The sequence below is a fragment of the Hyperolius riggenbachi genome, chromosome 11 (genome assembly GCF_040937935.1).
Source record: "Hyperolius riggenbachi isolate aHypRig1 chromosome 11, aHypRig1.pri, whole genome shotgun sequence".
Lineage (NCBI taxonomy): Eukaryota > Metazoa > Chordata > Amphibia > Anura > Hyperoliidae > Hyperolius > Hyperolius riggenbachi.
This window is the reverse complement of record NC_090656.1, coordinates 17,831,957-17,904,045: the sequence shown is the minus strand read 5'-3', so window position 1 is coordinate 17,904,045 and position 72,089 is coordinate 17,831,957. Positions and strand designations below refer to the sequence as shown.

The 72,089-nt window shown below is 46.2% G+C and overlaps 1 protein-coding gene across 2 annotated transcripts; it reads right to left on the bottom strand.

Annotated features, from left to right (window-relative positions):
* Window positions 1-14,596: 14,596 nt before the first annotated feature.
* On the bottom strand, window positions 14,597-69,283 carry LRRC36 (leucine rich repeat containing 36). 2 transcript variants are annotated; one of them, XM_068260281.1, is made up of 14 exons: window positions 69,145-69,283; window positions 65,843-65,970; window positions 62,275-62,467; window positions 54,123-54,213; window positions 50,022-50,098; window positions 44,532-44,605; window positions 43,089-43,137; window positions 41,898-42,320; window positions 33,648-33,949; window positions 27,317-27,473; window positions 24,973-25,100; window positions 23,040-23,163; window positions 20,888-21,002; window positions 14,597-14,978 (listed from the first exon to the last, which is right to left on the bottom strand). In XM_068260281.1, exons 1-14 carry the CDS (start codon window positions 69,242-69,244, stop codon window positions 14,768-14,770), a joined length of 2,172 nt encoding a protein of 723 aa, XP_068116382.1. In that variant the 5' UTR covers window positions 69,245-69,283; the 3' UTR covers window positions 14,597-14,767. The 2 variants fall into 2 exon arrangements, with proteins under 2 accessions (XP_068116382.1, XP_068116383.1); XM_068260282.1 differs by lacking the exon at window positions 14,597-14,978 and having other exon boundaries at window positions 20,964-21,002; window positions 23,009-23,163; window positions 69,145-69,282.
* Window positions 69,284-72,089: the final 2,806 nt, after the last annotated feature.

The following is a 72,089-nucleotide window of genomic DNA, read 5'->3' as shown; positions in this document are numbered from 1 at the left end:
ATGCAGCCATCCTGTGCCCTCGTAGTCACTCACTGCTGCTCCAGTCCCCCGCTGGCAGCTTGCCGACCTCGGAGGTCGGCAGGCCGCATTGCGTACATTTTTACGCATTCCCGCTAGTGCAGGAACATTAACACATATTTTTACGCGTTACTGGTTCAGTGCATAAAAATGTACGCATTGAACCAGTAACGCGTAAAAATGTATGTGTTATTGTTCCTGCATTAGCGGGAATGCGTAAAAATGTACGCAATGCGGCCTGCCGACCTCCTAGGTCGGCAAGCTGCCAGCAGGGGACTGGAGCAGCAGTGAGTGACTGCGAGGGCACAGGATGGCTGCATGGGGCTGGTAGAAGCCCCAGGTAAGTGAAACTCCATTTTTTTTTTTATTTTGCTTGGACCTTCCCTTTAAAGGCATAGGAAGTCTCCATGTAGCGTTATAACCACTAGCGGTAATTAGGACAGATGTAGTATAGCAAATATACTTATCTTCAATAAATTATTTCCTGATCAATAGTGTTACCAATTTTGCGTCAGGTTCTAGTCAAGGACGGTTTTAGCTACAATGGGGCTGTGTGACAAAAGTATCACTGGGGACATCCCTTAACCCTGACCTCCCCTGACCCTGAAATATGTGATGCTTCTCTAGATCCAGAATGGTAGCCTAATGTGCCAAATTTCTAGTGGCACCAAAGTTCACCGTGCAGGAAAGGTCTTGGTTTTGGATTTATGGAATCTAGACTGGCCATTGCTTTTATGTAGAATCCTGTAAAGTGTGGGAAGCTGCCGGTCCTGGGAGCAGAGTGTGGGCCTGGGAGGATAGCATGCATTGAGGAACTGATCGTGGTCGGGAAGGCTACCATGCATGGCTGCCAGTGCTGCCCAGGAGGAGGCCACAAGTACAAGTATTGGGTGCTTCGCTGCTGCCTGCCCACAATAGCATTCAAGCACACATCAGTCCTGGTGAGAATTTGTAATCTGCAGAAATGGGAATTTTTCTTTCTTTTCTTTTCCTTACTGATCACTCATGTTAAAGTTGTGTTTTATTTCAGTCAATAAACCGATCCATTTGATGCCATATTCTGCTTGGTTACCTCACTGAACAGGCGATATACAGAGGCTAATGTGTGTTGTGCTTGTGGCATAGAGGAGAAATGCTTTCCAGTTCAGTTTCATGTTAGTACATTTTTTTTTTTTCTTCTTAAAGTGAAAATTAAGTGAAAAAAATTATAAACAATTGGATATATCCTCTCACTCCTAAAAAATGACTTAGATATTCCAAAGTAATTTGTTTGTCAGTTCCATGTTTCAGAGAGAGAAAATATATGAACTATTGACCTGTTTTCATCTATCCCCTGCTTTCAGAAACTCATTTTGTCAGGAAAATGGTTTATGGCTGTAATTCCTTATCAGTGAGGAGTGCTATAGCCCAACTGGAGAGAAACTGTCAGTTGCATTGCTGAATATTTAAGTAGTAATGCATCACAGCATATTTATTTTTGTGCTATGTATTGTACATACACATGTCTATCTCATCATGTCACATGCCAATTAAAGCAGAACTGAAGTCTCTTAAAAAAAAAAAAGTTTCACTCACCTGGGGCTTCTGCCAGCCCCCTGCAGCCAACTTGTGCCCATGCCGTGGGCAAAAACTATCCTCTGCTCCCCCGCTGCGGATTATTTTCACTTCTTCCATCAGTATACACTGCGCCTGCGTGGCGTCCTTGTTCACACTTCCATCGCCAGTAAATGCACTGCGCAGGCGCAGTAGAGATTTGCTCCGGGCCACAGGAATGCGTACAAGAATACACGTGGCCAGGGCGCAGTGGACGTCGACTTAGAAGTCTGCTTCCACTGCGTTTAGAAAAGCCATTAGCCGTGGCGGGGAAACGTAGGGTCATTTTGAAATGGTATAGGCACAGGTCTGCTGCAGGGGGCTGGCAGAAGCCCCAGGTAAGTGAAACTTTCTTTAGAGACTTTAGTTCCGCTTTAAGCTTCCCTTAAAAAGAGAACTCCACCATTTGTATTCCTGACCCTCCCCAGATTAGTAGTGTGGTGGGGGTGTCTTGATACCCTGGGGTTGGGGGTTTAAGGAGCCCAATAGTGTATGGTATGTTGAGTTGAAGGTGTAATAAAAATGATTAAAACCCTACTCACAAAGAAAGGTTGCAAAGAGGGGGGGGGGCAACCGACCACAGGAAGCAGGTGGAGATATTAAACCTGTCTCCACTCGGCGTGGCCCTTTCGGACCTGGCTTTGGTCACACTCCTGGAAAAAAATGGGGACAGAGGGCCACCGTGGTAGAAACCACGGCTGTTCTGACTCCTCCCCTCGAACAGTGGATGTAGGGGGGTCTAGTATGCAAAATTTGGGAAAGAGGTGCCCTGGTGTATATTACAGCTTTTAAAAGCAGTTTAAAATTGGAAATGAAATGAGGTAGCTTACCTTAATGACAAAATCCTTTATGGTAATAAAAGATTTTATTTAGCACAGGCAACGCGTTTCGCAGGTCTGAGCCGCTTCCTCAGGCCAATAACTGTGCCAAATAAAGAAATTCAATTTAGTATAGGGAGCCTTCCACATGGGCCGTAGTGACATTTCCACAGAGTGATGCTCGGGTGTCTCGGCCGTAGTGATAGTTCCAGAGATGTTCTGGTGTCTGGGCTGTAGGGACATTTCCACAGTGAGCGATGCTCGGGTGTTGGGGCCGTGGTCCTATTTCCGCAGTGAGCGATGCTCGGGTGTCTGGGCCGTGGTGACATTTCCACAGTGAGTGATGCCCGGGTGTCTGGGCTGTGGTGACATTTCTACAGTGAGTGATGCTCGGGTGTTTGGGCCGTGGTGACGGTTCCACAGTGAGTGATGCTCGGGTGTCTGGGCCTTGGTGACATTTCCAAAGTGAGTGATGCTCTGGTGTCTGGGCCTTGGTGACATTTCCACAGTGAGTGATGCTTGGGTGTTTGGGCCATGGTGACATTTCCACAGTGAGTGATGCTTGGGCCGTGGTGACATTTCCATAGTGAGAGATGCTCTGGTGTCTGGGCCGTGGTGACATTTCCACAGTGAGTGATGCTCGGGTGTCTGGGCTGTGGTGACATTTCTACAGTGAGTGATGCTCGGGTGTTTGGGCCGTGGTGACTGTTCCACAGTGGGTGATGCTCGGGTGTCTGGGCCGTGGTGCCCTTTCCACAGTGAGTGATGCTTGGGTGTTTGGGCCATGGTGACATTTCCACAGTGAGTGATGCTTGGGCCGTGGTGACATTTCCATAGTGAGAGATGCTCTGGTGTCTGGGCCGTGGTGACATTTCCACAGTGAGTGATGCTCGGGTGTCTGGGCCGTGGTTACGTTTCCACAGTGAGTGATGCTCGGGTGTCTGGGCCGTAGTGACCTTTCCACAGTGAGTGATGCTCGGGTGTTGGGGCCGTGGTCCTATTTCCACAGTGAGTGATGCTCGGGTGTTGGGGCCGTGGTCCTATTTCCACAGTGAGTGATGCTCGGGTGTTGGGGCCGTGGTCCTATTTCCACAGTGAGTGATGCTTGGGTGTTTGGGCCATGGTGACATTTCTACAGTGAGTGATGCTCGGGTGTTTGGGCTGTGGTGACGGTTCCACAGTGAGTGATGCTCGGGTGTCTGGGCCTTGGTGACATTTCCACAGTGAGTGATGCTCGGGTGTTTGGGCCATGGTGACATTTCCACAGTGAGTGATGCTTGGGCTGTTGTGACATTTCCATAGTGAGAGATGCTCTGGTGTCTGGGCCGTGGTGACATTTCCACAGTGAGTGATGCTCGGGTGTCTGGGCCGTGGCTACGTTTCCACAGTGAGTGATGCTCGGGTGTCTGGGCCGTGGTTACGTTTCCACAGTGAGTGATGCTCGGGTGTCTGGGCCGTAGTGACCTTTCCACAGTGAGTGATGCTCGGGTGTTGGGGCCGTGGTCCTATTTCCACAGTGAGTGATGCTCGGGTGTTGGGGCCGTGGTGACATTTCTACAGTGAGTGATGCTTGGGTGTTTGGGCTGTGGTGACTGTTCCACAGTGAGTGATGCTCGGGTGTCTGGGCCTTGGTGACATTTCCACAGTGAGTGATGCTCGGGTGTCTGGGCCGTGGTGACCTTTCCACAGTGAGTGATGCTTGGGTGTTTGGGCCATGGTGACATTTCCACAGTGAGTGATGCTTGGGCCGTGGTGACATTTCCATAGTGAGAGATGCTCTGGTGTCTGGGCCGTGGTGACATTTCCACAGTGAGTGATGCTCGGGTGTCTGGGCTGTGGTTACGTTTCCACAGTGAGTGATGCTCGGGTGTCTGGGCCGTAGTGACCTTTCCACAGTGAGTGATGCTCGGGTGTTGGGGCCGTGGTCCTATTTCCACAGTGAGTGATGCTCGGGTGTCTGGGCCGTGGTCCTATGTCCACAGTGAGTGATGCTCGGGTGTCTGGGCCGTGGTCCTATATCCACAGTGAGTGATGCTTGGGTGTCTGGGCCGTGGTGTCATTTCCACAGTGAGTGATGCTCGGGTGTCTGGGCCGTGGTCCTATATCCACAGTGAGTGATGCTCGGGTGTCTCGGCCGTGGTGACATTTCCACAGTGAGTGATGCTCGGGTGTCTGGGCCGTGGGCCTATTTCCACAGTGAGTGATGTTCGGGTTTCTAGGTTGTGGTGATATTTCCATGGATTTGTGTCTGGGATCCATTTGAAAGACTTAACTCCTGGTTCACCTGCCTCATATTCACTGATTGCTTTATGTAGTTTAAGCTGAATTACTTGTTTGTGTGAATGTGGACTTTTATGCCCATGCAACCACTAATTTTTACTAATCATTCAGCAAGCCCACACCCAGTTCTGATATGGCCAAGGTGATTTAAAAAAATAAAGTGGCAAACATTTGGAGCAAACAAACCCTGGTGTCTCCGCCTTACTGGCTTTTTTTTTTTACAGTTCGATTCAGATAATGCACAAAAGAACAGTAGCGTTAGAACTCCTGGCAAGATTGGTTGCGGTTCTTGGTTAGGAGAATCCCTCATTTTATTTTTTTTCTTTCTCCTTTTCATGGCAATATGGATATGACTAATATTGCCTCAATTCATCATCGTCTTTAAGATTAACTTTTTCCAGTTCGTTAAATTACTGAATTTGAAGTTTATCAATTTCTAGTTGTATTCATCAAGGTCTTTCCACAGGCGGTGTGAATTCGATAAAATATCGATAATGCGGTAACCATTCGGTAACGTGTCGATATTTCCATTTTACAGCGGTAATTTAACACAAGGCCATACGATTCGCATGGAATTGTGGGTAAAAAAAGGCAGTCCTTTGAACACCACCTAGCAACATTCTGAATAGGGCTTAACACCTGGACCAGGATTCTGGAAGTGGTTTGGGACAATCCCACAATTTGCCAGCTACGGCTCGATAGAAGCCTTTTCTGAAAAAATGTAGTGCAGCTAGCAAATTAGTTAACCCTGGCACTGCCTGTGTTCTCTTACAAGATGGTTCAAGAGAAATGCTGATGTATAGCAAATAAATCCATTCTCTTGTAAATTTATCTTCTGCCTGAAACAGTAGTTCTTTAGAGTTCTCACTTAAAGGAAATGTTAGGCAAAAAACCCTCCTCCCTCCAGCCCCTTGCAGCCAACATATCCCACGCTGCAGCTCCACTCTCGGCTGCTGGCACAGGGTCCTTGTCTGCGCAGTACATTCCGGACATGTGGACTTGACAGTAGCGCAGGTGCAGTAGAGGACAACCTCGGTCGGCTTCTGCACCAGCGAGGACCCCAGGCTGGCGGCTGGAGGAAGTCTTGGGTAAGCAGAGTGGTGGGGATTTTTCCCCACATTTCCTATAACAATAATATTTATATAGCGCTTTTCTCCCTGGGGACTCAAAGCGCTGTGACCCTGCATTATGCAGTCTCAAAGGCTGGGGAAAAGAGGTGAGTTTTTAGCCTTTTTTTAAAGCTGTCTAGAGAGGGAGCCTCTCGTACTGATTGTGGAAGTGAGTTCCATAGAGTAGGGGCTGCGTAGGAAAAGGCCTGAGCACCAAATGTTAGGTGTATACTGGGAATAACCAGCTTCATCTTGTTGGCAGAGCGGAGGGGCATAAAGTTCCAATAGATCCGCTATGTATTTGGGTCCCATGTGGTGTAGAGCCTTGAATGTCAGCAGGCTGATCTTAAAGACATATTCTAGAGAAACCTCATTCTGACACAAGCTAGACTGCTTGACTTGGCAAGTATATAGACCCCCCCCCCCCCAAAAAAAAAAAAACACTTACCTGTAATCTTGCAAAAACAAAGTTGAAATGTATTCATAAACACATTTATGATTCATAAAGCTTTTTCACCTGTTCTCACCTTACGTATGTTACATTTTTAAGCATCCAAAGAGCAAAAACATAATATAATTAAAGAGAAACTGTAACTAAGGATTGAACTTCATCCCAATCAGTAGCTGATATCCCCTTTCCCATGAAAAATCTATTCCTTTTCTCAAACGGATCATCAGGGGGCGCTGTATGGCTGATATTGTGGTGAAACCCCTCCCACAGTGTGATGTCAGGACCATTGTGCTGACATGACACCATGAGAGCCTTGTTGCATTGTGGGAAATAACAGCGGTTTCCAACTGCCAAAAAAAAAAACAAGTAGCATCTCCTTCCAGTGACATTACCTGCCAGCAATAAAGATTTTTCATGTGATAAATGTCAGAATGTAAATCAGGGAGAGGAATGATTTTACAATGGGCAAACACTGACTAAATCATTTATACATAATTATTGTAAAAATTAAGCACTTTTGTTCATGACGTTATTATCACTGGAGCTTCTCTATAAGATAAAAGTAAAATTGAAATGAAATCAGGAACAACTTACCCTTTCAGCACATTTACAAGCAAAATAGTTACTCAAGGTATTTTTATCAATTGTGATAAGTCATTTATGAGAAGTTTTGTACTTGTGTGGATGGGCAAGGAAGGTAGGAGTACTCCATAGTCAGAGCTAACATTTCCTACACAGTCCTTACTGGAATAATAGATCTTTCACTGCAGACAGAATGTTTGAAAACTTTATATTTTTATAACAAAAATCATTTTATGCACATGTACATATATCAATGATCAGACAGTAAAAAAAAACTCATATATAGAAAAGTAAATCTTTACACACTTCCAATCTCGCTGCAATGCTGCCCTGCCTAGGCAGAAAGGCTCCTCCCACAGGTAGTAGTCATGCTATGGCTCCTCCCACAGGTAGTAGTCCTCTTATAATAGTAAAAGCTGGCACAGTCTGAAGCAAAACTGGTGTATGTCCATTTTGTGTTCAAATTTCCCTTCGATTCAGAAGAAATTCACAAATGACACATCATCTTACAATAGTTATTAATACAATAATGCTGGCCACACCTGTATAGATTTTTACTGCAATCTTCAATGATTTTTAAAAAAAAAAAGTTTGCTAAAAATCCAGGATGATAGCCTGAATGTTTGAAATGTTTGTTTCCATCAAATCTACAATTTTCCAGCTCCATGATAGAAATATTGTTAGCGCTTTATAAATATAATAATGCAAATCAATTCAGCGCTGAATGGAGTGGGATAAGTGCCCAAAGTGTGTGTGTGTGGGGGAGGGGGGAGGAGTGTTGCTTGAGTGTTAGGCATCACTAAAGATACGGCATTATGGTTGTCAGGAGGTTTCTGTACACATATTCATCTTAGATTCTTGGTCGAAGTGAATTTGATCAGCAGCCATTGCAGAGTTTAATCTAACTTTAAATCGGAACTGAAAGCTGTTTAAAAAAAAAAAGTTTCACTTACGTGGGGCTTCTGCCAGCCCCCTGCAGCTGACCTGCACAGTCCTGGAACGATCCTCAGCTCACCTGCCATGGCTCACTTTTGAAGCAAACTTCTAATTCTTCCTCCATTGCCCCCTGGCCATGCGTATCCTAGTACATATTCTTGTAGCCAGGAGTGCAGCATGAGAAAATCTCTACTATTCCTGTGCAGTATGTGTCTGGCCACAGAAGGTTGAACGAGGAGCCGCACGGCCAGGGCATTGCAGGCAGAGTTCCGCCGTACTGCACGAAGTGAAGGTGAGCCGCGGCGTGGGACCAGTGCATCGGTGCGTGGCTGCGTGGGAACAGGTCGGCTGCAGGGGGCTGGCAGAAGTCCCAGGTAAGTGAAACTCTTAGGTTTTAAACAGCTTTCACTTCCACTTTAAGTGGGCATACACACAAATGATCTTAATTGGCCAGTTTTACCACCTCCATGTAGTATGAGGGTCAAAAGGTTTTGTAAAGTAAATTCTTGTACTCCACGGGGCTGGTAAAATTGGCTGTCTATGTTACCATGGAGTTTAAGGGTGTCCATACATAACTTGATTTTGTGGGCCGATCGACCTTCCAATCTGATAATTTTATCGGATTGGAGGAGAATTGATAAGGCAACCTGGCCACCTGGCTGATCTTTTGATCGTTTTCCGGTCAAAAGGATTGATCAGGAAAGTAGAAAAATCTGGGTCACAAGGACACAATCTGTGCTAACTACATGCAATATCGTGATGGAGTTCTGGCTGGTATTTCTCCAAGTCTATATGTTGTTTCCCCCATGTAGAGTGTTGAAGGCTCATCTATAACGCTGGTACGAATCCTGGCTTTGCCCAGTGTCACCACAGTCACCTGTACCACATGGCACCAGCATATGTAGCAATGTCACTACATGCCACTGGTGTCATGCGGGACAGGCACCGGTTATGACACTGGACAACTGATGAAGCTAGGTGAGCCTTCTACTCTAGGCATGGTGACTCTAAGCTGAAGACACGCCTCCTTATTGACGTAAAGAGGCGCTGTCAGCCATACTAGCCAAGGAAAAAACAAACACATGTATAAGTAGATAAACACTTGCACTACTTACATAATATATGTATTGCACTGCCCACGTTTTTATTTTAGTGATTTTTCTATAGTAAAAAAAAAAAAAGAGAAAATCCTTCTAATGGTGGCCATACATGGTACAATTTTTTTTAATCCAATCTTACCATTTCTATGTAATATAAGGGAACTGCCTAAATTATCTTTTCAGTAAATTCACTTAATTAACCCTTATACTACATAGAAATGTTAAGATTGGATGAAATTTTTTTTTACCATGTATGGCCACCATTAGGATTCTCCAATTTAACTGGTCCATATTGAAGCCAATCCTGATGTCATTTCCTTCCTTACTCTCCTCTGTCTGATTGTGTATGTATTGCCTGCCCTCCTCCCACCCAGCACTGCAATAGAAAGTGCATTGTCTCAGCATGAGAAATATTGGCAAATCAGAGAGGAACAGAGGTGTGGGAGGGGAAGAGGCTTCTGCCATTCAACCTACATTAGTTAAGTCTGTGAGCAAAGTAAAGAAGAAAAAAAAAAAGACAACCCAGCATGCCCTGCAACTTCCTTTGTGCGGCAATGTACCAAATCAGGTAAACTGGGGAATGATCTTTTATCAACAAGAAAAGTAATAGTGATTTTAGCTTTTGGATTGCCTGGTTAGCACCCTTATTACTTGTTTACCAGATAAACAAATAATTGATTTTTGATTTTATGCTTGACAGTTACACTTTAAAACCTATTCAGGAGGTGTGACTTCACACAGTGTCAGGGAACAGGAGTGAGCAGACATTTTAATGCGTCCACAAAAAACACTGCGTCCAAAAATGCTGCACAAATTGTAATCGGCTTTATTTTGGAAAGTCCCCGTCACAGGGGAAATGTCATGTTTAATTACTTGTAAACATGATGTAAGGCGGAGAGTCCATTGCTGTGACTCTGCCCTGTTTATCTCCTCTCTGTCCCCCCAGTCTGTTGTAAATCCTGCGCTCAGGGATGTGCTACATTGTGGAGTAAAAACCACAATACCAATGAAGGGCTTTCATTCGCCTACAAGCCGTGCTTCCATTTAATAACAGAAATATGAGCGATGCTTCTATAAGAAGATAAGACTGCCACAAATTACACTCAGCTGTAGCAGGAAGCCTTGCCTGCCCCACCCTCTGGCCTGCTGCCCTGTCAGATGATCTCTTATTCAGCCAGGAACTTGTGTACACTCTTCCGCTCAGTAAGGCCTCGTTCACATTGCGTTGCGCTCTCGCCCACCCTGAGCGGTTTTATTTATTTATTTTTTAAATCGCTGTGCTCTGCGTGGTAGTGCTTTTGTAAGCGCTTCAGCAGAGCAATTATTTAAATCACTTGCTGATGTCAGTCAGGAAATGATTACTGTACCCCTGAAATGAATACAATGTATTAATTCATTAAGGGCTCTTTCACACCAGAGCCCAGTTCTGGCGTTTTAACACAAAGTCTATACTTTGCGTTAACCAAGGTAAAAGGAAAGTCCATAGACTTTTACCTTTCACACCCGACGCTGCGTTTCGATACGTTGCGGTATGACGCGTCCCGGCGCATTTTATCGTCGGGAATCGGCGCTTCCCCTTCGGGGTAATTAACTACCACCGCCGCTACTGAGCGTCGCACCGGAGTTTCCCGACGACACGCCGCAATGCGTGCAGGAGCCGTTCTCCTGCACGCTTTTGGTGTGTAACGAGCCTAAAGCGCTGGGGAAACCGCTGTACAAAGCGCTTTGTGATTTTCCTATATCTTCCATTCAGGGCAAATTGCCCTGAAAATTGTCCATGTAGCGCTTTTGTCAGCGGCAAGTAAACAGAACGCCACAGTGAGAACTATCTCATTGGAAAGCATAGTGCAAGCTATTTTAGGGCGATTTGTACAAATCACCTGCACTTAAAAAAAAACCAAAAAAAAAAAAAAAAACCTCCTCTAATATGAACGAGGCCTTAGGCTAGATATACAGTGGGTGTTGTAATAGCAGGAACACAACGGGAAAAGTATGCTTCATTGTCTGGGTAAGTGTGGTAATGCGTTGTGATGCTGTATGCTGTTACACTGCACCACACCTGCTGCACTGAACACTGCATAGGTGCTGCGTTGCAGTGTGTAAAGCTGCACTACAATGTGGTTGTTATGCCACACAGCAATGCATCACTGAACATGGCCTAAAGGCTGTACTGTGTCGAGACAAAACCGGCACAGGGAAATGGGGGTGCACCATGTGCCGCCATAGACCATAATGTGCAATACAGCTGTAGCTGTACTCAGACAGTAATCTGGCAGCCGTGAAAGGACAGAGCCCAAATTACTATAAAAACACTTAATTCGGAGGTCAGCAACTGCTGGAAACCGAATAACGTATTTCCCCAGCGTCAATGGCGGCCTGGAGGGGGAATAGTAATTACCACCGCCTGGGCTTTAGCAGGAGCAAGGCGAGTTGTTTGTCGGCTTTGCTCTGCGCCCAAATTTCCTGACGCCTTAAAGGGAAGGTCTGAGGAAAAAGGAAATCCACTTATCTCAAGCCAACTGATCTTTCCTACTGATGGAAAGGGATAGCCAAATCACTGTACACATATACAATCTCTTGCTTGTCCTCTGTACGGTAGAACAATTCACTCCCAATCCAATCAGAAACCAGCAGATCAGGAGTAAATACTGCCTCATGGACCAGCACAAAGACTTTAAAATAGTTGCGTGTTCAGCGGTGCCAGAAGACACACACCATAAAGTGGAACTCTACTTCAAGCCCATGGTCCCGATTTTAGTTTTTTATTCTAACTCGCTTTCTTTGTGGAGGTCTCAACATCCATAAACTGACATTGCTGCTTAAAGGACAACTGAAGGGAGAGGTATTTCCTTTTAAACGATAACTGTTGCCTAGCAGTCCTGCTGATCTATTTGGATGCAGTAGTGCCTGAATCTCATCAGAAACAAGCATGCAGCTAATATTGTCAGATCTGACAATGTCAGAAACACCTGATCTGCTGCATGCTTGTTCAGGGTCTATGGATACAAGTATTAGAGGCAGTGTATCATCAGCAGGATAGCCAGGCAATTGGTATCGCTTAAGGGACAGATGCAAGGAGGAAAAAAAAAAAATCTACTTACCCAGGGCGTCCTCCAGCCCCTGACAGCCGACCTGTCCCTTGCTGATTCCAGCCGGTGGCCCAGGGCCCCCTCCATTGCAGTTGCCGACTGTCTTCTACTGCGTGAGCGTGTGGCCACTCGTGCTCACGTGGTCTGCAGTGTTCTGCGCATCATGAGCGGCGCTCACACAGGTGCAGTAGATGCTAACCTGGCGAGGTCAGCAGCTGAAACGGAGGGGATCCCGGGACTCTGGAGCTGCAGCGAGGGACAGAGAGGCTGCCAGGGGCTGGAGGAAGCCCCCGGTAAGCAGCCTTTTTTTTTTGCTTGGCCCTTCCCTTTTGAAAGGAAATAAATACGGCAGCTTCCATATCACTCTCACTTCAGTTGTCCTTTAAAAGTCTCAGCATTGCAAGCTGCTGCAATTTGTTTGTACACGAGGGGCCATAATATGCAATTAACCTTTTCTCCTATGAGATAATTTTTCATCTTCAATCTAAAGGAGATTTTTAGCACTTTGCAATGGGAAAAACACCTACAATCCAAATATGTATGCTTACAACGCAACTGTTAGCGTGCGTTATTCCAACGCCCTGCAAATATGCCAATGTGTAGCCGCCATTACAATCTGCATTGGCATTGCGTTGCAATGATATCGTCTGTTGCACTGAACCAGATGTAGTGTGAAAGGACCCTATTGCCAATTAATTTAAAATTCCAAAACCGCTATTCAATGAAATCAGTGGTGGCAAGTCCTTATGGTGAGTATGCAATAAACTGCTTTAAGCAGAATAATGTGTAAAGTCTGAGTAAAGCAGAATGCAATACATTACTCTACTCATTGTGCAATAAGACTTTACGCATGTAATTCTGAATAACTGTTTATTGCACACACCCCTATGTTAGTTAAAAAATGTCAACTTCTAGCTCTGTAATCCCATGTATTGTCTGAGGAATGGGAGAGGGATATGCCCTCTTGTGGCCATGTGTAGTAATGCAGCTGTGTATTTCTCTGAATGGGGATGGTCAAGTGAGACGTGGAAGGTAATTTGGGCGCTGCAATAGATTGTAATATTATTGCGGCTGCAACAGCACCCTGTACATTCTGGGCACTGGACATAGCTGAAACTCAAGGAAATGCAAAGTAGTATTAGTACTAGTAGAATAGCAGTAGGGCTAGATTTAGAACTAGCTAGGTCTGGAGTTTTAGTGTTAAAGTGGATCTAAGATAAACGTTTACTAATTGCATAATTGTGCCCCTTTCATATAGTTTATAGGGCATTCCTCAAGCCCAATACTTTTGTTTTTTGTTTTAATACTCTTATTCCCTATGAATGAAACAAGCCTTGCCCACAGCTCCTCGGCATTCTGAGTCCCATGTAGTAAGTGCTCATGGGAGATTAGTCTGGGGAGGAGGAGGAGGCGTTACCAGCCAGAGGCAAGGGGGCGGAGAAAGGGAAGGAGAGGGAAGTGTAGTTTTCACATGCTGAGGGGTGGAGATGCAGAGCAGCTTGCCTGTGTAATGACAAGCAGAATATGGCTACTCTCGTATCACAGGAAGAAATAATCATAAGCTGTTTGCAGCTAGATTTGCTGTGTAAACTATCTAAACTTTAGATAAGATATAGAGACAAGTTACTTGTTATAGTTAGTTTTTCATCTCGGATCCACTACTACTACTAGCCGCTTCACCAGGGGCCCAAATTTACTCCGTGCCCTTTTTACATGTATGCCAAGTGATGGGCTAATCATTCTAAGTTGAAGCAGATTTCATTTGTTTTATGCAGCTTGGAAATGGACCAATCAGATGCAGACTGACTAGTTTTTAAACTGCAGAAAATGTGCCAAGAATTAGCATAGAACGTGAAACAAGTTAAACTGATTGAACATCTCATTAAGCATCCCATCTATGAATGAGTTGGGCTTACAGAACAGATCAGCAGTCAGTGATGAGGGGAAGAGAGGAGGCTGTACACTGCCACTGATGCACTGAACTCTGCTGAGATGATGCAGTTGTGCTGTGCATAGTGGGGGAGGGAAGCAGAGGTATGGATAGCTGGGAAATGATCTGTATACGTGAAAGGACTACGATCGTGAAAACGTAGGCAGTTAAAATCTGCCAGAACTGACAGGTTTAGGGCCAGTCCATCACCTCATGGGGGATTCTCAGGGTTTTCTTCGTTTTCAACAGCATTTCCTGAACAGCAGTTTAACTGCTAAAATAGTAAGATGCCAGCCAGCCTCCTCAAGCTGGCCACTAACGGTCCAATTTCTAGCGAAAAATCGTTCGAGCGATCAGAAATTCTGATCGAATTGGTTGTAAATAATCTCCATTGGTGGACACAATCGATTATGAACGAGTGAAAAAAGTCGCCCGAATGAATTTTCGTCGAACGAAAATTTGGATTTTCTTGGTGGTCGTGATAGATAGGAAGCAAAGATTGGTTAGTTGATGGTGTAGTGAACGATTTTTCGTCCAATCAGAATTTCTGATCGCTCGAACGATTTTTCGCTAGAAATTGGACAGTTAGTGGCCAGCTTTACTCACTTGCACACTAGGGAGGCTGGCTGGTACCTTACTATTTTTAGCAGTTAAACTGCTGTTCAGGAAATGCTGTTGATAACTGAGAACTCTGAGAATCCCCCATGAGGAGATAGAATCTGCAAGGTTTTGGGCCAGTCTAACTGCCTACTTTTTTTTGCGACCGTGGTCCTTTAAGCAGCTGTTTCTGTTATCCAATGCAGGTATCCCATCCAGCTGACTTTGTACGGCTGGAAGTAATCAGCAGTGACTGACTCCCGCCTATAGGGGGCAGGCACTGAGCCTCTCCGGCTTCCGGTACTGGTTGGCACTGTATGCTGGCATCAGGCTGAGCAGGTCGCTGCGTTCCACATCCTGGTACTTATCTGTGCTGCCCCTCTGGGGAGAAGACTCCCGGGCTGGCCTGGATATTGCAGATGGAGAGATCTTGTTGAGCTGCTGCATCAGATATTCATTTGTGCTCACTAATGACCTGCGGAGAATACAGAGCAGAGCCTGAGAACAGCTGTGGAATAAATCAGGTGTGACCCAATACACAGATCTCATTTCTACAGTGAGAGAGTGGCTCCAATGGCAATCTGGCATCAGACACATGGACAGGGGTGGCAATGTCACTTTTTTAATGCAGTTTAGCATTGGGCTTCCTGTCGGTATTGACTGGCGCAATTCAAAGCTGCATTCAATTTGCTATAACGAAGTCTGATTATATTAATTGCAATGTATAGAGCTGAAGGAAATGGGTTACTTTTCTTTATCAACAAAAGTTGATACAGTGGTTTGCAAAAGTGTTCGGCCCCTTGAAGTTTTCCACATTTTGTCATATTACTGCCCCAACATGAATCAATTTTATTGGAATTCCACATGAAGGACCAATACAAAGTGGTGTACACGTGAGAAGTGGAACAAAAATCATGCAAGATTCCAAACTTTTTTTTTTTTAAATAACTGCAAAGTGGGGTGTGCGTAATTATTCAGCCCCAAGTCAATACTTTGTAGAACCACCTTTTGCTGCAATTACAGCTGCCAGTCTTTTAGGGTATGTCTCTACCAGCTTTGCACATCGACAGACTGAAATCCTTGCCCATTCTTCTTTGCAAAACAGCTCCAGCTCAGTCAGATTAGATGGACAGCGTTTGTGAACAGCAGTTTTCAGATCTTGCCACAGATTCTCGATTGGATTTAGATTTTATATAGAATGAAGGAGGCACTCAAATGGCGTATAAACTTGCGTTTATCAAATCAGTAGCAAAACACGACATGTTTCGGGGAAATCCCCTTCCTCAGGTGTACATACTTCATTCTATATAGTATATTTCCATTGTGAAGTGGTGACTCACAGAGGGATTGTGCACCGGCAAACCAGGTGTCATACCTGGTGTAGGAGCCCAGCTCAGCAACCCCCTTGCTGTCGTGGATTTAGATTTTGACTGGTCGATTCTAACACAGATATGTTTTGTTGTAAACCATTTCATTGTTGCCCTGGCTTTATGTTTAAGGTCATTTCCCTGCTGGAAGGTGAACCTCCGGCCCAGTCTCAAGTCTTTTGCAGACTCCAAGAGGTTTTCTTCCAAGATTGCCCTGTATTTGGCTCCATCCATCTTCCCATCAACTCTGACCAGCTTCCCTATCCCTGCTGAAGAGAAGCACCCCCAGAGCATGATGCTGCCACCACCATATTTGACAGTGGGGATGGTGTGTTCAGAGTGATGTGCAGTACTAGTTTTCTGCCACACATAGCGTTTTGCATTTTGGCCAAAAAGTTCCATTTTGGTCTCATCTGACCAGAGCACCTTCTTCCACATGGTTGCTGTGTCCCCCACATGGCTTGTGGCAAACTGCAAACGGGACTTCTTATGCTTTCTGTTAACAATGCCTTTCTTCTTGCCACTCTTCCATAAAGGCCAACTTTGTGCAGTGCACGACTAATAGTTGTCCTATGGACAGAGTCTCCCACCTGAGCTGTAGATCTCTGCAGCTCGTCCAGAGTCACCATGGGCCTCTTGACTGCATTTTTGATCAGCGCTCTCCTTGTTCGGCCTGTGAGTTTAGGTGGACGGCCTTGTCTTGGAAGGAGTATGGCACAACTGTAAACTACCATTTCTGAATGATCGCTTGAACAGTGCTCCGTGGGATGTTCAAGGCTTTGGAAATCTTTTTGTAGCCTAAGCCTGCTTTAAATTACTCAACTTTATCCCTGACCTGTCTGGTGTGTTATTTGGACTTCAGTGTTGTTGCTCCCAATATTCTCTTAGACAACCTCTGAGGCCGTCACAGAGCAGCTGTATTTGTACTGACATTAGATTACACACAGGTGTACTCGATTTAGTCATTAGCACTCATCAGGCAATGTCTATGGGCAACTGACTGCACTCAGACCAAAGGGGGCTGAATAATTATGCACACCCCACTTTGCAGTTATTGATTTGTAAAAAAATGTTTGGAATCATGTATGATTTTTGTTCCACTTCTCACGTGTACACCACTTTGTGTTGGTCTTTCATGTGGAATTCCAATAAAATTGATTCATGTTTGTTGCAGTAATGTGACAAAAGGTGGAAAACTTCAAGGGGGCCGAATACTTTTGCAAACCACTGCAGCGTTTTTAAAGGGAATGGTAAGTGAAAAACAAAAAAGATTTTAACTTACCTGGGGCTTCTTCTAGCCCCCTTGACGTCCTCCTCATCCCCTTCGGGCAGCTGGGCTACTATGCATGCGCGGCCCCTAGCTGCGTACACCCTGGTCGTGTTTCCGAATCCGGGGGTGTTCTGCGCATGCATAGTATACGTACTTTGCTACTGCGCATGTGCAGAACACTCCCGGTGCCAGGAGGGTGACCAGGGTTGCACGCAGCTAGGGGCCGCACGTGCTTAGTAGCCCAGCTTTGCAGGGGTCGCCACCGCTGCCAGGAGGGGGATCACGAGGAGGTCGTGGGCACAGTAGGAGTCCTGGGGGCTAGAAGAAGCCCCAGGTAAGTGAAAATCTTTATTTATTTTTACTTTTAAAAGTAACCTAAGCTGAGAAGGATATGGATTGTTACTTTTAAAATAATACCGGTTGCCTGACACTCCTGCTGATCATGTGCCTCTAATACTTTTAGCCACAACCCCTCAACAAGCATGCAAATCAGGTGCTCTGACTGAAGTCAGACTGGATTAGCTGCATGCTTGTTTCAGGTGTCTAATTCAGCCACTAATGCAGCCAAAGAGAGCAGCAGGACTGCCAGGCAACTGGTATTGTTTAAAAGGAAACATCCATATCCCTCTCAGTTAAGGTTCCCTTAAAGGGACACTTAAGTCAAACAAAAAAAATGAGTTTTACTCACCTGGGGCTTCCAATAGCCCGTTGCAGCTGACCGGTGCCCTGGCCATCTCCCTCCGATCCTCCTGGCCCCGCCGGCAGCCACTTCCTGTTTTAGTGACAGGTGCTGACAGGCTGGGGACGCGAGTGATTCTTCGCGTTCCTGGCCACAATAGCGCCATCTATGCTGCTATAGCATATATCATATACCATATAGCAGCGTAGAGGGTGCTAATGTGTCTGGGAATGCGAAGAATCACTCGCGTCCCCAGCCTGTCAGCTCCTGTCACCGAAACAGGAAGTGGCTGCTGGCAGGGCCAGGAGGATCGGAGGGAGACAGCGAGGGCACCGGACAGCTGCAGGGGGATTGGAAGCCCTCGGTGAGTAAAACTCACTTTTTTGGTTTGACTTAAGTGTCCCTTTAAGTCAGTTATACTGATGAAGTATCACAACATCTGACCCTACGTGTGATTCAAGTAAAGTTACCTATACATCAGGTGATTTGCGGGCCAATCGATTTTGGCCCCACTCCATAAAATCTCTCTGCTGGCACGATTCCTGGCCTCCTCCTAGTGCTACATAGTTCAGTGCATGGCTGGCCTTTGACCAGAGCGGTCCCTCAGGGCGGCAGCTCACAAGGGCGCACAGTACAGTGTCGCCGATCACTCCGTCTCTCCCCCCCCACCTGTAATTAGAGCAGGACTACAAGAAAATGGCCGCCGATATCTACAAATGCGAAAATCGGCAGCCATTTTCTTGTAGCCCTACTCAACTACAGTTAGAGCTGAGGCGGGGAGAAGCAGGGAGAGAAGAGTGATGTAGGCGCTGGAAGTCTGGAACGCGGATGTTAGGTGAGTAATTCCCCACCCGCTGCCACTATCTGGATGGGGAGCGCAGAAGGGGTGAGGGGGTACTGGGGGGCAACTATACTAGCTACCTAAACTGGCAAAACTACTACCCATTCTGGGGGAAACTATACTAAGGCAACTATACTACCTATACTGGGCCAAATATTCTATCTATACCGGGGCAACTATACTATGCTTGGCTACCTATACTGAGGGCACCTACACATTGACTTCCTATACAGGGAGCACCTATAGCTGGTTACCTATACTGGGGACGCCTATACCTGGCTAGTTATACTGAGGACACCTCCACCTGGCTACCTATACTTAGGGCACCTATGCCTGGCTACCTATACTGAGGACACCTATGCCTGGTTACCTATACTGAGGGCACCTATAGCTGGCTTCCTATACTGGGGGCACCTATAGCTGGCTACCTACACTGGGGGCACCTATACCTGGCTACCTATACTGGGGGCACCTATACCTGGCTACCTATACTGGGGGCACCTATAGCTGGCTACCTATACTGGGGGCACCTATAGCTGGCTACCTACACTGGGGGCACCAACATCTGGCTACCTATACTGGAGGCATCTATTCCTGGCTACCTGTGAGGGGGGGGGGACTTACACCTAACTTCCTATACTGGGGGCACCTATAGCTGGCTACCTATACGGAGAGCACCAACACCTGGCTACCTATTACTGGAGGCACCTACTCCTGGCTACCTGTGGGGGGGGGGGACTTACACCTAACTTCCTATACTGGGGGCACCTATAGCTGGCTACCTATACGGAGAGCACCAACACCTGGCTACCTATTACTGGAGGCACCTACTCCTGGCTACCTGTGGGGGGGGGGGGACTTACACCTAACTTCCTATACTGGGGGCACATATGCTTGGCTACCTACCTGCCTATACTGAGTCTGAGAGCGTTGTTTTGGGGGGGACAGACCGCTGCTATAACCTCCGATGGGCCTGTACCTCCGCAATCCAGTGACGTCAGACAGCCAGGAGCGTCTGATGTCACTGGATTGCGGAGATGCACGCCGATCGGAGGGATATTCAAGCGGAATCACGGTGATGGAAACGGGACGCCGATACCACACTCCGGAAGCACAACAGCTGGGCTATGTAGCCTGATAGGCTTGAACACTTCCTCAATTATGTGAGTGCAGTGCATAGCGCAGGAAAGGGATTTTGGGTACTGGAATTGTGGCTATTTGATTACCAAACACTAGGCCCACCTGAACCTGAGGTGGTTACTATCTGGTGAGCTGCAACTGGAAAGGGATGATTTGCACAGAGTGGAACTCCTTGTATCACTTTTCACTGGGGTGCATGTGTACCGTGTACTAAGAGTAACAGTAATGCACTATGTCAAGTTTTGTTTGAAATCTACAGGTGATTAAAGATAGAATCAGAAGAGGAGCGCTGTCATCAGGATTATTGTTTGAAATTCTGCTTCTAAAATGTTTTGTCATAAACCCTGAACAAGGATGTGCAGATCAGGTGTCTCTGACATTATTAGCTGCACACGTTTCTGGTGTTATTCAGACGCTACTGCAGCCAAATAGCTCAGCAAGGCTGCCAGGCAACAGGTATTGTTTAAAAGGAACTAAATATGGCAGCCTCCGTATTCTTCTCACTTCAGTTGTCTTTTTAGTAAATCAGTAATTAGAAAAAAAGCATAAAGTACTGATAGCCACGGCACAGCTTGCATCTGTTTAAAGGACACCTGAAGTGAGGATATGGTGGCTGACATACCGATGTCCTTTTAAACAATACCAATTGCCGGGCTATACTGCATGGACCCTGAACAAGCATACTGATCGGACTGATATGAAGTGAGGGCTGTAAACTTTTTAGCACCGAACAACAGGTTTGATTTTTAAAATCCATTCCAGGTTTTCTGGACAACTTCTTTTCTACAGTTTTCAGACTTAAGTTAGTCAACCACCACATTGGGCATGATTCTCAAAGCTTTTTCACCTGTGTTTACCTCATCTATGTTACCTTTATAAGCGCACGCGTACACCCCGCTCGGAACTCTGCAGGGGTTAAGGAAGGAGGGAGGGAGGCACTAGGGGGGAGGAGTAAGCCGCCTTTCCATCATCAGTCGCCTGTAGGCACAAGCCTACAGTGCCTTCTGGTAAATCCAGTACTGGTCTGAGCCTCTGCCCATTCTCCGATGCATCTGCTGGATAAGAGGCCTCCAGTTCCTGCACTTACCTCTGACTGTTGTGTAGCTGGTTCACAGTCTCCTGCAGCTTGTTGGTCTTGTTCAGCTGTTGTTGCAGTGAGTCCACCTGGAGGCTTAAATGCTCATATTTGTGCCGCAGATCATCTGGAATATAACATAATGCAATATGAGGAAAAAAACGAAATCCTAACCCCAACCTACAAAGTACATTACGAGGCTGACTACCACGCTCTGGCCCCTACAGCCCCAGCTAGGCTAACTACTGCCCTCTGGCCCCTACAGCCCCAGCTTGGCTGTCTACCACACTCTGGCCCCTACAGCCCCAGCTTGGCTGACTACCATGCTCTGGCCCCCCTGCCCTGGCTGACTACCACGCTCTGGCCCCCCTGCCCCGGCTTGGCTGACTACCGCGCTCTGGCCCCTACAGCCCCAGCTTGGCTGACTACCACACTCTGGCCCCTACAGCCCCAGCTTGGTTGACTACCATGCTCTGGCCCCCCTGCCCTGGCTTGGCTGACTACCATGCTCTGGCCCCCCTGCCCCGGCTTGGCTGACAACCACGCTCTGGCCCCTACAGCCCCAGCTTGGCTGACTACCACGCTCTGGCCCCCCTGCCCTGGCTGACTACCACGCTCTGGCCCTCCAGCCCTGGCTTGGCTGACTACCACGCTCTGGCCCTCCTGCCCTGGGTTGGCTGACTACCGTGCTCTGGCCCCTACAGCACCAGCTTGGCTGACTACTGCGCTTTGGCCCTCCAGCCCTGGCTTGGCTGACTACCACGCTCTGGCCCCCCTGCCCCGGCTTGGCTGACTACCATGCTCTGGCCCCCCTGCCCCGGCTTGGCTGACTACCACGCTCTGGTCCCTACAGCCCCAGCTTGGCTGACTACCACGCTCTGGCCCCCATGCCCTGGGTTGGCTGACTACCGTGCTCTGGCCCCTACAGCACCAGCTTGGCTGACTACCGCGCTTTGGCCCTCCAGCCCTGGCTTGGCTGACTACTGCCCTCTGGCCCTCCAGCACCAGCTTGGCTGACTACCGTGCTCTGGCCCTCCTGCCCTGGGTTGGCTGACTACCGCGCTCTAGCCGCGCTCTGGCCCCTCCAGCCCTGGCTTGGCTGACTACCACACACTGGCCCCTCCAGCCCCGGCTTGGCTGACTACCGCGCTTTGGCCCTCCAGCCTTGGCTTGGCTGACTACCACGCTCTGGCCCTCCTGCCCCAGCTTGGCTGACTACCACGCTCTGGCCCCTCCTGCCCCAGCTTGGTTGACTTCTGCACTCTGGCTCTGTATTCCCGGCTTGGCTGACTACGGTGCTCTGGACCTCCACCCCCAGCTTTGCTGACTACCACTGTCTGTTCCTCACTACCACTGTCTGTACCTCCATCACTGGTGAAATTTAAGGACTTTTTCTATCTTCAATACTGCAACTGAACCACCACCAGTCCTTCCAATCTGGCTCATTTTCTTATCCTTTTTGGGTGTAGATAGGGGCAATAATCTATACCCAACTGACCATCTGCCTTCCTGCAGAGCCTCTAGTGATAAGGATTCTGTGTTGCACAGCACCAATAAAGCAGATAAGAATTTCACTAACCTATAGGTCCATACACACGCTCAACAAAACTGCCTGATTGTCGTCCAACTTTAGTACGTTTTAAACTGTTGGACGACAATCAGGCGTAAGTACGCATTCAAATTACTTGACGAGCGACTGATAACAGGCGATGTGCCCCATCCATCACTGTCAAATCTATGTTGGCCTACGGTACTCTGATATTGTGCAAATGGTCCTTGTGTACAAGTCGCTTGAACCACTGTTAAACGACTTGTACTTGTTTTCAATGTGAAGTCTGTAGTTCCACTATTGTGCACAGCATGTAAATGACTTGGTCGGTTATCCGTCCGGACGTGTGGACATACAGGTCGTGCAGTACGTCAGGTCGTTCGGTTCATCATGTCACGCGGGTGGTTGTTTGCACGTTGTGCGCTTGTTGAACGTGTGTATGTAGCTTATGACTGAGTCTCCACTGCTGAGGTCAGACCATATCTGTGACACACGGTGAGTGGTAGTTCCTACTCCTGTTTAATTAGTTGTGTGGAAACCAGCTTCATGCCAACGGATTAATTATCAAGTCACTGAGCTCTTACTAGGATTGCAGCATTCCGGCGCTCTTTGTACCTTGCGATTGCACCAAATTTCCCGCTCCTTCTTTGCGGTTCGCTTGGCTCTCTAGTTTATGGATTTTGCTTCGTAAAAAGTGATTTTCCTCCATAACTTTAACCAGCTTCAGTTTTACAGATTCCTTAAAAGGGATGAGAACAGTCAGGGGTGTCATCTTTGTTTCAATCATGCAATTTTTATCATTTAAGAACATTCGTGAATAGATTTACCGACCGGCCTAACTGATCTCTACACCTGAAACTGAGAAGGTTCTTCTATGGGCAGATGTAGAGATGGCTGATGGATCCAAACTGCTTCAAGTGGAAAGAGTTGTCCCCTGAAATTAGTATACCTGACTGTTTCAGGTGATACTATAAAAACAATTGCTGTACCAGAAAATATCCAAGAGGCTGACCTGCTCTATGGGGGGAGGACAAGGAGAAGCTGCCCCACTACAAAAGACAACAATCTGGAAAATCATCGGCCAATCACTAGAATGGAAGCCACTCATGTCGGGGACACCTGTGCACGGTGCTGTATCCCTCCCTTAAAGAGAATCTGTATTGTTAAAATCGCACAAAAGTAAACATACCAGTGCGTTAGGGGACATCTCCTATTACCCTCTGTCACAATTTCGCCGCTCCTCGCAGCATTAAAAGTGGTTAAAAACAGTTTTTAAAAGTTTGTTTGTAAACAAACAAAATGGCCACCAAAACAGGAAGTAGGTTGATGTACAGTATGTCCACACATAGAAAATACATCCATACACAAGCAGGCTGTATACAGCCTTCCTTTTGAATCTCAAGAGATCATTTGTGTGTTTCTTTCCCCCTGCAGTTCTCATGCACTGAAGTTTCAGGCTGCTCTTTTCTTCCTGCAAACAGCTTTGCCCTTGTTTGTAATTCCTCAGTATGTGAAAGCCCAGCCAGCTCAGAGGAGGATTTATCCAGCTTGTAAAAGATAAGAGAAGAGAGAAGCTGCTCTAATCTAAATAACACACAGGCAGTGTGCAGAGAGGGGCCTGGAAGGGTGAGTTCATAGCAGAACCACAACACTGAAGAACTTGGCAGCCTTCCAGACACAGGCCGACAAGTCTGACAGGGGAAAGATACATTGATTTATTACAAAGACTGTGATAGTACAAAGTGCTGCAGTAAGCCAGAACACATTAGAATAGCTTTTGGAACTGTAGGATGATAAAAAACAGGATGCAATTTTTGTTACGGAGTCTCTTTAACCGCAGTATTAACTCTTCAGTGGTGCAATGCTAGTAATGATCACTTCTATATATGCTTTGAATAGTAGTAATCATGAACTATTCCCCTTCTCTGCTTACACCTCTCATACTTTGGATGCCAAGTACTGTTGCGCCATATGGATTGTTATGTGTCGAATGCTTGGTGAGGGAGCTGTAAAACTTGCACTGGTGTCCAAAACCGCTAAGCCATGCCACTGCCTGTGCACATTGTTTTAGGCGACAAAAGGCTACAATATGGACATAGCTTTAGCTTCCTTCAACAACTGATTGTAGACAAAGTTTATCCACAAAACGGATGCTTCTTTTATGAGAAATTCCTGCCCTTCACTGTTAAGGTTTACTTTGAATTTAACAGCACTACAGAGCGTTTCGCCTTGTTCTGCCTCTCTAGGATGAACAATCTTCTGGCAGGCAAATGACTGTGGTTAAAGAGAACTATTTTCTAGGACAAATGTTGGGTGTCATTTATGAACATCAGCGCTGTCAGGTCATTTTACAGAAAGCAAGATGGTAACCACAGTAGATACAGCAGCTCACGGGGGAATACAACACGAGGTGAGTACTTATAAAACCATGCTCTTTACATTAGAAAGATGTAGGAGAGGGTGAGATCAGTGCAGGTAGCTCTGTTCAGGGTTGTCTGCCATGAACATTAATACTCTATAAACCCCTTGAGAAATCTGGATGTCTTACCGGACTGTCACCACTGTCCATGTGTCCTTGGCTCTTCCTGGTATCTGGCAGGTCCCCCCTGTCCGCAGGAGACATCTGTCTGGATGACTGTGAAGTCATCAGTCGGGTGAGCAGGTCACGGGCAGGACCTGATGTGAAATGACCGTAGTGTTACATGACCGTGCAAACGATCATAAAAGTCATAAACCCTACAGTCAGACCATAAAAAGAAAATGCCAAAAGTACAATTTCATCTTCATAAAGCCCATGGAATTTGCAGCTTTCCCCACTACATGAGCCAGAGGCAACAACAACCAAAATACATCACTTAAAGCGGATCCGAGATAAAAAACTAACTATAACAAGTAACTTGTCTATATATCTTATCTAACGTTTAGTTTACACAGCAAATCTGGCTGCATACAGCTTCAATAGTTTAAGATGATTTATTCCTGTGATACGAGAGCAGCCACATTCTGTTTGTCATCATTACACACAGGTAATCTGCAACCGCATCTCCACCCCTCGGCCTGTGAAAAAGTCACTCCCCTCTGCCTCTGAAATCAGTGGCTAGTAGCTTCCTCCTTCTCCACCTGCCCAGACTGAGCTCCCATAAGCCCTTGCTACATGGGTCTGAGTGCCTTGGCGTTTTGGAGAAGCTGTGGGCGAGGCTTGTTTAGTTTATAGGGAATTAGAGTATTAAATTAAAAAAAAAAAAAAGTATTTGGCTTGAGGAATGCCCTATAAACTATATGTAAGGAACACAATTATGCAATGAATAAAAATTCATCTCGGATCCACTTTAAAGGGGAACTGAAGAGAGAGGTATATGGAGGCTGTCATGTTTATTTCCTTTTAATCAATACCAGTTGCCTGGCAGCCCTGCTGGTCTATATCTCTGCAGTAGTATCTGATTAAAACCAGAAACAAGCATGCAGCTAGTCTTGTCAGATCAGACTTATAAGTCTGAACCACTGAAACACCTGATCTGCTGCATGCTTGTTCAGGGGCTATGGCTAATAGTATTAGAGGCAGAGGATCTGGGGCTGCCAGGCAACTGGTATTGTCTAAAAGGAAATAAACATGACAGCCTCCATATACCTCTCTCTTCAGTTCCCCTTTAAGAGCCGTGTATAAAATATGCATCTTGGTTCTTTATAGCCTTTCAAGCCAAGTGCTCATCTACACCCACTGGCTTATTTCCATACATATAGCTAAAAACTTTAAAACCAAAGTCCAGGCAACCAATAAAAACCTATTTTGTTTACTTGGATAGATCCTGTATCTACTTTAGGCCTGGGAATGGGGCGGGGTTACCAGAATGTTAAGTCTGACTGGAGTTGTATAAGGACCCACCCACTGCTCTCTAAATACTCAGTTCCCATCATGCTGTGCAATACAACAACAAAGAGTAACCACACTTTCCCTAAAAATAGAACAATTCATATCAAATCATCTTCCTGTACCTTGAGACCTTCAACAAGCTGTATTTCACAGACATACATATCTGTAATTACACTGTCATTTGTCCTGACCACTGTTCTAAAGCTCTAAAAGTGTCACTGTGAAAGCTGTGTTGCATGGCTGCCAGCTGTTACAAGTGAAACTTGCAAGTGCTGTAGGCTGAGGTGTGTAACCCAAGCAGCCCCCCAGTCTTAAATAGAGCACCCGGCAAAGCATGATTTGCTGAAACCGCTAGTGGGCACTGGACTACTGAGGACTCCCAGGTCACTGCCCCCTTGGCTCACCCCACTGGTTCCCAGTAGAAATTAGGGCTCTTGTGGGGAAACAAATACTATACAGGTATAGCTCAACTAAAGCCGAAACTAAACATGGCAAATTCTGAAAGCATGCACATTGATTTGTGTATATAAATTAAAAATAAAATAAATACTGTTAATTAATAGTTACCCTTAAAACCAAACTTGGCAAATAGAAACTCATCAAGCAAACTAATCTGCAGGAGATTTTTCAGAGTTGAGGTCTTATAATTGTTCACTACCTACTTTTACAAGTCCCGCCTCCTCCCATAGATCCCTATTCCACTGTAATGCAGAGAATCCAGAAAATGTAGTCTGGCCTCTGTTTGTAACTTGGCCACAGGCAGCTCTATTGACCAACACCCAGCAGCTGAATTCAGAGGGGAAAGGAAACAAGATGCAGTGCAGCTTTCAGAGATTCTCCCCCGTTCCTTGTTTCTATACACCGTTTATATTACCTTATTCTAATTGTTGTCAGAATTTCACAGCTTCAGTTTCGGGTTTAGCTGAGCTTTAAAAATGTAGTTGTCTTCCACTAACACAAATTACCATTCCTTTCAGAAACATTTTAAAATAATCACAGGTCACATGTATTTAATACTCACCTAAAAACCTTTGATTGTGCAGCAGAGACCCCGAGCCATTCCAGTAGCGGTCCACCAAGTCCATCAGCTGCTGGAGAGCTTCTGAGATGGATGGAGCCTCGGTTGTGTTGGGCGAGTCCCCTATCCTCATCTCATCCGCCGTCAGCAAATCCTCTTTCTGAAACAGACATGCTTATTACCAAACGTGGAGGCATTTCGTCGGGTCATCAGGCTCTAATATTATTATTTAGTATTTATATTTAGTGCTGACATCTTCCGCAGCGCTGTACAGAGTATGTTGTATTGTCACTTACTGTCCCTCAGAGGGGCTCACAGTGTAACTTCTACCACAGTCATATGTCTGTATGTATCGTGTAGTGTATGCATCGAAGTCTAGAACCAATTTAGAGGGAAGCCTAATTGACTAATGTGTATGATTCTGAGATGAGAGGAAAACAGAATGCCCAGAGAAATCCCACACAGACACCGGGAGATCATACAAACTATATGCAGATAGTGCCTGGGTGGGATTCAAACCGGGGACCCAGTGCTGCAAGGAGCGCTATTGACCACACCACTGTGCTGCCCCTATAAATCATGTATTTTGGCCACACCGAAGCAGATGGTTTTGGCGAACTGCACTCAGTGCCGGGCGCCGAAACTAGGCGCCCCATAGCAGCAATAATATGCGGCGCGGGGTGCGCAAGAGTAATTCGGGGGGGCCAGCGATAGCACCTTGTTCTAAGTTGTGACGACTCAGAGGGGGGAATAGTATTTAACGCCGCTAGGAGTTTAGCAGCAGCAGGGAGAGCAGTCATTCAGCTTGCCCTGCGCCCAACTCACCCGCGGTGTACTAATACGTACGCTGGCCCCACACATCTGCCAGCAGTTCTCATTAAGGCCTTGTTTCCATCTATGCGCTTCTGTCCACTTATCAGCAACATGTATCAATCTGTAACATTGATGTGCTGATAAAAAGCGGACCGAAGCACACTCAGGGCTCGTTCACATCATACGCGCTGCCGTGCGCATTTGGAAGAGTTTATGATGTGCGACACGCAAGAACGACAGAAGGGCATAGACAGCCCTTCTGCCGTTCACATCATATGCGATATGATGCGCTTGTGTACTGCTGCATGCATTCTGCCCGCAAGCGCAGAGCTGACCCAATCACTGTAGTGAATGGGATCAGCAGTGCAGTGGGTAGCGGCAAAGATGGCGTGCGATCGTACGCATTGCATTCCGATCGCACAGCCATCTGCGCTGCATAGATGTGAACGAGGCCTAAGTGGAAATGAGGCCTTAGAATTAAGTCTCGTACACACACTAGAGGAAACTCAGGCAAGGTGTCCATAAACAACAGTGTCTGCCATAAATCTAGCATATGCACAGCGGCCCCTGATGTCTCGGCCAGCGATCTGCCACAAATAGTCAGCTGAGAGCATTGTTCCCCTTACCCCACACACCCCCTGATGTCACTCACCCGCTGTTCTGGCGGCCATCCTACCCCCCACACAGCAACAGAACACATAGCTAATGCATCTGTAGTGTCAGCCACTGACCACTGAGACTAAGTCGCGGGCCAACCTCAATATCCAATGGTCACCTTCCTCACTTATAATGTTCCCTGGTGTCTAATGGTTCCCTTCCAGCCCCTGTACAGTTTCCCCAGTGTCTAGTGGTACTCCTTCCTCCCCTATATAGTTCCCTGGTGTCTCGTGGCTACCACCCTCCCCTATACAGTTCCCTGGTGTCTCGTGGCTACCACCCTCCCCTATACAGTTTCCTGGTGTCTCGTGGCTACCACCCTCCCCTATACAGTTCCCTGGTGTCTTGTGGCTACCACCCTCCCCTATACAGTTCCCTGGTGTCTAGTGGCTACCGCCCTCCCCTATACAGTTCCCTGGTGTCTCGTGGCTACCACCCTCCCCTATACAGTTCCCTGGTGTCTCGTGGCTACCACCCTCCCCTATACAGTTTCCTGGTGTCTCGTGGCTACCACCCTCCCCTATACAGTTCCCTGGTGTCTTGTGGCTACCACCCTCCCCTATACAGTTCCCTGGTGTCTAGTGGCTACCGCCCTCCCCTATACAGTTCCCTGGTGTCTCGTGGCTACCACCCTCCCCTATACAGTTCCCTGGTGTCTCGTGGCTACCACCCTCCCCTATACAGTTTCCTGGTGTCTCGTGGCTACCACCCTCCCCTATACAGTTTCCTGGTGTCTCGTGGCTACCACCCTCCCCTATACAGTTCCCTGGTGTCTCGTGGCTACCACCCTCCCCTATACAGTTCCCTGGTGTCTCATGGCTACCGCCCTCCCCTATACAGTTCCCTAGTGTCTCGTGGCTACCACCCTCCCCTATACAGTTCCCTGGTGTCTCGTGGCTACCACCCTCCCCTATACAGTTCCCTGGTGTCTCGTGGCTACCACCCTCCCCTATACAGTTCCCTGGTGTCTAATGGTTCTCCCTCCCCTATACAGTTCACTGGTGTCTCGTGGCTACCACCCTCCCCTATACAGTTCCCTGGTGTCTAATGGTTCTCCCTCCCCTATACAGTTCACTGGTGTGATGTGGCTACCACTCTCTCCTATACAGTTCCCTGGTGTTTAGTGCTTTCCCCCTCCCTTCCTCATATGGCTTCCCTGGTGTTCTAGGGCTTCACCTCCAATATAACTTCCCTGGTGGTCTAGAGTGGGTCACACATAATGCAAAGTGGGGAAACAACTTGAGGGCCAGATTTGTCCCCGGGGTGGAGTCTAACATGTATGCTTTATGGCCCATACTCACGGGCAACCAAACCTGCATGTCGCTAGCACACGGGAGCGTGTGCGCGACAGCTCGTCGCCACGTCCCTCCGCATACACACTGCGGAAGAGGGACTATTGGCGTGACGGAAACTGTCGCCGACGATCCTTCTCCCCGCCGGAAACTCAGTGCGCCGGCTATGGGGTTGCTATCGCTAGTCCGCATACACACGCGGACTAGCGACAGTTGCGGCGAAGTTCAATCGCCTGGCGACATCAGCGACGAGCGATGGTTCGGGGTGCGCGCCCGTGCAACGCCTCATACTCACGGGCGACAACTGTAGCCCGTGAGTATGGGCCATTAGAATGGGCAATGATTAGTGTCCCAGACTTTCTCCCTGTGTAAGATTTACAGAGCAGATATTGATAGATGCTTCAGGTTCTTACCACCCATCTGCATTAACTTCAGTGATTGTCATATTTACAAAGTAACTGACACTTTTTACACTGCCAAATGAGTACATCTGAAATGGGCGCAGGAGACAGCTGGTATATGACTGATCCTGCTTCTGCACAAGTCCCGGCCGTGTTAATTACTATTCCCCCTCCAGGCCGCCATGGATAGTGGGGGAATGAAATAATTCGGCTTCCAGCGATTGCTGGAGGCCGCATTATTGTGATTTTTAAGCAACCTCGGCTCCGTCTCTTCTGACAGCGCAGAAGTTACTCACTGAGCACCGCTATAGACTGATTCCCATCATAGTCTATGGCGGCGCTGGCTGCGCCCAAATCTACCTGCGCCAAAAAGCACTGCTCCGCTGCCAAATAGCCTTTGCCCCTTGAAAGTGGAGAATAATGTCCACGATTACAAATCCGTTGGTTAATGAAGCAGCAACTCTAGGGCTTGACTGACTTGGCTACAGGTCTGTGGAAATGTGCATTAAAAACTTGGGATTCTAAAGGGGCCCATACACTGGCCAATTTCAGCCATCGATCAATTTGTGATCGATTTTGATCGATTTGATCTAGCTGACAGGATGGAAAATGTAGCCCGTAGAGTTGCATTGGATCTAATGGTGCAATAATGCATTTAGATTTTCAATAGATTTCATTTTTAAATCTATTGGAAATCTGTTCCTAGTGTGTGGCACACATCCAATAGATTCCTGTCAGATTCCACCTGACAGGCATCTGCCAGAAATCTGATGGTCAAATCTGCTGCATATCTATCAGTGTATGGCCACCTTAAAGAGAATCTGTATTGTTAAAATCACACAAAAGTAAACATACCAGTGTGTTAGGGGACATCTCCTATTACCCTCTGTCACAATATCGCCGTTCTCCATCGCATTAAAAGTAGTCAAAAACAGTTTTTAAAAGTTTGTTTATAAACAAACAAAATGGCCACCAAAACAGGAAGTAGGTTGATGTACAGTATGTCCACACATAGAAAATACATCCATACACAAGCAGGCTGTATACACCCTTCCTTTTGAATCTCAATAGATCATTTGTGTGTTTACCTTCTGTCCCCTGCAGCTCTCACCCACAGAATACTAGTGACAGCCTGTGAGGCTGGTCATTTCTTCCTGTCTGTAATTCCTCAGTATGTGTCAGCCCAGCTCCTTTCACAGCCTAACAGAGGAGGATTTTTATCCAGCTCTCTTCTATCACTGATAAGAGAGCAGAGACGCTGCTGGCTTATGTAAATAACACACACACTGGAGTGTGCATAGAGTGGCCTGGAAAGGGGGGTGCATAGCAGATCAGCACGGAAGAGTTGGCAGCCTTCCAGACACAGGGCGACAAGTCCGACAGGGGAAAGATACATTGATTTATTACAGAGACAGTGATAGTAGAAAGTGCTGCAGTAAGCCAGAGCACATTAGAACAGGTTTAGGAACTTGTAGGATGGTAGAAAAAACGTTGTAATAGTCTCTTCAACTTATTTGAATTCTCTCATTTCCATACCACTGTCTAGAGACAATGTCTGGGGAAGCCGCTTAGCCTTAGCCTACCAATAAGTTTTGGAGGTGTGGGTTGAAACCTATACAAATAGCAAAACATGCAAACTCTATGCAGACTGGGATTCCATGCTGGGACGTAAGTGCTGCATAGAGTTCTGTGTTTTTAGCCAACATATACAGTAGGGATGGTCAATAAAATGCAAATAAATTTGAGTTGATGCATTATGCAAATTGTGTATGCAAATTCATGCAGCTTGAAAATGGGCCAATCAAATCCTGCTAAGGTGAAATTCGATCGGTCCATTTTTAAGCTGCACAAATTTGCATGATCCTGCATCAACTCAAAATTATTAGCATATCATTGACCATCACTTATATACAGTGTGTGTGGGACAGTGTAATTGGAGACCCCTGTGGCGAAGGTGCTAGCCTTCCTAAGGCTACAAGGGCACTGGCCTGTCTTCCTAGGACTAATACATAAACCTTTACATTGACCCCCACATCAGCACCCCACAACAAGTCCCAACAAAAAAAGAAAGTTTTGCCCCTCTTGGTCAACATCCAAAGATTATGCTGTGTACCAATTGGCACCATTCATCAATAAAAGAACTACTTGTAGAGTGAATGTGTTTTTTTTAAAAAGGGAATCTGAACTGAGTAAGGCCTCTTTCACAGTGCAACGTTAAAGTCGCATGTTAGAAAATGTTCCAACGCACAGCAATACTAAGTCTGTGCAACATTCACAGTGCACACGTTGTGTTTGTGTGCAACGTGTTGTGTTATTGAAAGGTGCTGCATGCTGTGCGGTATACACGTTATTAGCTGCATTGGACTGTTTGCACATGCTCAGTAATGACTTGGAAGCATACTTTTCATTGCCTGTATGCTCTACTGTATACGACGATAACGGGGCATTAAGTTGCGTTGCGACTTTTTTTGGGGCGTTGCGTTGTGTTGTAATTTGCGTTGCGACTTTTACGTCGCATCAAAAAACGCAACGTCCTACTGTGAAAGAGGCCTAAAATTATTTAAAATGAACATGATGTAGCTGCAAATGAATATTACATACTTACCTCACCGTCAGTTCCTCTCAGAAGCTCAACATTTTCTTCTTACAGTGATCCCTTCCAGTTCTGACAAGATTTTGTCAGAACTGAAATATACCAGTTGCTATATATCAGCTGCTGTCAGTTACAACTGAATGTGCAAGGTAATGTCCATGTCTCCCTATGACTCAAGTGGGTGATATTACAGTTTAATAGTTTGCTGACCAGGAAGGTGTTATGGGGTAATGGCCATTTACAAAAAGGAGGACAGAGAATTCCATTGATCACAGTGGAAAAACAGGATGCAGGAGAGGAGAAAGAGATTGAGGAGTAGACTACATGGGAGGTAAGTATGACCTGTGTATGGTTATTTTGTCTTTTTATTTTCAGTTCAGGTTCTCTTTAAGTGCTGCTGAACTGTAAAAGGATGAAATGAACAATTTCTTTGATTAATGGATGGTGCCCACTTTTATCCGCAGCATTGTTTTGTATTGTCTGCAGTGTTGGCAGGTCTGAGTTGAGGCATTATTGAGTTGATATAGGAAGTGAGCAGATTCGGTCACACACAGATTGTATGTCTGTTGCGCACTTACATGCCGGTCTTGATACACGTCGGAGGGATTTGTATACAGCAGAGAATTCAGGCTGCTGGACCTCTTCATTCCTGACTGATACGCCGTCACGGCGGGCGCCTTCTCTGGACTCCAGGCGCTTCTATACTCTCTGCTGAAGTCCGCACGGCTGGCCGCGGTTGCGGCGGAGGAGTTGGTGTTGGTCAGGTTGGGCTTAGATGGCAGCGTGTAAGTCTTTGAGATGTCACTAAAGCCTTTCCTAAGAGCGGAGAGACTACTGGAGGATGAAGGAGGCTCAGACAGATGCGTTGTGATGTAAAGATCTGAAAATGTATAAGCAACTGTTTAAATAGAATTCCCAGCATAGCAGCAGCTCTGGGTACAGAATGCAGAAAATGACCCCCTCTACCTGCTTCTGTCCTGTCACTGTATCCTAGCAACATCCTAGCATGGAGACATTTCAAAATGATCTTAAAGAGAATCCGAGGCGGATTTTCTAAATCTTAATAGGACACAGAGGCATGTTCTCTGCACAATGACATGTCTCTGCTTCCTTCTGTGCCGTTGCCAGTCCTCCCCAGGCTCTGCTGTCCCCCCTGAAAAATACTGACAGGCTATCGTCAATCTGATTGTCGCTAGCCTGCTGTGTACTTGCAATTTGTAAATCATGGCTTCTCTGCATTGCCTCCCCCGCCTCCTCCATTGCATGGCTCCCCCTGCTAACTTCCTCCAATCGGAAGCTAAGCCGTGACCCGGAAGTACTTCCTGGGTCGCAGCTTAGTTTCCGATTGGAGGAAGCTAGCAGAGGCGGGGAGCCATGTAATGGAGGAGGTGGGGAGGTAATGCGGAGGAGCAGTGATTGACAAGTTGCAGGTACACAGCAGGCTAGCGACAATCAGATTGTCGCTAGCCTGTCTGTATTTTTCAGGGGGGACAGCAGAGCCATGGAGGGCGGGGGGGATGGGGACTGGCAACGGCACAGAAGGGCACAGAGGCATGTCATCGTGCAGAGAACATGCGTTTTCTGCAGGTTACGTTTCAGCAGTTTTTGGTGTGTTTTTGTATGCATTCGCGTTTTTTTTTCATGCATTCACTTTCTTCAATATTTTGTTTTTGTGCAGCCCATAGACTTTCATTATGGGCAAAAACGCATGCAGCTTTTTCCGCAACGCTAGCGATTCTGTCTAGTGTGCTTCAAGCCAGAAGAAAACTCAAAAGAGAAGAAAAAGGTGCAAATAACATACTTTACACCTGTATGGGTACAAGGAGCCATTTTTAATATTTTTGAGAGCTGGGCTGTGGAGTCGGAGTCGTGGAGTCGGAGCAATTTTGGGTGCCTGGAGTCGGAGTCGGGAAAAAATGCACCGACTCCGACTCCTAATGAATTTGTAACTGTAATTAAAATAGAAAATATAATAAAATGTTCTATTTCTCAGATAAGTCATTAAAATAATGTATATATACAGTAATAGCTGTGCTCAGTCCACAAAAATGACATAAACCAATCAAAATTAGTTACTTGTGCTGCTTCAATAAAGCAGTCCCCGTATTTTTAAAGTCAGATATACATATCTGATTGTGACTGTATATATGATGTGTACACAGGAATCTCTTATATATACTAAATAACGTCTATGCTGTAAGAATAAAGCCTGATGTGTAGCTATGTGACTAATAGAGATGGTCAATGAGATGGAAATAATTCTGCGTTGATGCTGATTTATGCAAATGTATGCACTCTCTTTGCTCATGAAATCAAATAATTTGATATGTTGTTAAAATTTGGTTTGGTGACTACAAATTAAAGGGTACCTGAGACGGATGAAAATAAAAGTGTTATACATACCTGGGGCTTCTTCCAGCCCCCTTCAGGCTAATCAGTCCCTCGCTGTCCACCTCCACCAAATGGATCTTCTGCTATGAGTCCTGGTAATTCAGCCAGTCAGCACAGTCCAGCCACGTGCCGCTTCTCCAGCCAGGAGCGTTCTGCACCTGCGCAATAGTGCTGCGCAGGTGTAGTACGCTCCCGGCGGCGGAGTGTGTGCATGCGCACTACACCAGACTGGCTCAAGTACCTGGACTCATAGCAGAAGATCCAGGTGGTGGAGGAGGACAACGAGGGACTGATTATCCTGAAGGCGGCTGGAGGAAGCCCCAGGTATGTATAAAGCTTTAATTTCATCTGTCTCAGGTTTACTTTGTTACACAGTAGTACTATACTCTACATATGCACTCCCCACAGAGCTGCAGGGAATCCACTGAGAATGTTGTGCACATTTAACACAGAGGTGTTGTCTGTTTACAATCTCCTCATTCCCCTGCGGAGTACCTGCACATAATTCTTACATGTACCCACACTTACATTGCCTAGGGCCTGATAGATGTTTGTTCCGGTTTGTACCTTTTACAAGTACTCTTACCAAGGACTAGTTTTAGTCTAAAGGGAATAAATATAGTAGTCTACATATCCTTCTCACTTCAGTTGTCTTGTAAAATTCCTAAGCGTTGGCAGTTAAGAGACGAATTTCACGTTACATACTGTTAATCAACAAAATTGTAATATGCAAATTAGAGGAGTCGGAGTCAAGGAGTCTGAGTCGGTGGAATCCTGAACTGAGGAGTCGGAGGATTTTTGGACCGACTCCACAGCCCTGTCTGAGAGGGACATGGATGCTGCCATATTTAATTACTTTTAAACCATACCACTTGCCCGTAAGTCCTGCTGATCTTTTTGGCTACAGTAGTGTCTGAATCACACAGCTAAAACAAGAATGCGGCTAATTCAGAAACATGTGATATGCATGCTTGTTCAGGGTCTATGGCTAAAAGCATTAGAGGCAGGGGATCAGCAGGGCAGCCATGCAATCTGCATTGATTAAAAGGAAACACATTTTAGCCTCCATAGCTCTCTCAGTTCAGGTGTGCTTTTAAAGAAAAAACGTAATCAAGAAATTAACCTCATCCCAATCCGTAGCTAATACCCCCTTTCCCATGAGAAATCTATTCCTTTTCACAAACGGATCATCAGGGAGCTCTGTATGGCTGATATAGTAGTGAAACCCCTCCCACAGTGTGATGTCAGGACCATGGTTCTGACAGCACACTGTGGGAGCCTTGTTGCATTGTGGGAAATAACAGCTGTGTACAGCTGTTTCTAACTGCCAAAAAAGCAAGCAGCAGCTACTTCCACTGACATCACCTGCCAGCAGTAAAAATGTCAGAATGTAAATCAAGGAGAGGAAAGGTTTTACAATAGGCAAACACTCACTAAATCATTTATACATAATTATTGTAAAAATGAAGCACTTTTTTACTACATTGTTTTTTACTGGAGTTCCTATTTAACTATGACAGTTAAACTGAATAGGAAGTTAGCTGTACACAGAAGAAAGGGTTTGTGTGCAAGACCAGAGATTTATTCAGGAGGGCGATATGGTGGTATAGTAGACAACAGTCTTGCCTTTCAGCACTAGGGTTCTATGTCCAAATTTGGGCCAGGGCACTTTCTGCATGGTGTTTGCATGTTCTCCCTGTGCATGAGTTTCCTAGGGATTAGGTAGTGAGCTTCTCTGAGGTCAGTGACTATGTACTCTCTAAAGTGCTGCAGAAGATGTCAGTGCTATATAAAGACGCAATACTGTGGTAGTGACAGACTATGGCTATGGTAGAATTAGATTGTGAGCTCCTCTGAGGACAGTCAGTGACATGACTATGTACTCTGTAAAGTGCTGCAGAAGATGGCAGTGTTATGTAAATACATAATAATAATCATAATATGGTAGAACCTTAGGCTAGGACTAGGGTATGATTAGATTGAAACTCCTCTGAGACATGTCTATGTACTCTGTAAAGTGCTGCAGAAGACATCAGTTTTATATAAATACATAATAATAATATGGTAGGACATTAGACTATGACTATGGTAGGATTAGATTGTGAGCTCCTGAGGACAGTCAGTGACATGACTATGTACTCTGTAAAGTGCTGCAGAAGATGTCAGTGCTATATAAATACATAATAATTATATGGGAGGACATTAGACTATGACTATGGTAGGATTAGATTGTGAGCTCCTCTGAGGACAGTCAGTGACATGACTATGTACTCTGTAAAGTGCTGCAGAAGATGTCAGTGTTATGTAAATACATAATAATAATAATAATAATAATAATAATAATAATAATAATAATATGGTAGAACCTTAGGCTAGGACTAGGGTATGATTAGATTGAAACTCCTCTGAGACATGTCTATGTACTCTGTAAAGTGCTGCAGAAGACATCAGTTTTATATAAATACATAATAATAATATGGTAGGACATTAGGCTATGACTATGGTAGAATTAGAGTGTGAGCTCCTCTGAGGACAGTCAGTGACATGACTATGTACTCTGTAAAGTGCTGCAGAAGATGTCAGTGCTATATAAATACATAATAATAATATGGTAGGACATTAGACTATGACTATGGTAGGATTAGAGTGTGAGCTCCTCTGAGTGCAGTCAGTGACATGACTATGTACTCTGTAAAGTGCTGCAGAAGATGTCAGTGCTATATAAATACATAATAATAATATGGTAGGACATTAGACTATGACTATGGTAGGATTAGAGTGTGAGCTCCTCTGAGTGCAGTCAGTGACATGACTATGTACTCTGTAATGTGCTGCAGGAGATGTCAGTGCTATATAAATACATAATAATTATATGGGAGGACATCAGACTATGACTATGGTAGGGATTAGATTGTGAGCTCCTCTGAGGACAGTCAGTGACATGACTATGTACTCTGTAAAGTGCTACAGAAGATGTCAGTGCTATATAAATACATAATAATTATATGGTAGGACATTAGACTATGACTATGGTAGGGATTAGATTGTGAGTAGAAATGTATTCCGAGTTGTTTTTATTTGTGAAGATTCTGTCATCCTTATGCAGAACCTCACCTTTCAATTCAGCCCTCCTTCCCTCCCTCCAAGATAATACAGAGTAATCACAAGCAAGCATGAGTGGCCTGCCAGTAGACACAAACATTCGCCTTTTGTGAGCAGTTATGTTTTTATCTATGGAGAGGAGGAAGGAGAATGAGCATACCATGAACTCTTCTAGATATGCTTACCTTTTGGGGAAGGGGAGTGATAGTGACGAGCTTGTTAAACAATTTGGCTGGTACACAAAGATTGGGCAACTATTTAATGTTTAGGGCTCTGGATCCTATAGATAGAGTTGGGCCGAACCTCCGATTTTAGGTTCGCGAACCTGGTTCGCGAACTTCCGCGGAAGGTTCGGTTCGCGTTAAAGTTCGCGAACCGCAATAGACTTCAATGGGGATGCGAACTTTGAAAAAAAAAATAATTATGCTGGCCACAAAAGTGATGGAAAAGATGTTTCAAGGGGTCTAACACCTGGAGGCTGGCATGGCGGAGTGGGATACATGCCAAAAGTCCCGGGGAAAAATCTGGATTTGACGCAAAGCAGCGTTTTAAGGGCAGAAATCACATTGAATGCTAAATGACAGGCCTAAAGTGCTTTCAAACATCTTGCATGTGTATACATCAATCAGGGAGTGTAATTAAGGTACTGCTTCACACTGACACACCAAACTCACCGTGTAACGCACCGCAAACAGCTGTTTGTGTAGTGACGGCCGTGCTGGACTGGCGCGCACCATGGCGAGAGTGCAGGTTTTGGTGGCTTTACAGAACAGGTATACAGTGGCGGGTTCACAGAACAGGTATACAGTGGCGGGTTCACTGAACACAACAGGTATGCAGTGGCGGGTTCACTGAACAGGTATACAGTGGCGGGTCCACTGAACAGAACAGGTATGCAGTGGCGGGTTCACTAAACAGAACAGGTATACAGTGGCGGGTTCACTAAACAGAACAGGTATACAGTGGCGGGTTCACAGAACAGGTATGCAGTGGCAGGTTCACTGAACACAACAGGTATGCAGTGGCGGGTTCACTGAACAGGTATACAGTGGCGGGTCCACTGAACAGAACAGGTATGCAGTGGCGGGTTCACTGAACAGGTATGCAGTGGTGGGTTCACAGAACAGGTATGCAGTGGTGGGTTCACAGCACAGGTATGCAGTGGTGGGTTCAATGAACAGGTATACAGTGGCGGGTCCACTGAACAGAACAGGTATGCAGTGGCAGGTTCACTGAACAGGTATGCAGTGGTGGGTTCACAGCACAGGTATGCAGTGGTGGGTTCACAGCACAGGTATGCAGTGGTGGGTTCAATGAACAGGTATACAGTGGCGGGTCCACTGAACAGAACAGGTATGCAGTGGCAGGTTCACTGAACAGGTATGCAGTGGTGGGTTCACAGCACAGGTATGCAGTGGTGGGTTCACAGCACAGGTATGCAGTGGTGGGTTCACAGCACAGGTATGCAGTGGTGGGTTCACAGCACAGGTATGCAGTGGTGGGTTCACAGCACAGGTATGCAGTGGTGGGTTCACAGCACAGGTATACAGTGGTGGGTCCACTGAACAGAACAGGTATGCAGTGGCAGGTTCACTGAACAGGTATGCAGTGGTGGGTTCACAGCACAGGTATGCAGTGGTGGGTTCACTGAACAGGTATGCAGTGGTGGGTTCACAGCACAGGTATGCAGTGGTGGGTTCACTAAACAGAACAGGTATACAGTGGCGGGTTCACTAAACAGAACAGGTATACAGTGGCGGGTTCACAGAACAGGTATGCAGTGGCAGGTTCACTGAACACAACAGGTATGCAGTGGCGGGTTCACTGAACAGGTATACAGTGGCGGGTCCACTGAACAGAACAGGTATGCAGTGGCGGGTTCACTGAACAGGTATGCAGTGGTGGGTTCACAGAACAGGTATGCAGTGGTGGGTTCACAGCACAGGTATGCAGTGGTGGGTTCAATGAACAGGTATACAGTGGCGGGTCCACTGAACAGAACAGGTATGCAGTGGCAGGTTCACTGAACAGGTATGCAGTGGTGGGTTCACAGCACAGGTATGCAGTGGTGGGTTCACAGCACAGGTATGCAGTGGTGGGTTCAATGAACAGGTATACAGTGGCGGGTCCACTGAACAGAACAGGTATGCAGTGGCAGGTTCACTGAACAGGTATGCAGTGGTGGGTTCACAGCACAGGTATGCAGTGGTGGGTTCACAGCACAGGTATGCAGTGGTGGGTTCACAGCACAGGTATGCAGTGGTGGGTTCACAGCACAGGTATGCAGTGCTGGGTTCACAGCACAGGTATGCAGTGGTGGGTTCACAGCACAGGTATACAGTGGTGGGTCCACTGAACAGAACAGGTATGCAGTGGCAGGTTCACTGAACAGGTATGCAGTGGTGGGTTCACAGCACAGGTATGCAGTGGTGGGTTCACTGAACAGGTATGCAGTGGTGGGTTCACAGCACAGGTATGCAGTGGTGGGTTCACAGCACAGGTATGCAGTGGTGGGTTCACAGCACAGGTATGCAGTGGTGGGTTCACAGCACAGGTATGCAGTGGTGGGTTCACAGAACAGGTATGCAGCCAGACAGGAACAAGTTAAGCCTAACTAATCTTTCCCTGAGAGACAGTCTGCAGCAGCTCGCCCTACTCTCACTAACGCAGGCAGCACACGAGTGACCGTAATGGCCGCCGCTGCCTGCCTTATATAAGGGGGGGTGGGGCTCCAGGGGCTACTGTAGCCTAATTGGCTACACTGGGCCTGCTGACTGTGATGTAGAGGGTCAAAGTTGACCCTCCATGTGCATTATGGGGCGAACCGAACTTCCGCAAAGGTTCGCCTGCGGGACGCGAACGCGAACCACTGAAGTTCGCATGGAACCGTTCGCAGGCGAACCGTTCGGCCCAACTCTACCTATAGAGCCTCTCTTCTCGTCCCCCTTGTTCCAGCGCTGTTGCATATTATCGACCAAATGGTTGAATACCCCATCGAGAACTCTCAGAAGGCTTCAGGAGAATGTGTTTCCCCAAGTGATCCCAAAGACAGGCGATTCCATACTGCACCTGCATGAGTGTGAACTCGTACATGCGCAGTACAGAGCCATCCGTGTTTGGGAGCTCTATGGGACACAAGTGCTCCCGAAACCTTCTGAGGGCTCCCGAAGGTGGTAAATTTAAATGGGGGACAGTGCTGGAATGAGGACACCAAGAGAGGACCAGAAAGGCTCTACAGGCTCCAGAGCCTTCACTCTCCATAAGTAGGTATTTTAATTTTTTGTTTTGCTACAGATTTGCTTTGATATGTATTCCAATAAATATTGTAGTGTTACCTGAGCTAAGCCTCAGAAGTCGCTCCCTGCTGGTCTCTTCCCCATTATGTGAGGGTTTGAAACGTTCCCTCAAGTCCGTGCTTTGATCAACATCATGGAGGCCACCAGCCTTAAGTCTCTTAATCCCATCCAGGGCACCAGAGCTTGTCTTCTCGCTGCCCACAATGTCCTTCCTTACAGGGGTGGATGTGAGGTAGGGATTCTTGTAGCTCAATGCTGACCCCGATTTCTCTGGGAAGCTGAATATGGAGTTCTTCTCGCCAATGTCATCGTTCTTATCAAGTTTAGATAGACCATCGCTTCTTGGAAACAATTCAGAAATTGTGGAGTCGGCAAAGGTGACTCGGTATGCCTCTTTAGTACGTGAGGCCGGACCTGGGGAACGAATGGAGGAGCGGGTTGGAGAAGGCAATGGTCTATATTCTGTTAATAGAAAAACACAAAGCAAAATATGAAAAAAGTCTTAGCCCTGGGTGATTCTGGGCACAAACAGACACTTTTCCCATAAAATCAGGTGGACATCAGCAACAGGAGAAGCAGCAAAATCTAGAGATAAAAGCTTTTCACATTTCCACAAAACATAGCACTGTTGGGGTTACTTGAGGACTGAGTTGAGAAACCCTGCACTAGTCAACCAGTAACATTGCCCTCTCCACTCACTTGTATGCTGTCCCATCGGCCCTCCTCATCTTCCCACTGAGCAGCACACGCTGCTCCACTATAGCAAAACAATGTGTGTACAGCCCTTATTACCAGCAATGTGAAGCAACGATTGCTAAGGATGGCATTTAATTCACCAAACGTACAAGGCTAAAGTGGCTGCAATTGTTCAGCAAAGATGCACCTTTTCCAAAGGGTTGCGATTTATAGAATAATTTATTTTTGAGTTACTGGTACATGGTTGTATAGCTGCGGAAATATGGAACTTTTGGTCACATTTATTATAAACCTGTGTGAGGAAATCTGAAGCAAAACTGCTGCACAAGAGATGCTGAAGTGAAGCTGTTGCAGAGAGCGGCCAATCAGAATCCTTGATTTTGACATCTACTCCACCTATGATCAGTTTTGATCCCGGTTTCTCATGCATAGCCGTGAGGAATCTGCCCCTCTGCTCCAGCTGTGCAGTGGTGAATATATAACAAACATGTGAAAAATGGCAGCAATATTACAGATAAAAGTATATAACAATACCATCTTCAAAGTCGGTCTGAGGCTGCGGGAATGACTGGTGCTCTTCGGACTGTGGATGGAAAGAAAACGTCATGTAGGGTGTAGCCACTTATTCAGTAAATATGATGTTAAGAAATGAGAGATTGTGCAAATCAAACCAAGCCTGTTCCTATTCTAAACTGTTAGTGTACTTCTACTAAAGTGTTCTTCAAATGAGGCTCTGCTCAATAATGCAGAGTGCTTTTGTTCGGGCCTATTTCCACTACACGCAAATTCGCAATGTGAATTTTCGCATCCAAAATGCGACACGTTTGGGAATGGAGCTATTTCCCTTCAATGCGAATTTCTGGATGCGATAAAAATCTGGATGGTATGCTGCGCTTTTTTCACATCCCGCAGCAATCTTGAGTGCAAATCGTGGCTAATGTAAGTCAATGGGGCCGCATATATTCGCGTTACAAATGGGGAAATTCACATTCCGACCGTGAATGTACCCAGCATGCACAGCATCATTTCCTCACCTTTTACAACCCACCATAAACAGGAAAGGCCTACACAGGAAGTTAATTAATGCTAATGGGTTGTTGGGCATGTGATGTTGCTAGGCAGTTTTAAGATCGTAACGAGATTTTCACTTGAAAAACGTGCATAAAAACGCATGCACGTTTACGAATGCGATTCACAATGCGTGCTAGTGGAAATAGGCCTTAAAGAGACTCTGAAGTCTCCTAAAAACAAGGTTGTTACTTTAAAAACCTCTTTAACCTAATTGCCCCTCCTAAAACGCAACATCCCCCCCTGCTGACAGCGCCATAAATCACCATAAAGAAAAGCGTACAGCAATGCCCCTAGTGTGATACTTAGTGGTCCAGCCAGGTTCTTTGATCCCAGTTGTCACGACAGTGACATCATCTTTTTTAAATCATCTTTTCTGGGGATGTCGTGATTCGACAGAAAAAGTAAAGTGATTTTTGTTTTCTTTTTTCTTTGTCTCCTATCAAGTAGAGTACAAAGTTAACAACGTCTGAACCGTCTCTGCAGATGTGTGTATGGTGTATCCAGTACTTCTGACTCCCAAGGGTGTGTACTTAGAGCTGATGTCACCCTTCCCTTCCTGCGGATGTAAAAAATGGTTAGTGAGATGCAAGTTACTGAGACCTGCATGAATTGAGCCAATCAAAGCCACTTCCTATCAACTGTGATTGGCGCTATTCCAAGTAGCATCTGATATACATGCAGGCTGACATTCTTAGCACCTCACTGGCCATAAGTGCATCCAAACAAATGAAGAGATGGCACACTACTGGCTGCAATCACTTTGCTTGTATTCAGGAACAAGTCCACACTACAGTTTCGGATTTACATCCTTCCTCAGGTGTTAAAAACATACACCTCATTCACCTGTTCACCTGCTATCCAGGCATCCATTGTTTGAGGCCATAAGTGCATATCTGCAGGACTTACCTGATATTTAGCGGGAGACGAGCTCTTTCCATAAACTCTGGAATCAGGTTCTCGATTGCCAATCTTCCCCAGTTCTGAAATAAATTAACATTATTATTTCTATAGTGCCAACATCTTTTGCAGCGCTGTACACAGTATATTGTCTCGTCATTAAACTGTCCCTCACTGTCTAATCCAGCCTTTCTCAACCTTTTTACCCTAGAGGAACCCTGCAAATATTTTTTGGATCTCGAGGAACCCCTGCATTTATTTTGCAGGAGGCGTGGTCTTTAAAAGTAGGTGTGGCTGTTTATTTTGCTTCCACCTATTACACTGCCACTCATTATGATGCCTCCTTAATCTAGTGCTTTTTATTAATGTGCTCATTATTATTCTTACCCCCAATTTAGTTCTTCTTATTACAATATCCCCTATTTCATTGTGCTCTATCATATTTCCCTCACGATGGGGGAAAATGCAAAGGAACCCCTGCAGAGTTCTCAAGGAACCCTGGTTGAGAAAGCCTGCTCTAGTCCCTTCCATAGTCATATGTCTATGTATGCATCATGTAATGTATGTATCTTAAGGCTCATACACACATCAGACTATAGTCTTTTGAAAATGAAAGATCACAGACCAATCTTACCACCCTTCATGTAGTATGAGAGCCATACCTACACAGTCTATTCTATGGAGCTGAACTCCCCATCAGACAGAAATCTTTGCAAGATGCTGCACACACAGATGCTGTACAGACACACAAGATCAGTATCTGCAAAAGATCTGCTCCTGCCAAAAATCCATTCCTGCAAATTGCAATGATAGTCTATGAGATCTGCAGATCATCATACACACATGATTTAACTGACATTCATCTGCAGATCAGATCCACCAGGATGGATTTTCAGATCTGCGGATGATTGCTTGATCTGCAGATGAATGTCAGTTAAATCATGTGTGTATGATGATCTGCAGATCTCATAGACTATCATTGCAATTTGCAGGAATGGATTTTTGGCAGGAACAGATCTTTTGCAGATACTGATCTTTTGTGTCTGTACAGCATCTCTGTGTGCAGCATCTTGCAAAGATTTCTGTCTGATGGGGAGTTCAGCTTCATAGAATAGACTGTGTAGAGTATGGCTCTCATACTACATGAAGGGTGGTAAGATTGGTCTGTGATCTTTCATTTTCCAAAGACTATAGTCGGATGTGTGTATGAGCCTTTAGTCTAGGGCCAATTTAGGGGGCAGCCAATTAACTTATCTGTATGTTTTTGGGATGTGGGAGGAAACCAGAGAGCCTGGGGTAAGCCCACACAGACACAGGGAGAACATCCAAACTTCTTGCAGAGAGTGCCCTTGGCTGGGATTCAAACCGGAGACCAGACGCTGCAAGGTAAGAGTGCTAATTACGACTGTAGAGCTGATTGCTAAAGAGGGCCAACACTGGAGGACACAAGCGATGCAGCAAATCTGGACTTAACTATTTATTATTTAAAGAGTGGCAAAAGTTTGCAGGTGCTACTCTAGTTTATGGGACCCAGCAGTAAACCTCATAGGGAACAGTTCTCTAATCACAGTGCCCTCTACAGCACAAAGTGTTGTAATTGGCTGAATAGTGTGGGCGTAGTTTACTGCAACTTATTAGACACCTAGCAGTTGGAGAGGGTGCCTTCTACCAATCAATTAAGCTGGATTTCCCTATGAGGTTTCCTGCTGGGTCCCCTAAACAAGTGTTCCCCAACCCTCAAGGCCCACCAACAGTGCATGTTTTGTGGAAATCAATTACAGGTAGGTAATCAGCTTTGCTGCAACACTGATTACCCCACCTTTGAATGTTTGTGGTTTCCTGCAAAACATGTACTGTTGGTGAGCCTTGAGGTCAGGGTTGGGAACTCTGCAAAACTACACTAGCGCCAGTCTGTCTGCAGTGTATGGATGGATTTGATTCCACTCTCATAAAATTCAAATCGGAGAGGGATCAATCTGTTTGCAACAACAACAACTAACGTTTGTAAAGCGCTTTTCTCCCATAGGACTCAAAGCGCGTAAGCATAGCTCAGACCAATTATTGGTTGATTGGTAAATCGTGGTACAAAGGAAAAATTCCAGGGGTCGAGTGGGGCGTGGACGGCATCCACTTACTATTTCCCTAGGGTGGACGCCGTCCACGCTGGCTTGTGTGGAGGGAGCAGCGCAGCAGAAGGAGAGCTGTGAGCAGCGGTGGAGAAGGGGGCCATCTCCCCCCCTTTTCTCACCTTGGGGCTCTCCTTCCCTCGCTCTCCCCTTCACAAGTAATGTGCGCGGGCAGCCGGCAACGGGCGGGACTTACCTCTCCTCGTTCCGGCGCCGGATCTGCGTGCCGCTGCTCTGGTCTGAACCAGACCAGACTTGCGGCATGCAGATCCGGTGTTCCGACGACGAGGAGAGGTAAGTCCTGCGGCTGCCCGCACATTACTTGTGGAGGGGAGAGCGAGGGAAGGAGAGCCCTGAGGTGAGAGAAGGGGGGGGGGGGGAAGATGGCCACCTTCTCCACCGCTGCTCACAGCTCTCCGTCTTCTCTGCGCTGCTCCCCTCCTGCTGGGGGGACACCTGGCTACCTATTCTGGCACATATACCCCCTGACTACATATACTGGGGACATATACCCCCTGACTACATATACTGGGGACATATACCCCCTGGCTACATATACTGGGCACATATACCCCCTGACTACATATACTGGGCACATATACCCCCTGGCTACATATACTGGGGATATATACCCCCTGACTACATATACTGGGCACATATACCCCCTGGCTACATATACTGGGCACATATACCCCCTGGCTACATATACTGGGCACATATACCCCCTGGCTACATATACTGGGGACATATACCCCCTGGCTACATATACTGGGGACATATACCCCCTGACTACATATACTGGGGACATATACCCCCTGGCTACATATACTGGGGACATATACCCCCTGACTACATATACTGGGGACATATACCACCTGGCTACATATACTGGGGACATATACCCCCTGACTACATATACTGGGCACATATACCCCCTGACTACATATACTGGGCACATATACCCCCTGGCTACATATACTGGGGACATATACCCCCTGGCTACATATACTGGGGACATATACCCCCTGGCTACATATACTGGGGACATATACCCCCTGGCTACATATACTGGGGACATATACCCCCTGGCTACATATACTGGGGACATATACCCCCTGGCTACATATACTGGGGACATATACCCCCTGGCTACATATACTGGGGACATATACCCCCTGGCTACATATACTGGGGACATATACCCCCTGGCTACATATACTGGGGACATATACCCCCTGGCTACATATACTGGGGACATATACCCCCTGACTACATATACTGGGGACATATACCCCCTGACTACATATACTGGGGACATATACCCCCTGGCTACATATACTGGGGACATATACCCCCTGACTACATATACTGGGCACATATACCCCCTGGCTACATATACTGGGCACATATACCCCCTGGCTACATATACTGGGGACATATACCCCCTGGCTACATATACTGGGGACATATACCCCCTGGCTACATATACTGGGCAAATATCCCCCTGGCTACATATACTGGGCACATATACCCCTGGCTACATATACTGGGACATTTACCCCTGACTACATATACTGGGCACATATACCCCTGGCTACATATACTGGGCACGTATACCCCTGGCTACATATACTGGGGACATATACCCCTGACTACATATACTGGGCACGTATACCCCTGGCTACATATACTGGGCACGTATACCCCTGGCTACATATACTGGGGACATATACCCCTGGCTACATATACTAGGCACATATACCTCTGGCTACATATACTGGGGACTACAATACTCATGGCTACTTATACTGGGGACACCTATAGACCTGGCTACCTATGCTGGGGGCACCTATTTTGGGGAAACTGCTGTCAGATTATCTGCATTTTTGTGGAACCGCTGTTATGTATTTTGGGGAACTGGCTGCCAGATTATGCGTATTTTGGGGAAATGCTGCCAGATTGTGTATGTTTGGGGGACCATTGCTGCCAGATTATATGTATTTTGGGTGATCCGCTGCCAGGTTTCGCATATTTTGCGGAACTGCTTCCAAATTGTGTATGTTGGGGGAACTTCTGCTGCCACATTATCTATGTTGGGGGAACCACTGCCATATTATCTGTATTTTGGAGGAACTTCTACCAGATTATGTGTCTTTTTGGTGAAATGCTGTCAGATTACATCTATTTTGGGGGGATACACTACGGCAGAGCTCAAACTTCCCCGGCAGACCTTTTCCTTTTACATCACTGCTAAGGTCATGTATATTTGGCCCCACCCATGACCACGCCCACAGTATGCTTGACCAAGCCCATTTTTTGGTGCGCCGTGCGCATGAGCTTTCTAGGTGAGTCCACTCACTTTTTTTCCCAGGACTAGACCCCTGAAAAATTCTATAAGTCTGGAAATGCCAGGCTAAACAGGTGGCTTTTTAGTCTGGATTTGAATAACTCCAGGGATGGTGCTGTCTTTACTTGGTGTGGCAGGGAGTTCCAAAGTGTAGGGGCAGCATGACAGAAGGCTCTATCTCCAGATTTTTTGAGGTGCACTCTGGGAGTGACCTAGTTTATAGAACTTGCTGATCTGAGGTTGTGAGAGGTGTGGTGCAGCTTCAGCAAGTCCTTCATGTATCCAGGGCCCAAATTGTGTAGGGATTTGAATGTCTGCAGTCCAATCTTGAAGAGTATTCTCCATTCTACTGGTAGCCAGTGCAGTGAGCGAAGGATCGGTGTAATGTGACAGTGGCGAGGCTGGCTTGTTAGCAATTTGGCAGCAGCATTCTGCACTAATAGCAGGCGACGCAGGTCCTTTTTGGGGAGGACTGCATAAAGGGCATTGCAGTAGTCCAGCCGTGATGTGATGAAGGCGTGAACTAGGATTGGAAGATCCTCTGGGGGAATCAGGTGTTTAATTTTTGCAATATGGGGCAGAAATACATGCGTGTTTGGAAACCTTACTGGATCCCCAATGCTGGGTACACATGATTCAATTCGATTGACGGTGATCTGACGGGAAGTAGTATCGTGTGTGTGTGTGTGTATGTGTCCAAACTGCTCCCGATAAATTACAGGATTGATTTATTATTTATATAGCGCCAACATCTTCTGTAGCGCTGTACCTTGTGAAAACTTTGCAAAATTGATCCATTATCAATTGGAAGCAGATTTTGTGTGTCGGAAATAATCGTCCAATCCACCAATTGGATGGGAAATTGCATCGTGTGTACTTAGCACTAGAAACTGTCCAAACAGTAAATTTGGGAAACCTCTTACAAGTGTGACAGAGGCAGCAGCAAATAAATGTCGCTATACAGAGTAGAAACACTCCCAACTGTCTATAGGATAATGACAGTCTCTGCAGCATCATACACTTTACCACTTGAGCTGCTTAAGCTGAAATCCAGGCGGGTTTTAGTTCCTCCTCGGTCTCCGAACAGATGACTGCGTGACGGGCTGTGCACAGAGGACGACAGGAACAGAGGAGTTATATATTCTATATCCTATTCAATAACATTCATCAGACTTACAATACAGGCTCAAATCCCATCATATAATGTCACAAAGCCTCCCATCAGACGTCAAAGCACTGAGGGCTCGTTTCCACTATAGCGAATCCGCATGCGGGCACTGCATGTGGATTCGCATACTCAATGTTAGTGGATGGGGCTGTTTCCACGTGTGCGGCGGCGGCGGCGGCGTTTTTCGGTGCGGGAAAAATCTGCACGACAGGGCTCGTTTCCACTATAGCGAATCCGCATGCGGGCACTGCATGCGGATTCGCATACTCAATGTTAGTGGATGGGGCTGTTTCCACGTGTGTGGCGGCGGCGTTTTTCGGTGCGGGAAAAATCTGCACGACAGGGTCGTCAGATTTCGCGTGCGGCAGGAATTCGGGCGAATCGCCGCTAATGCATTCAATAGGGAAATCGCATGCGGCTTTGTCATGCGGATTTCCCCGCGATTTTGCATGCGATTTCGCATGAAAGGCAATGGAACTTTACACAGGCAGTGACATGGTTAAATTCGCCTGGCTCCTTGCCATGCGAAATCGCGGGTAAATCCGCATGGGGAAACGCAGCCGCATGCGATTTCTTCAGCGGTGGAATCCAGGCGATTCCGCACCGCTACAGTGGAAACGAGCCCTGAGAGTAAAATTTGTCAAGTTATCTCCAACAACACAGAAGCCTGTTCTAAAGCATTGTGCATGGCATACATGAAAAATACACCTGGAAAAAAAAAGTGCACAGGGGTTTGTTGCTAGTAGAATATCGCTACAGTTAGCGATATTCCCCCCAGGTTAGGTTAGGCACCCCCCCCCCCCCAGTGGTGCCTAACCTCAAAACTCCCCACCCCCTGTGGTGCCTAACCCTAAGTCCCCCCCAGACCGATGGTGCCCAACCTCAAGACCCCCCAGTGGTGCCTAACCCTAAGTCCCCCCTGGCTGATGGTGCCTAAACTCAAGACCCCCCACCCCCCAGTAGCTCCTAAACCTTAACACCCCTCGCTGAAAAGCTCAGCTCAAGGTTAAGGTACCTATATACTTATAGATGGCCACCAGATTGATTTCTGTCAGTTGGCTGTCAGATCAAATCTGACAGGAATCTATCTGATGTGTGCTACACACTAGGAACAGATCTTCCATCGATTTCAGAATGAAGTCTATTAAAAATCCAGTGTAATGGACTGTTCGATCCAGTGTAATGCTATGGGCTGTTAATCTGCAGCCGCTCTCGACCTGCCAATCGACCTAGATTTTCCCATCTTGAACTGATCAATGTATTTGACTGAAAATTGGTTTATCAATCTATTGGGATGAATAGATTACTAGCAGATTGGATCAGAGTGAATATAAAGGTGTATGGCCACCTTTAGTAAGGGAGAGAAGGAAAAGGTAACCTAAAACTAAGGCCTGGTTTTTCCACTTGCGTGTTTTGTGTCAAATTTTTCTCTCAGAAAATTCGCATTGATTTTGCAACTTATGGTTGTGAATGGGGCTGTTTCCATTCAATGCGACTTTTCGTACACGTTCCTACGCGTGCAAAAAAATCTGAGGTCCTGTATCATTTTTTTCGGACACCGCGTACGATTAGTGTACGATGCTTTGTATAGGCAATGCAAATTTTTGCGTTATTTGCTCGAAAATTCACATTAGATCCATGGTTACAGGAAGTTGTCAGCAGTCATGACTAAGCTGTTTCTAGGCAGATTATGTTATATTTCACTAATGCAAATTTTCGTGTACGAAAATTTGCATACAAACGCATAAAAAGTTACATTTAAATTTTTACGAAGCAGAAAAATCTTATACGATTTTTTGCAGGCGAAAATGTCACGCTACAGTGGAAACGTAGCCTAAGGGAGAATATAACAGCAATGGCTGCTAGTATCACCCACAACTAGGACACTTTAATGCCAATCATTTGACTTTGTGCCTTCAAGTGAACCCGAGGTGAAAATAAAAACAGATGAAATAAACAATTGTATTTATCCTTCTACTGCTAAAAACGACTTTTTTTTAGATATTCCATGGTTTTATTTTATACTTAAATATTTACAATGTAGAATGAATGTTTGGTTGCCTCTGCTCAGCGGTAGCCTATTAAGTGTCCCAGAGCAGACATACATGAACTATAGACCTTTTACTATGGCCTTCTTCTCTCAGAAGTTGTATTCTGCCAGGAAAACTGTTATGGCTGTAAGTTGCTTATCAGTGATGATTACTATATTCCCGACAAGACAGAAGCTGTCACTTCCATGTCTAAAACTTAACTCTTTCAGGCAGCAAAATAAAACATCCTAGTTATCAATGATGTACACTGTGCATACACGTTTATCTCGGGTACAGTATATAATTAGTGGTAGATTTGGTGAACAATTCATATCTTCCACGTATTGATTGTTCACCTGTTCTCCCATCTTACACCACTCTGTACCATTAGATATTAGATGAGATTTCTGCAGACGTATCCGCCTCCCTGTTTCATTTAGTAACTTTGTACTGAATCAATGTACTACAAAGCTCAGCAGAAATGTACTCTGCACTCGTCGCATTTCCATTAGATCCAATGATTATATTGCATCTAATGTCTAATCTATTGAGCAAAGCTAATAGTGTGTTGGTATCTTTAAAGGATATCGGAGGTGAATTAAATAAATTAGCTGTACTTACCTGGGGCTTCTACTAGTCCGTAGAGGTCACATCTGTTCCTCGCTGCAGCTCCGGGCTTCTCGCTGGTCCCCTGACAGGTCAGCGTCTTCTGCGCAAATGCGGGTGGGCATCACCAGAAGTGTACCGTGCCTGCGCAGTACGCTCCTGGTGACGTGCGCACCAGATGCTGACCCTCCGGGGTCTGCGATACTTCAGAGCCTGCCAGCGGGACCAGAGAGGAGACCGGAGCCGCGGCGAGGGACAGAGTGACCTCTAGTGGCTGGAAGAAGCCTCAGGTAAGTAAAGCTAGTTTCATTCGCCTCGGATATCCTTTAAGCCTCATACAAACTCTAGATAAAAATTTGTGGTAAATGAATGACACACGACCGGTCTTCAATCGTAAAAAAAAAAAAAACAGCCCAACGATATGAAAAGATAAGGACCAATGAGCAGTGGAGTAACTAAGGAGCTTGGGGCCCCTGTTTTACATGGAGTCCCAGGCACTAGCCCCAAAACCTACCAAGCACAGCTACAGTGTCAGAGGGGTGTATTTAGAGTTAAGAAACAGTTTAAGTATAACCACTATGCAATGCATACATAAAAGGTGATCATTACCAGCATAATACCAATAAAAAGCTAATGAAGGATGGCTCCTAGTGGGCCCCTCTGGTCCAGGGGCCCTGGTGCAGTTGCAACCTCTGCATCCCTTACTGCTCCGCCACTGCCAATGATGGTTCTTGGGCACTACAAATTAACTATCCTGGCAATCCATTTGTGAAATCCTCATTCATCTGAGACTGTGCGTACAAATGTTGTTAGATCACGAACGACCATCGGTGCAAATACGCATGTCTGGCTTTTCCTTAACCTTTGAATTTATTTTTCTAGCTTGTTTCTCTACAATCTATAAAATGATACAAGTGAACGTTTTATCACAGTATGTACAGGATTATTTTGCATCACGTAGTTTATAGATAGTTCATACGTACCAACTTTTATGCCAGGTACACACCATACAATTTTATAGATTTTTTCCAACATGATTTACCTGCTCCAACATGTTGGAAAAAAATCTAACTGGCAGGCAAATCTAACAGAACATTGTATGGTGTGTACCAAGCAGCCTTTGATGAATTTATGCCACACCATACAATTTTCTGTTAGAGTAACCTGCCAGATAGATTTTTTTCAAACTTGTTGGAGCAGCTAAATCATGTTGGGAAAAAAATCTATCTGGCAGGTAAAAAACAGAAACTCTAACAGAATATTGTATGGTGTGTACCTAGCATTATATATCACATCTACTCAGCTTTCCGTACAGACACTCACCTCCCCATATCCCCCTGCGGCATCTCCTGTGATTTCAGCTGGAAGTTAAACTTTGCCGTCTTCCTCTCGCTCTCCCTCACCGGCCTCTCATCTGCAAAGAGGGACATTTATGAAATCAAGTCTGGTCCTGGCGGTGTGAAGTGGCCTCTCCTCCCCACCTTAGTTTCAGCTGAGCTGCACTTGCATGGCTGAAGCTGTGAGGAGTAATGGGCCTGCTGACAGTTGGATGAACTTAGCACATATGCCAAACAAACTCCTGAGGAAGCCATAGCAACACCCAGGGCTGGAGACAACAGAAACCTGGCCAGGGAGCAGCCCAGACCTCCCTCACACCCACACGCTGGTTAGGTCTGATCAATATTAACCCTTTCACTGACTATCATTACAGAAAATCCTGCTGTAAGGAAAACCCGTCAAGTAGGAGCCCTCAGGGCATGCTGGGAAGTCCGGCTCTGTATGTGCATGAGAATACAGCGAGCTCACCTGTCCTGCTGCAGTGCATAAAAGGCACAACTAACCTGCAGCAGCCAATCACAAGAGTTATGTGAGCCTTAGGACTCCCCTAAGCTGGCCAATGCTAAATTCACGTGGCTATGATGGAATACAGCCCTTTACAGACTACCATTTTATATTGGCTTTAACGTACAATATGCAGACATTGGTTCAGGTAATATCCTTAATGATTAAATGTACACGGTTTATTACAAGCTTTGTAAACTTTACAGTGAACCTAAAGCAAAAAAAACAAAAACAAAAAAAACAAACAAAAAAAACCAGTCTTACTTATCTGGGGCTTCTACCAGCCACTTACAGCCATCCTGTGCTCGCGTTCTCACTCCGCAAAGGAGAGACTTGGGCACAGGATACAGCCAGTATATGGCTGGTCCTGCTGCTGCACAAGTCCCTGCGGCGTTAAATACTATTCCCCCTCCAGGCCGCCATGGATGGTGGTGGAATGAAATAATTCGGCTTCCAGCAGTTGCTGGCGGCCAAATTATTATGTTTTAAAAGTAACTTCAGCTCCGTCTTCTGACAGCGCTAAAGTTACTCCCTGTGCTCTGCTATAGCAGTAATTCCTATTATGGCCTATGGTGGCGCCGGCTGCCCCCAAGTCTTCTGCGCTAGATTCACTGTGTTTGCCCCACCAACCCCCGCCCTTCCTGATTTGGAATGATTGCACAGCACCCAACAATTTACTTTGCTTTATTTAATGTTCTCAGTCAGCAAGGGAGCAAATGCAACAGCTTGACTATGTCATGACATGCGCAGCTCAACACAATAACACACTGGCTGGTTGGCTGAGAGTCTGTGACAAACAAACTGCTTACCCTCAGGCATTCAGCCATCCTCCATTCCCCCTCAGTCAGGACAGCAGTGCCACCTCCTCCCTTATGATGTGCATGTCAAATGAAACACTGCTGCTCTCCATCCTGCTCACTCACTGTCAGGCTCCTCACACAGCACAACAAGCTGCTTTTCCCCAATGATGACCTCTTCACCTCACTCTCCTCTCGCTTCTCCTCGTACTCTGACTGCATGCTGTAAGTGTAAACACAGTACAAACATGCAGCCCCTGTAATCTCTGCACCTGATGCAAATGTTTCACCTTGCTTCATGAGAGGACCGGCCCTGGCCATACAACACATGCCAGTATTATAGTCCTGGGGTGGGGGTTACATGATGCTGATATATGTTTATGTGAATATATGAGGAATCAAATGCCGACGTTGAATGATGATACAAATATTTACTCCTTTATAATCTATTTGCTTGATATACTGTAGCTGCACTTTCATGCTGAAAAATACAAGCAAATCCCTTCAGGACAAGTATAGATCTCACCAAACAATTGTAAATATGACAGGTCAAGTACTCATTTGGCATAATAGACTCCCTGTAGCTGTGAGCTCTCTGACCTGCATGAATGAAGCGCTGGCTGAACAGGGAAACAAAGATACAAAAATCATAGCTGTTCCGTCAACAATCCGATGGCTGCAAAGAAGCAGAATTAAAGAGAATCTGTAATAAAAATAAAAATACCTCTGGGGGATACTTACCTCGGGAGGGGGAAGCCCCCGGATCCTAACTAGGATTCCCCATCCTCCAGTGTCCCTCCATTCAAGTGCCGGGGTCCCCGAAGTGTGGCCAGGCAAATATTTACCTATCGCAATCCTGCGCAGCCGCACTAGCCGCTCTTCATTCAGGTTAAAGAGAACTTGTAACAAAAAAACAAATTCCCCTGGGGGGTACTCATCTCGGGAGGGGGAAGCCTCTGGGTCCCAATGAGGCTTCCCCCATCCCTGTAGCTGCAGGCAATCCAGCGCTGGCTCCCCCGAAGTGTCCCACAATCCTGGCTCAACAAGCCTGATAAGCGCTGGTTTATTTACCTTCCTTGGCTCCAGTGGGGGCGCTGTTGCGGCTCTCAGCACGGAGATAGGCGAAAATAGCCGATCTTTGTCGGGTCCGCCCTACTGCGTAGGAGACTTGCGCCTGCGCAGTAGAGCGGGCCAACAGCGATCGGCTATTTCCGCCTATCTCCAAGCGGAGAGCTGACACTGCCCCTGCACTGGAGCCGGGAAGGTAAATATTTACGTCCCCGCCATTCGGGGAGCTTTATCGCCGCCGCCATGGGACCGAGGACGACGGGGGAAGCCTCAATAGGATCCGGAGGCTTCCCCCACCCGTGGTGAGTACCCCCCAGGGGAGGTTTTTTTTTGGTTTAAGGTCTTCTTTGAGGCAGAAATATCCAAACCTGCTCGATCCGCTCTACTGCGTAGGCGCGAGTCCTTTTTCTCCTGCGCAGTAGAGCGGATACGATCGGGCTCGGTTATTTCCCCCTAGCCCGAATGAAGAGCCGCGACTGCGCTTGTGCTGGATCCCGGAGAGGGAAATATAATCACAGCTTGTCAGATTTGTCGGGGGAGCCAGCGCTGGATTCCCCACAGCTACAAGGGAGGGGGAGGCCTCATTGGGATCCTGAGGATTCCACCTCCCGAGATAAGTATCCCCCAGAAGGGGGGGGGGGGGTTCTTTACAGAGTCTCTTTAAAGTGAATGGGAACCACATTTAAAAAAAAAATGAAGCAAATACTTACCTAAGGAGAGGGAAGGCTCTGGGTTGTATAAAGCCTTCCATCTCCTCTCTCGGTGCCCTCTATCCTGTGCTGGCTCCACCCCCCCCCCCCCGTTTCAATCCCCCGCCGAAAGGGTATTTGGAAGTCTTTGGGAGCCGTGTCCCCACAAAGACGTGCGGCTACATACTGCACAGGCGTGAGCGTGCAAGAGAGCGTGCTTGCGCAGGTGCAGTACAGGGCCGCCCTTCTTCAGGAGCACTCGGGCTCCCTGAAGACTTCTGAAGCCTCCTTCGGCTGGGTAAAGCAGTATTTGACTAATTTAGTCACATACTGCTACCGGGCGAGCCAGCACCGTAACGAGGGGACCAGGAGAGGAGCGGGGAGGCTCTATAGAACCCAGAGCCTTCCCTCTCCTTGGGTAAGTATCTGTCTCATTTTTTTTAAATGCGGTTCCCATTTACTTTAAGCAAGTCTGAAAAGTAAAAAAAAAAGGCTGTAATTTTAACAACATTAACTTGAAAAATCAGCGTGTTTAAATAAAATTATAATTATTTTAAAGTGGACTGGTAACACTGAGAACTGAACCTCCAAGGCCAGCAAGGCCCCTTTCTACGGGAGGCTGAAGGCAATGAATTCACCAGCTATTAGCTGGCAGTGTGTTTGGTAGCACTCCGCATGGGCATTCAAAAGGCAGCCCTACTATGGAGTTACATCTGAGCGTGGCTGTCCTCAGACTTGACGTGTTGCTTTTTTGCCACCAAGTAACATCACCGCTTGCCAAATGTAACACCCATGGCCTCAATTAATGGCAGTTCGGTAAAATATCACATGCGGCATTTTACACGGTTTTTCTAAATTCACTAAGATTTCCCGCATAAGGTAAAAGTTCGGTAATTTACTGAACAAACATGCTTTAATTCACTAAGCCCTGCTCAATAGTGTCACCAGCTGTGGAGCAGGTCAGGCAGAAAGCTGTGAGTCTTCCCACAAGTGGTGTGCATGTCGGGGTTTTTTTTCTGTCCAGTGAATCCCCAGCATCCCTTTAGATGTGTGTAAAGATATACAGAAAAGCCTTTTTTAAATGTCTCCTTTTCCTGCACTTCCATTCTGAAGTGCCGCCCTCCAGAGTATCGGATCAAATGGGGTGAGAAGCAGGAATGTGTGGCTCTCCCTCTTGGCTTTCTGCTACATCTGTCAATGTTACTGCATGGAGATTGCGAATTACCGCTTATCAGAGCTGGATGTAAATACCGAACACTTTTGCTTGATTTACCGATTGCTTTAATGTTTGTGAAATGCAATTTCTTCACATTTCTTGAGGTATTTATAAGAAAAACTTATGAGGTAATGAATTGTAGGTGTAATACAGCTAAGAAATAGAACATTATTAGCACAGATATGAGTCTCCTGTTGTTCCCAGTACAGGAAGAGTTAAAAAAAAAAACTTCAGTTATCTATGCAAAAGAGCTTCTCTGCGTTCTCTGCCTGTTTTCAAGAGCACTTATATATCAGAGACAGATTTACATAAGGTTTTACTGCACTGAATTCCCAAAGATAATTAGCTCTGCTCTGTGTTATAGTTTAAAATACAGAGTATAGTTTATGAATTGCAAATATGACAGAATTATACAATGTTATAAATAAAAGCTATATAACTGAAAATAAAAATATGAGACTATTTTCTTTGCTACTAATATTCTATTAATTATCTGTATTATACATACAATACATTATATCATATTTTTTTTCACTTCAGTGTCATTTTAATATATGTATTTTTCTACATATACAGCATGTTGTACATGGAAGATGGCTCCTGTTGTACCTGGAAGATGTCCCTCTTTCTTATCTCAAAACGTTGGGAGGGATGGTGTTACGAGGCTTTAGGATTTATTAATTGCCCCTCCCCCAGGCCCCTTGTGAAAGGCAGCTGCAGGGTCCCCAGATCCTCATTCATGTTAAAACTGCATGGGGTATATTTGGGCACTAGTTGAAGCTGTTAGTCTCAGTATTGTCAATAGTCTACTCAGACGTCTACCTCCTCCTAACACTAATCCTCCCCCCCAACTACTCCTAAATCTAGTCCAGCTATGAACCCTACACCTAACACTACCCGTCCCTAAATTGGTCTTCAGCTATGTCCAGCACCCAGATTACACAGGCGCTGCTGTAGCTGCAATTGCAGTGGCAGCACCCAGATTACCTGCCTCTCCTGGCATCTAACCATGTGTTATTAAGTGCAACTGTTTCCGGTGGCAAGCATTCATATATTTTGTTTCATATGCAAATCAACACAAAGAAATAAGCACTAAAAAATTCAGGGAAAACAGTCATTTTTGCATACGGTTAGGAAATCGCATGCAGAGCTACATTCCCTGCGTCCGTTCACACCAATCACAGATTTCAAAACATACATTAAAAAACCTGTAGGTCACATAAAGGAAGACAGGCAGCAGGTAAGTCCCTGTTATCAGTCAAAGCCGAGCATGTGTGAAACATAAAACACTATTTTCATAGTGGTTAGTTTAAGACCAAAAGCTCTCCTCTTCCAGTGAAGAAATACTTCTTTACACATGCTACAATTTCACTCTCTTCACCAAAATTACGTTAGTAGATAAAAGTTCCAGAGATCTGATTATGAAAGGCAGCTGGCATAAAGCACAGCACTTTGTACTGCGATCACTTGCAGGCTTCAGTGGAATGAATAGCTTGCTGGTAGCTATGGGCTGCAGTAACTTTATACACCTGGCACTCGGTTTCCCTGACACAGAAGGCTAACCGTCGAGGGAAGGATCAGTTGTTACGGTATTTTCCTTATGCCTCCATTAGAGCACCTATGGTAATTGCGTCTCCCCCCACCCCCCATCCCGATAGGACAGGTAACGAGTTCAATTTAGGAGACTGACCTTCTCACCTCATGTTTTTTCATTCTCATCTTTAGGGCAGGAAGTGTATTTGCTGCTGCACCCTATCCAGCTGCCTTCTGGTGGTATACCCAGGTCCAGCCTCTCCTGGTGTTTTCCTACTCAGTGGGCTCTAAAAGAGTCTCTGAAGTGGGCCCTGTTCTGCTAATCTTTGGGGTCGGCTCATCGCTAAGTGCTGGGTCTGTCAGGATGGAAGCTAAACGCTTCCTTTACCACAGCGATACTAGTATGTTTGTCCAGGTAATTGCTTGTTTCTGATCCCTTTGTCAGGCGGAAGTACGGCGTTCCCAGTGTGCATTCCCAGTCACCCAGAAACAGGAAGTGCCTATCTAAATGAGGGGGACTTGTGCCTGGCTACCTATACTGTGGGCACCTATACCTGGCTAGTTATACTGGGGGCGACTATACTGGCTATCTATACTGGGGGGACCTATAGCTGGCTAGTTATACTGGGGGCGACTATACTGGCTATCTATACTGGGGGGACCTATAGCTGGCTAGTTATATTGGGGGCGACTATACTGGCTATCTATACTGGGGGGCCTATAGCTGGCTAGTTACACTGGGGGCACCAATACCTGGCTACAGGGCCGGATTTACCATAAGGCACTGTAGACACATGCCTACAGGCACCTGATGATGGAAAGGCGGCTCACATGCCTCCCCAAGTGCCTCCCTCCACCTTACCTATACAGAGTCCTGAGTGGAGTGTAAATGAGAGTTTACTCACCCGGGTCAGAGAATTCCACTGACCAAATCGGGTTGAGGGCAACCTCACAAATTTGTCTCTGGCAGCAAAAAGTGTAGAACCGTCCCTGCTCAAGACATTGTGTAATGCTAACTTCTTTTGACTGTGTTATGAACTACGGTAAGTGTAAGATCACAGTCTATTTTATACACCAGTAAGACAAAGAATGCTGGCACTAGATAATTACAGGCAGAGTGAGTTTGTAAAACTTAAATGGCCATATCTGTGCTCACGGTGTAATGAGATTTAAATTACCAGCAAGAAGGAGAGTCGGGCACATAGGATCCAAAATGCTGAACTTTATTTACCGTCAATGGTAAAAAGCACATGGCAGACATAGACAAGCAGTGGGGATAAATACACACAGCGGCCTGACAGCCGTTTCGCAGTGGATATCATGTTGCTACGGACAATCCGATTTTCGGGACACAGTAAGTGTAACACGTGTTCTATATGATAATTTGCTGTTGTATATAGAAGCAGTGGTTGTGGCATATGCTAACACTCTGTGTCTGGGCGTCTGAGGAAGCTGTTCTTGCCGTGAAACGGCTGCTAGGCTGCTGTGTTTACCTACCTCCACTGCCTTGTCTGTGTATGTCATGTGCTTTTAACCACTGATGGTAAATAAAGCTTGGAATTTTAGATCCTATGTCCCTGGCTCTCCTCCTTAGTGTTCCTGAGATGGAAAAAACAAAGCATTTATACGTACTTCAGCCCCTTTCAGTCCATGGGCTTCCTCGTCGTCGTCCCGGGCCTCTTCGGTCCCGATAAATCCTTCAGTCACCACTTGTTGGCACATACTGTGCATGCGCACCCGGCCGCTCACCCCATCCCTCTCCAGAGGCGTAGCTATGGGTGGACAAGGGGGAACACGTCCTCGGGCGCAGCACTGTGAGGGCACTCAGCACAGCTGCTGCAGCCCCACCTGCGTAAGAGGCAGCTCGCTGGCTGCCCAAAGTGCCCCTGCTTCTCTCCCTCTATCTGTAGAGGAGTGCAGAAACGTTACAGCAGCAGACAAAGTGGGCACATCTCTCTATATAAACAGGGGGGCACATTTGGCTATATAAACAGGAGGAAGGGGGGCACATTTGGCTATCTAAAGGGGGACACATCTGGCTATTTAAAGGGGGCACATCTGGCTTTCTAAATAGGGAAAGGGGGGTACATGTGGCTATCTAAACAACATTTGTCCATCTGTCTCCACCCATGACCAAACCTGCATTCTGATGCGTGTCCACGCCCATTTTGTTCGGGTGGGGGTGTGTGCAAAAATTGTCTGTCCTCGGGCGCTAAAAACCATAGCTACGCCTCTTTCCCTCTTTGGTCACCAGGAGCATTCTGTTGCTGATAATCCTTCATGGGTGGAAAACTTCCTAGTGTCTTCTCTCAACACAGTCTTGTACTCACCCAGCATTTCTAGCGACCCCGCAGTATGGATGACGAAAAGTCTGTAACTGGCATCCTGCCTGGTAACCGGATTCAGACGCAAGTCCAGACTCTTCAGCTCTGCCAGACGTCTGAGTCGCTTTACCTCCTCCAGAGACGCAACGTCGTTATAATACAGGTTCAGGTAACGCAGAGAGTGCAGGTATTCTATTCCCTGGGGAAGTAATGGAAAAGTGGCGTTTATTTATAGGATTAGCTATACATATATGACTGGACATGGCAAGCAGCAGGAAGTGGTATGTGTCATGTGACTGCACTACTTGTCTGGGATTAGTTTTATGCAGACACTACACACATGACATGCCTCTTCCTGCTCACATCGGTTTTGCTATTGATATAAAGCAGATTTGGTCAAAGTTTTCAAAAAGAACTGGGGGTGGAAGCGCCCAAAAACAGGTAATGTAATGAAACAAAAAATAATAAGGTAGAGGGAGGTGTCTTTTCCACTCCAGATGGAAGAACCCAAACCACAGTGTTAATGTAAAAAGATTAGATTATTTATTCAGCGCGATTAAGAGAACAACGCGTTTCACAGGTCTCAGCCCACTTCTTCAGGTCAATGTATTTCTGGCGCCCATGTGGCACTCCTATTGACCTGAAGAAGCAGGCTGAGACCCGTGAAACGCGTAGTCCTTTTAATCGTGCTGAATAAATAATTTAAGAACCCTGTGGTTTGGGTTCTTCCATCTGGAGTGGTAAAGACACCTCCTTCCACCTTATTATTATTTTTTTTTTTACATTACCTATTTTTGAGCACCTCCACCCCCCAGTACTATACATTACATCTCCTTTGGAGGTGTTCACCTTCCGGGTGTGGTGTTATCTACAACCAAGAAAGACCAACCAGGAGTGCGACCATCCAGTACCAGAAGGACCTGGAATACCGAGCGGGGACGGTTATTTCTCTGTTGGCAATAAACAGTGGTTGCAGAGACTGCAAGCCACCTTTGTGAGAACCGTATAAATACTCTTATACCCCACAATACTGCACCATTTGACCCCTGGTCTCTCCCTGTCATACAGGTGACTGTGGTATCCCCACAGTGACCACCTTTTCTATTATCAAAAAATAAACCATTGTACCCTGTTTTGGGTAATAATAAATTCCACTTTAGCCAGATCTGCCAAGATGACTGCAAAAAGGAAGAGATGTTACAGGAGTAGCCAGTGAGGTAATTGAATCTGTAGAACCACTAGGATTTCCACAGAGGGCAAAATTATTTGCATGTTCACTTACCGCCCGGAAACGATGCATGGAAGCAGTTAGTTAACTATCAGTATAGACACAGAGGTCCTCCCTGTATCTATGCTGACACAGAGAGGAATGCTGTAAAGTGCTGCAGAAGATGTCAGTGCTATATAAATACATTATAATAGTATGGTAGGACTTTAAAAAATGACTGTAGTAGGATTACATTGTGAGCTCCTCTGAGGACAGTCAGTGACATGACTATGTACTCTGTAAAGTGCTGCTGAAGATGTCAGTGCTATATAAATACATAATATTAATAATATTAATATGGTAGGACATTAGACTATGACTATGGTAGGATTAGCTTGTGAGCTCCTCTGAGGACAGTCAGTGACATGACTATGTACTCTGTAATGTGCTGCAGGAGATGTCAGTGCTATATAAATACATAATAATAATAATATGGTAGGACATTAGACTATGACTATGGTAGGATTAGATTGTGAGCTCCTCTGAGGGCAGTCAGTGACATGACTATGTACTCTGTAATGTGCTGCAGGAGATGTCAGTGCTATATAAATACATAATAATAATAATAATAATAATATGGTAGGACAATAGACTATGACTATGGTAGGATTAGCTTGTGAGCTCCTCTGAGGGCAGTCAGTGATATGACTATGTACAGTGCTGCAGAAGATGTCAGTGCTAAATAAATACATTAGAATAATATGGTAGGACATTAAACAAATGACTGTAGTAGGATTACATTGTGAGCTCCTCTGAGGACAGTCAGTGACATGACTATGTACTCTGTAAAGCGCTGCTGAAGATGTCAGTGCTATATAAATACATAATAATAATATGGTAGGACATTAGACTATGACTATGGTAGGATTAGAGTGTGAGCTCCTCTGAGGGCAGTCAGTGACATGATTATGTACTCTGTAAAGTGCTGCAGGAGATGTCAGTGCGCTATAAATACATAATAATATGGTAGGACATTAGACTATGACTGTGGTAGGATTAGAATGTGAGCTCCTCTGAGGGCAGTCAGTGACATGACTATGTACTCTGTAAAGTGCTGCAGGAGATGTCAGGGCTATATAAATACATAATAATAATATGGTAGGACATTAGACTATGACTATGGTAGGATTAGAGTGTGAGCTCCTCTGAGGGCAGTCAGTGACATGATTATGTACTCTGTAAAGTGCTGCAGGAGATGTCAGTGCTCTATAAATACATAATAATATGGTAGGACATTAGACTATGACTATGGTAGGATTAGAATGTGAGCTCCTCTGAGGGCAGTCAGTGACATGACTATGTACAGTGCTGCAGAAGTTCTATAGAACAACATGACAATCACAGGAGTAAGATTGATAGAGAAATCTTACTGCAGGACACCCTGAAGTTATAATACCACCTATAAGGATTCTTTCATACATATGATTGCCTCTGATCTACTAGACACTGAGTGCCTTCCATCTGCAATGTAATGCAGCCGAATGGCAGTGTTTGTAACCCCATGCATGTCAGCCTTTGACAGGAGGTGTAAAAGAAATGCATCTTTGCTTACCTTTGGCTTCTTCCAGACCCTAGAAGTCATTTGTGTCCCTCACTGCAGCTCTGGTTTCCCCACTGCTAGCGGGAGTCAGCAATACTTAGAGGCTGCCAGCGGGACACCGGGGAAGACCAGAGCTGTGGCCACAAATGACTTCTAGGGGCTGGAAGGTGCCCCAGGTAAGTGAAGATGCATTTCTTTTGCTGCCTCTTTTATCCTTTACATATTCTGTGCTTGCATTGAAAAGAAAAAAAAAAGACTCCCAATTACTGACTGAATTAAGATACTGTACTATAGTGTACTTTATGTGCTTGAGTATGACCATTTCTGATATAGTAAACTTCTGGTAGAGTAAACTAAAGTAGTTTGCCTGGTCCCCTTGAGTTTACTATAAAAGGATTCTAAAGCATAAAGGACAACTGAAGAGAAAGGTACATGGAGGCTGCCATGTTTATTTCCTTTTAAGCAATACCAGTTGCCTGGCTATCCTGCTGACCCTCTGCCTCTAATACTATTAGCCATAGACCCTGAACAAGCATGCAGCAGATCAGGTGTTTATGACTGAAGTCTGACTGAATTAGCTGCATGCTTGTTCCTGGTGTTATTCAGACACTTCTGCAGCCAAACAGACCAGCAGGGTATTGTTTAAAAGGAATCAAACATGGCAGCCTCCATAATCTTCTCACTTCAGTAGTCCTATAAAGCAGCTACAATTTTTATATTTTCAAAATAAGGCCATTAGCAGGAAGTCCTATTTACCATAAACATACCTGCAGACTGACTATGATATTCCTCGACAGGTCCAGAGAACGGAGACTTTTAAAATTTTTGAATGCATCTCCCAAGCTTACAATTTTCTCCCTGTATGTTCCTTGTAGTGTCAGGGACTCCACTGTGTCTGAAAAGAGTGACAAGATGTTTTATCAGAATAACAGGGCATGATGGGAGGTGTAGTCACTGTGAGTCCCGGAAGGCTGCAGAGTAGCTCCTATCTGTGCAGGACAGATCAGAGGAGGGACCATTATACAATATTCACAGTATTAAAGGGATACTGTAGGGGGTCGGGGGAAAATGAGTTGAACTTACCCGGGGCTTCTAACGGTCCCCCGCAGACATCCTGTGTTGGCGCAGCCACTCACCGATGCTCCGGCCCCGCCTCCGGTTCACTTCTGGAATTTCAGACTTTCAAGTCAGAAAACCACTGCGCCTGCGTTGCCGTGTCCTCGATCCCGCTGATGTCATCAAGAGCGCACAGTGCAGGCCCAGTATGGTCTGTGTCTGCGCAGTACACTGCTGGTGACATCAGCGGGATTGAGGACACGGGCGTGCAGGCGCAGTGGTTTTCTGACTTTAAAGTCAGAAATTCCAGAAGTGAACTGGAGGCGGGGCCGGAGCATCGGTGAGTGGCTGCGCCAACACAGGATGTCTGCGGGGGACCATTAGAAGCCCCGGGTAAGTTCAGCTCATTTTACCCCGACCCCCTACAGTATCCCTTTAACATGTTTAAAAAGGACACAGTATATAAGTAAAGAAAGCTATGCAAACCCTTTGTTTACATGGATGTTGTAGTCCTGTTACCTCCATCATCTCAAAAAACATACTGATAAATGAATTGGCTTCCTTTATAATTTACTTTAGACTGTGGTTAGGACAATAGACTATGACTATAAGGGCTGTTTCACACTACAAGAGCTTTATAAACGCTAGAGATTTTAAAAGCTCTTGCTAATGCAATGCTATGTTTTTTTTTTTTTTGTTCGGTTTTTTTTTTTTTGGTTTTTTTTACAAAATCACATCAAGTGTGAACACTCACATAGGATAACATTAGAAAGAGCTTTGAAAATCACAAAGCGCTTAGAAAAGCTCTTGCATTATGAGCTGCCCTGCAGGGCTGGTTTTAAACTTTTCGCTGCCTGAGGCAAACTTGTGAGGATGCAACCTCCCAATTTGGAATGACTGCACAGCACCTGACAATTTATTCTGCTTCATTTAATGTTCTCACATGACATGCTGCAGCTCAACACAATAGCACACTGGCTGGGTGTGAGTCTGTGACAAACAAACTGCTCACCCTCAGCCACTCCATTCCTCCTCAATCAAGACAACAGTGCCACCTCCTCCCTTCTGCTGTGCTGAGTCAAATGAAACACTGCTGCTCTCCTGCCTCCCCCTCCTCACTCACTGTCAGACTCCTCACACAGCACAACAAGCTGCTTTTCCCCAATGATGCTCTCCTGCCTCTCCTCACTCACTGTCAGACTCCTCACACAGCACAACAAGCTGCTTTTCCCCGATGATGACCTCTACACCTCACTCTCCTCTCGCTTCTCCTCGTACTCTGACTGCATGCTGTTAGTGTAAACACAGTACAAACATGCTGCCCCTGTAATCTCTGCGCCTGATGAAAATGTTTCACCTTGCTTCATGAGAGAACCGGCCCTGACTAGGCAACTAAAACTATTAAAACTTTTGTCACTTGAAACAATTGATCCTAAGCTCCCAACCTAGCAACATGCTCTGTGCTATGGAAAGAGGAGGTATACTTGTGAGCGGCCTCCTGCACCAGGCATTTCCTTTGATGTTCCCACACAAGGCCGGTTCTGGACTGTTTTCTGCCTGAGGCAAACATGTGAGGATGCGCATCTCTCCACCCCCCCCCCCAATTTGGAATGATCGCACAGCACCCAACAATTTACTCTACTTCATTTAATGTTCTCACATGACATGCTGCAGCTCAACACAATAGCACACTGGCTGGCTGTGAGTCTGTGACAAACACACTGCTCACCATCAGCCACTCCATTCCTCCTCAGTCAGGACAGCTGTACCACCTCCTCCCTTCTGCTGTGCAAGTTAAATGAAACACTGCTGCTCTCCTGCCTCCCCCCTCCTCACTCACTGTCAGACTCCTCACACAGCACAACAAGTTGCTTTTCCCCAATGCTGCTCTCCTACTGTCTCCCCCCTCCTCACTCACTGTCAGACTCCTCACACAGCACAACAAGCTGCTTTTCCCCAATGCTGCTCTCCTACTGCCTCCCCCCTCCTCACTCACTGTCAGACTCCTCACACAGCACAACAAGTTGCTTTTCCCCAATGATGACCTCTTCCCCTCGCTCTCCTCTCACTTCTCCTCCTACGCTGACTGCATGCTGTTGGTGTAAACACAGTACAAACATGCTGCCCCTGTAATCTCTGCACCTGATGCAAATGTTTCACCTTGCTTCATGAGAGAACGGCCCTGCTCCTCTGAGGACAGTCAGTAATATGACTATGTACTTTGTAAAGTGCTGCAGAGGATGTCAGTGCTTTATAAATACATAATAATAATATGGTAGGACATTAGACTATGACATTGGCAGGGATTAGATTGTGAGCTCCTCCGAGGACAGTCAGTGACATGACTATGTACGCTCTAAAAAGTGCCGCAGAAGATGTCAGTGTTATATAAATAATATTTTAGTAGCTCTGTGAACAGGGGATACATTTTGACAGCATTGCTCTATAACTGGTTGTTATATCTTATATTATCATAGCTGGCCTATATGGCCGGTTACCATGGCTTTACAAAATGATAGCATCCCTCTATGGGTACATTTTGAAAACTGCTTTCTATGGCTGATTGTTATGGGTGACATCATAACTGCATCCCTCTATGGCTGGGAAGAGTCATATTATGATATAGCATCCCATTTAATTGGTCAGTTTGGTGATATTATGATCTGGGTGGTTACTATGTTAGTACTGTGTATGCCTCATGGTTTGTTGCTATGGTTACATGATCATAGTATCCTTGGTGACACTTTGATGGCACTGCTAATTGCTGTGGATTATATTATGATTCAAATGGTTAGTTGCTATGGATATAAGAGATCAGTCCTCTATAGCTGGTTGTTATGGTGATGTTAGCACCCACCTAGCACTGGTTACTATAGCTTTCCTCCAGCGCCCGTTGCTATGGGTTGCATTATGTCAACAGTCACCTGTGGCTGGTTGCTATATTGCCATAGTAACAGCAGACCCCGTTGCTATGGGATACAGTTAGGCAGTATCATAGTCCAGCCTGTGTTACCTGCCCCCGCCTGCAGCCCGGCTTTCTCGCACACCCAGCTCTCCCGCAGGCGAACCCTCCTCACCGCCATCCCATTCAATGGGTGCAGCCTCATCAACATTCCCCATAGCAACGGCGGGAAACAAAAGCCAACGAGGGAAAGTTCCGGGGAAAGAGCGGGACGCGTCTAGCGGCAGGGGGAGGAGCATTCCTTGAATTTTTGACCAATATGGGCTGCAATAAAGCTTGAGGCGGGGAGAGATGCTGTTGCCAAGGTGAAGGGGGCGGGGAAAAGACGCTGAATCGTGTGGCGGGAAGAGGAGCGCTTGTGAGGGACGCTGACGTTCCAACCTATAGAAATGTTGCGGTTGTATTGCGCAAGCGCAGCACATGTCGGGTTCATTTGAACAATTTGATGCATACCTCGCTCTGAAACCACCAGCAGCACTACCTCTGGGCCTGAGCAGAAGGTAACCAGAACTACAAATCACTGGGCCCCCCCTGCAAAACGTTAGATGGGCCCCCTCTGCAAAACGTTAGATGGGCCCCCTCTGCAAAACGTTAGATGGGCCCCCTCAGAACAGCGCTGTACACAAGACCCTGCTGAACACTGAATAGGGACTGTCTACAAATCTTTGTGTGCAAAACTGTGTATGATTCCTTATCAGTGGCTGAGCAGATGCAGTCCTTAGAACAATTATGCAGAGAACAGAACCTTTTTTTCTCTTCTCTCTTGCTCTATGGGCTCTATTCATAAAACGTTCCCCGCAAGTTTTCCGCTCAAAACAGCGGACTTTCCCGACAATGGGCTCTATTCATAAAACCTTACCGCAAGTTTTCCGCTCAAAACTGCGGATTTTCCCGTCCATTTAGCAAAGTGGGCATTCATAAAAGCTGTTCCCGCATGAAAATCTACAATCCCCCAGCAGAGCGAGAAATTTCCGCCCTCTCCAGTGTTTTTCTAGATTTATCTAGAAAAAAGTAACAAAATGGCCATTCATGAAGTTTAGAGGAAGCGGTATGTGGACGGGAAATACCGCTTCCTCTGATTTTGCGGATTACATACAAGTGAATGGGACAGACCTCCCAGAGAGAGCAGCGCACGGAGGGACTCTGCCGGCTGAAGTGTTTCCGCATGCCTTCCGACCGCTTACCGCCAGCTTTCAGCGGGAGATCTCCGCTCTTGCATCGCAGCTGGCAAGATTTTTTTGAATGACCACCCAGAAGTGTAAAATACCGCTGCGGTATTTTCCCTCCAGGAGTTTTTTCGCCACAACTTTTTTATGAATAGAGCCCAATTTAGCAAAGTGGGCATTCATAAAAGCTGTTCCCGCATGAAAATCTACAATCCCCCAGCAGAGCGAGAAATTTCCGACCTTCTGCGGTGTTTTTCTAGATTTATCTAGAAAAAAGTAACAAAATGTCCATTCATAAAGATTAGAGGAAGCGGTATGTGGACGGGAAATACCGCTTCCTCGGATGTAGCGAGAAGCCTGCGGATTACATACAAGTGAATGGGACAGACCTCCCAGAGAGAGCAGCGCACGGAGGGACTTACCGCCAGCCTTCAGCGGGAGATCTCCGCTCTGCTATCGCAGCTGACAACATTTTTATGAATGACCACCCAGAAGTCTAAAATACCAATGCGGTATTTTCCCTCCACGAGTATTTTCGCCACAAATTTTTTATGAATAGAGCCCTTAGTTGCCAGTCTTGGTACTATTCCGTTAGTTGGACGCAACACATAGGTGGCGTTAATTACTATTCCCCCTCCAGGCAGCCATGGATAGTAGGGAAAAATGTAACTCTGCTGGAGTTTTATCGCCACCTAGTGGTTGTGCCCGGCTAACGGAAAAGAACCTCAGTCTCTCAGGACGGGGCTCCCTGTGGCTTCTGTGCCCCCCCCCCCCTCTCCTGCGGCTGCATCACTTGCAGGGTCTGTTACGCCTCTGTCACTGTCTGTGTTTATGAACAGGGATGGAGGACTCCCCTGAGGGGCATACCTATGAATATGCCATTGGTAGATTTGGGCGCAGGATAAAGCCGATATACGGCTTACTCTGCTCCTGCACAAGTCCAGCGTTTAATTACTATTCCCCCTCCAGGTCGACATGGATGGTAGGGAATTATATAATTCGGCTTCCAGCGATTGCTGGCGGCCGAATTACAGTGTTTTAAAAGTAACTTCAGCTCCGTCTTCTTACAGCGTCAAAGTTATAGCCGTAATTCCTATTATGGTCTATGGTGGCGCCGTCTGCACACAAATCTCCTGCCCTGTTTGCCTGAGGGACCCTGGTGCTCCCACACTTCATTTGCTTCTACTTGTGTAGCAGTGGCGGCGCCAGGGGGGTGCTTGGGGGTGCTCAAGCACCCCCTAAATTTGTCCAAGCACCCCCAAAGCACCCCCTGGCGTGAACTGACTTCAGGCGTCTAAGAGACGCCGAGTCAGTTCACAGCGGCAGCCCGGAGCAGCAGGCAGGGCTATGGTAAGATGGCCGCCCGAAGCCCTGCTCTGCAGACTTGGAGTCTGCAGGGCTTCGGGCGGCCATTTTCCCGTAGCCCTGCTCGCCGGGTAATGCAGGCTGCAGGCAGGAAGGAAGAGGATCGTGGGAGCTGAGCTGCTCGCCACAAGGAGGTCGGGAGAGGAGGATGTCTGAACAGGAGGTCTTCTGGCTGTAGGTGAGTAAATGGGTTTTTCTTTTTCAGGTGGTGCTGCTGATTGGGGTCAGATCTGATAAGGATTGTGCATATTGGGGTCAGATCTGATAAGGATTGTGCATATTGGGGTCATATCTGATAACGGTTGTGCATATTGGGGTCATATCTGATAACGATTGTGCATATTGGGGTCATATCTGATAACGGTTGTGCATATTGGGGTCATATCTGATAACGACTGTGCATATTGGGGTCATTGAACATGTTTTTTGTTCAAATCTGCTCACATTACGTGTATTTTATTGAGA

Coding starts and splice junctions, on each gene's coding strand:
- LRRC36 (XM_068260281.1), bottom strand. CDS start 69,244: ATGTTGATGAGGCTGCACCCATTGAATGGGATGGCGGTGAGGAGGGTT. Junction 62,468..65,842: donor ATATCATAGTCAGTCTGCAG/GTATGTTTATGG, acceptor TTACTTCCCCAG/GGAATAGAATACCTGCACTC. Junction 27,474..33,647: donor ACGTGTATCAAGACCGGCAT/GTAAGTGCGCAA, acceptor TGTCTGTTTCAG/AAAGAGGATTTGCTGACGGC.